The 65681-nt window shown below is 62.7% G+C and overlaps 4 protein-coding genes and 1 long non-coding RNA gene across 5 annotated transcripts in view; all 5 read right to left on the bottom strand.

The window, feature by feature from the left end:
- Positions 1-19193: 19193 nt before the first annotated feature.
- On the bottom strand, positions 19194-52172 carry LOC116791087. The gene is made up of 19 exons (XM_032696768.1): positions 52148-52172; positions 51761-51825; positions 51329-51646; positions 50838-50982; positions 50533-50597; positions 50217-50418; positions 49868-49971; positions 49553-49701; positions 49175-49322; positions 48742-48929; positions 48516-48653; positions 48136-48250; positions 47872-48009; positions 47442-47618; positions 38674-38829; positions 20292-20393; positions 19914-20016; positions 19578-19646; positions 19194-19288 (listed from the first exon to the last, which is right to left on the bottom strand). Exons 1-19 carry the CDS (start codon positions 52170-52172, stop codon positions 19194-19196), a joined length of 2502 nt encoding a protein of 833 aa, XP_032552659.1.
- On the bottom strand, positions 29148-29978 carry LOC116790789. The gene is made up of 3 exons (XR_004358496.1): positions 29926-29978; positions 29436-29538; positions 29148-29171 (listed from the first exon to the last, which is right to left on the bottom strand). It is a non-coding gene; the product is annotated as an uncharacterized LOC116790789 (long non-coding RNA).
- Positions 52173-55236: 3064 nt separating the features above from the next.
- LOC116791086 (maestro heat-like repeat-containing protein family member 7) lies at positions 55237-57701 on the bottom strand. Its single transcript, XM_032696767.1, has 7 exons — positions 57642-57701; positions 57119-57295; positions 56832-56987; positions 56572-56673; positions 56078-56180; positions 55752-55808; positions 55237-55453 (listed from the first exon to the last, which is right to left on the bottom strand). The coding sequence occupies exons 1-7, from the start codon at positions 57693-57695 to the stop codon at positions 55248-55250; spliced, it is 855 nt and encodes a 284-aa protein (XP_032552658.1). The 5' UTR covers positions 57696-57701; the 3' UTR covers positions 55237-55247.
- Positions 57702-58112: 411 nt separating this feature from the next.
- LOC116791085 lies at positions 58113-60644 on the bottom strand. Its single transcript, XM_032696766.1, has 7 exons — positions 60527-60644; positions 60223-60287; positions 59686-60108; positions 59383-59531; positions 59005-59152; positions 58567-58754; positions 58113-58479 (listed from the first exon to the last, which is right to left on the bottom strand). The coding sequence occupies exons 1-7, from the start codon at positions 60642-60644 to the stop codon at positions 58338-58340; spliced, it is 1233 nt and encodes a 410-aa protein (XP_032552657.1). The 3' UTR covers positions 58113-58337.
- A 3708-nt stretch (positions 60645-64352) lies between these two features.
- The window catches only part of LOC116791084 (maestro heat-like repeat-containing protein family member 7), a 22753-nt gene continuing 21424 nt past the window's right edge, over positions 64353-65681 (bottom strand). The window contains exons 12-16 of the mRNA XM_032696765.1: positions 65645-65681; positions 65358-65513; positions 65098-65199; positions 64604-64706; positions 64353-64447 (exon numbers count right to left, since the gene is read on the bottom strand). The exon at positions 65645-65681 is cut by the window's right edge and continues 140 nt beyond it. Coding sequence (XP_032552656.1) covers positions 64353-64447; positions 64604-64706; positions 65098-65199; positions 65358-65513; positions 65645-65681 — 493 coding nt within the window. The remainder of the gene's footprint in view (positions 64448-64603; positions 64707-65097; positions 65200-65357; positions 65514-65644) is intronic.

Raw genomic sequence — 65681 nt, 5'->3', positions numbered from 1 at the left:
TTGTAGGAAGATTAGATTGGTCAGACATCCTGTCAAGTTTCCTTGTGTTCTTTGGACTTTTTCTTGCATGTGCAAAATAAAAGCTGCCCGGTTCTGGTTCAAAGCTCCGGTTGCTGTGTGTCCGTCTGCGACTCCCAGTTGATCTCCAGGGCATTGGGGAAAATGAAGGGGACAGGGAGAACTCAGGGATACAAACCTGTTCCGTGTCTCTGATTAAGGTGCCAGCCTCCTGAAGGAGCGGCCCAAGACAAGTGCTGGCAGCAGACGTCTCCTGCCAGTTGCTGCTCTCGCAATGGACACAGGGCACACGTGTTGCCCGCGGGTGCAGAACACTTGATGCAAGAGCGATGGGGGGCCGTGCATTGGTAGGAATGGTCTCCAGCACGTCCAAAGTAGGATCCTCTAGCAGCAAAAGCTGAGCTTGTGAACTGGGCCATCTTTGCAGCAGACAGCACAGTGCTGACTTCCCTCCATCCTGCAGCCTGAGCCAGAGGAGGCCTTGCTTCAGCTTCTGCTGCTTCTTTCCTTCCACTCCAGAAAGGCCTACATTTGGCGTTCAGAAGGCCATGCCTGTGTTTTTAAGGTGCCTGCCTGGAGGAGAGGTTGAGCAGCTGCACCCCGGGTGCAGCTCCTGTGCCATGGCAGTCTCTAAGGATGGCCCCAGCACCGCTGCCTTGGGACGCCTGAGCGTGGAAGGGGAGTGTGCCCTCAGGCACGGCCATGGAAGTCAGTCAGGAGGACAGGCTGCCCCTGAAGCTGCCAAGTGTTGCTGTGAGGCTGGGCAGTCAATAGAAAGGCCTCGTGGCCCCGTTTCCTGAAGCCTTTGGCCAAAGCCGGTGCAATTGTGCCCCCAGCATGCCCGCTTTTGGCATGCTGGCCGGTGGTGGGTGCCTGGGCGAGGAGGCCCAGGCGTTGTGGCTGCTGCTGCTCCTGTGCACAGCCTGCTGCTGTTGTCTGTGGGCATGGAACCGCTTGGGCAGCAGAGACTGCGTGGCCCTGCCCGAGGAGCCCCCCCCACGCCCTCCCAGTGTGGCAGCAGCTCTGCGGGCCCAGAGCTCTGGCTCTTCCAGCCCCAGCCCTGCCTGTGCCCCTGCCCCTGGCCAGCAGCACCCAGGGGACGTGCCCCGGCAGGGCCCCCTTGCCCTCCTTGACCCCAGCCAGGCCAGCCTGGTCCCCTTGGGGGTGTGCCCACCCTCCTGCCCAGGCCTCCAGGCCTTCTTTTGCAGGCATGGGAGATGCCCCGGGCAAGCGCCAGAGCAGCCGGCTGGCAGGGAACCGGGAGGCTGCTGGGGGCTGCTTATGGCCTCTGCCCCCCAGTTGCTCAGGCCTTCCCACACCCTGTCCCCTCAGGGCCTCCTCTGCCCAGCCTGTCCCCTCACAGTCTCCCGCCACCCCCACCCTCACGCATTCCCCATGGTGCTTCCCAATCCCTCATCCGGGCAGGGCCTCCGCAGCACCTCAGCCCATCAGGGCCTCCCAGCACCCCGTCCCCTCAGGCTCTCCCCCAGCCCCGACAACCGGCCCGGCAGCAGCGCAGCCCTGAAGAGCTCCACAGGAGCCAGCTCAGGAGGCACCTGCCAGCCCTCAGCAATCCCGACACCAACACACGGGCAGGCCACAGATGCTGCTTCCCGCCTGGCACAGGGCCTGTGGCCACCTCTCAGGACCAGCTTCTCAGGGATCCCCACAGCTCCAGGCTCTGGCCATGCACTCTGCTGCAAGTGTTGAGGCTCCAGCGGAACCCCCCAAGGCCAAGGGCCTTTTGGGCACTTTCCCTTGCCCACTGCACCTTTGGGCAAGTGTTGTGGAGCACAAGGGCCCTTTTTCCCCTCTTCCCAGATTCCCTGCGGACGCCGAGCACCAAAAAAACCTCCTGAGCCTCTGCGCATGCTGAGAGGAATTTCATAGTCTCATGCTGGGGTAACAGGAACTGGTTGCAGAGAGGGGTGTGTTGCGCAGGCTCAGGAGGTCCCATCAGACAGGGTTCCCAGGATCAGTTCTCCGCTGACCTCCGGCAGCTGTGCCAGAGAGGAGCCTCCCTGTTCTGCGCATTCTGGAGCTGATCTTCAAACTGCTGGAACCTGGAGAAGACTGAGGTCTCTGGACAGCTCTAAGGATTTCCTGGGTTTGAAGTGCCAGGCTTTTGACAGCAGCGCTGTCGGGAGTCATGTCTTCAATAACTGGAAGAGAAAAGAACGGAGCCGAGGTCAGAGAGCAGATCTCTGGTGAAGCCAAGAAGCCCCTCCTGCCAGGACCATCCCACCCAACTCTTGCCATGGCCAGGAGGGAGCAGGGCCCAACGGGATCAGCCAGGAGGTGCTGGCCACCAATCCCCCCCATGCCCCTGAAATCTCTCTCTGCTCTGCCCAAGCCGTTGCTCATCTCTGCAGGGAGCAGAGCCCTGCGCAGCCAGGGCAGGATTGCAGCTCCCTGCCCAGGGCTCTGTGCTCCCCTCACCAGCCCCACTGCCCTCACTCACCGTTAATGGCGACCTGCAGCTCTACCCGCTGGCCCCTCATGTACCTCCCGGCGATCCCTGGGAACACAGACGCTGTCAGGGCCCCAGCGGCACAGCTCCCCCCCGGCGGTGCTGCCGGCCCGGCCACACGCCCTCCTGCCCTGGCAGGGCTGAGCCCGGGGCCTTCCCGCCTGGGGGACTCCCAGGGCTGGGCTGGCACAGGGCGGCAGCAGCCGCCAGGGCACTCGATGGGCTCCCCAGCACATCCCTGGGCCACATCCTGCCTGCCGCTGCAGCAGCCGGGGCTGGGGCCGAGCTGCAGCGGGGCGGGGAGGGACCTTGTGGCTCACCAATGAACCTGAGGGCCGCCTCTCGCACGGGCTCCTGTGGGCTCTCCAGGTACGGCAGGGCCTGGCAGGCTACTCGACTGCTCTTCTCTTATCCTTTTCCAGCTGCAAGAGAGCGGCAGGGCACAGAGCGAAGGGTGGCTGGGGCTCTGCCCCTTGGCCGGGCGCTGCCTGCGCCCAGCACTGGCCTCCCCTGCCCGCAGAGCCCTGAGGCCCCGGCAGCAGCCGCTGGGCCGGCTTTGGAGGGAGCAGAGGGCTGGCTGCTCCCCGGCAGCCGCGGGGCCGCCCTTGCCCCCAGCCCAGCTGGGCCGGGGCTCCAGCGGCCCCCCTGGCTCGGGCGCAGAGCAGCCTGCAGAGGAGCCCGCACGCCCAGGCAAGGCAGCAGCGGGTGGGGCGCAGGCTGCTGTCCCGCGGGCGGCTGCAGCAGTGGGCAGGGGCACAGTGCCGGCCCCGCACTCTGGGCATCGGGGACTGCAGCTCTGGGGTTGTCCTTACCAGGCACTCGCCGAACCTCCAAGGCTGCTCTGTCTTCAGCAGCTTCACCAGATCCCTCCTCTTCAGCAGCCCCGCTGCACGAAGCAGCGCTTTCCGAGAGGCCTGCAGAGCAACAGAGACCGGGACATGGCATCACAGCCCAGGGCACGGGCCCCATGTCCCTGGAGCAAGGCCAGGAGGAGATTGGAGCCTTGGAGGTGCCAGGGCAGGAGACAGCCCAGCCCCCTGCCACGGGGACACCAGACTCTGCAAGTTCTCACTTCTGCCACGTCCTGGTTCTCATGATGCCAGTGGAAAAAAAGTGGGAGCAGGCTGTAGATGACGTGTGTCTTCAGGAGTTGTTTACTCTTATCCACTGCCAACTCCATCACCTTTTGGAAGAGGTAAATGGAGAGCAGCTGCACATGGATGTTGTCCTGATGGCAAGGAAGAGGAAAAGACCTCAGCACTGGCTGCTCCAGGCCCACCGGGACACAAGCCTGCAAATCCACAGGCCACAGTTTCCTGGCAGCACCCAGCGCCTGGGGTGGGGGGCACAGAGCCTTACGTAGCCAAAGAGTGGCGGGAGCAGCTCAGCCAGCCGCAGGGCATTGGGGGTGGAGATTGGGATGTCTCTGTCCTGGACTTGATTGATGAGTACAGAGAGGACCATCCCCACCAGCTCTCCCCCTGTATACAACAGTAGCTCCACGAGGCTTGGTGTCAGGCTCCGCACACCGTCAGCCTGTGTGGAACACAATGGTGTGCTGTGAAGCCATGAATCATGGAATCCTAGAATATCCCGAGTTGGAAGTGACCCACATGGATCATTGAGTCCAGCTCCTGGCCCTGCACTGGACCATGCCCAACAACCCCGTTGTGTCCCTGAGAGTGTTGTCCTTGAGCTCTGGCAGCCTTGGGGCTGTGACCTCTTCCCAGTGGGGCCTGTTCCAGTGCCAGAGCACCCTGTGAGTGAAGAACCTTTCCCTATTCCCCAAGCTAAGCCTCCCCTTGGCCCAGCCAAGCCCAAGCGATTGCACTCCCCAGCCCCAGGCTGCCGGCACAGCTTCAGCCAATTGCCCCCTCCTCACCATCCCAGGAGCCTTGCTCAGCAGCACGAGGCCTCTCAGCACCAGGCGATGCATCTCTGTGCACTGGCTCCAGAGGCGCCTGGAGAGGATCTCCAGGACGATGTCACTCCATTCAGTCATGTCCGGGCAGTCCAGGGCCTGAAAGGCAGGGAGCAGTGACGGGGTGCCCGGCCGGCAGGAGCCCAGACCCGCACCGGGCTGGGCCCAGGCAGCAGCGCAGGGCGCGGCACCATCCCGGGCAGCTGCGGCTGCGAGAGGGCAGAGAGGTGGAGGCAGGTCAGCACGGCAGCGCTCGCCATCAGGCTCACCTCCACAAGGAATGCCATGGCAGGGAGCTCCAGGAGGTCTTCTCCCTGGTGAGCAGCCTCAGCAGGCAGAGGGCAATCGGGTAATACAAGGGGCTTGAGGCACGGCGCATCTCCCTGCCCGGGGGAAAGAGGCACCATCAGCCCTGAGCCGGGTGGGCCAACCTCTCCCGGGAGTCACTGACAGAGTCCTGGTCTTTCCCCACCAGTTTGGGAGGGGACGAGGGCGCTCTGGGAGGCGGCTCCTCCTGTGCACCCGCCTCTCCCAGCCTTTGCCACTCTGCTCGGCCATCCCTGGGTGACAAGGCCCTCTGGCCCACGACCACGGGCACTGTGTGGGGTGCCCCGTGCACAGGCAGAAAGGACAGGGGCAGCGGGGACAAGGGGGTCTCACCTGGCCAGCAGACCCACTGCATTGTGGTGGGTGTCAGCACTGAGGAGTGTGTCCCAGCCGCGCTTCCGTTCCATTGAAAGCACAACATCTTCACACTCGAGATGACAAAGCAGAGCCTTCAGGGTCAGCACTGCAAACCTGGGTGCAGAACAAAGCCCAGGTCATGCTGGGAGCCCTGAGCAGCCCCAAGGGCATGAGAGGGTCAGGAGGACTGGGACAGAGCACCTCTTGGAGTCTGTTGGAAGGTTGTATTGCTTCTGACATTCCCTCCACAAGGTGTCAACTTCCTCTGGAGTCTGCTCTGGGCTGATGGAAATCTGGAAGAGCAGATCCACGAGGAGACGGGGGGGAATGCTTTTTCAATGGCTCTGGGCACTGGAGCGCCTGGAGGATCTCCCAAATCACCCTGATTGCCTGCAAAAGATAAACCATCTGGACACAGCTCTCAGTGCCCAGATGTCCATGTGAAAGAGCCCAGGTGTGGGAGGGAGAGGCCAGGAAGACACAGGGGCAGCCCCCAGCCTGGTGCCCCTTAACCCGCCCCTAAGCCAGGTTTCCAGCCCAGCGCCTTAGGCAGGGAGATGCAGTGCTCTGGTCGGGGAGGATGGAGAGCTGCTGGAGAAGCGACCTGTGGGCAAGTAAAGTCCAGTTCCAGAAACTCACAGCCAGGGCAAAGACATGTGTTTTGTCCCCGTCGGAGGTGGACGTGCTGTGCAGTGGCCAGTCCTCCATCACGGGGAGCAGCTGTGGCAGCACCTTCGCCACTGTCCTTCCCGATGAGGCGATGGTCTTCCACAGGGTTGCAGCAGCTCTGTGGGGCCAGAGTTCTGTGTCAGGGGGGCACTGGCCAAAGTGCCTTGAGGAGCAGGGAGGGACCATGGCAGCAGGATGGGGGCTGACATGGCAGGGCTGGGAAACAGAGGGGCCAGATGGTCCTGGAACTCTCCATCCCTCTGGCAGGACCATGTGGGACAGGATGGACACGGTGATTTGCTCTAAAGGCTGGTGAGCCCGAACCCGAAGGCAGGGAGGCCCTGTACCTGTCACACGATGGGGCACAGCGCAGGAGGGTGAACACAACATCATCAGGGTGTTCATCAGTCACCCTCAGAAACTCCATCAGTAGCTTCTCTTCTGGAGTGGCGTTGGCTGTCAGTCTCTGGTGCACGTTCCTGACGAAGGCTGGCACCTGCAGGAGGCGTGGGAGAAGAGCTGCCAACTTGCCCAGCTTCCCTAACAAGTGCTTCCCTTCCCACCACACTGTGCTGAGAGGGCCCAGGGGAACTGGCTTGAGGGGCCACAAGCCCCTGGAGTGGTTTGAGCCTTGGGCGCAGGCTGCTTACTTGCTCTGGACTGGAGACACCATTCACCTCAAAAATATCTGGAGTGGGAGCATAATTCACACTCTCCCTGGGCACGAGGTCAGTGTCTGCAGTGCCCTCGGTCATTGCAGTGTCGGCCTCCGCAGTGAGATTGGGCGGTGCAGGGCCAGAGTTTGTGGGTTCATCGCTCAACAGGATGTCAGGGATTGCAGTGCAATCGATGGATGGGGTGTCAGGGTCTGTTGTAGCATCAGTCAAAGCAGGGTCAGACTTGGTCGTGTGAACAATCGTCGGGGTATCAGAGTTTCCTGTGCCCTCAGTCAGTGCGGTGGTGACATCAGGGTCTGCCTCGAGCTCAGTCGGGCTGGGGTCAGGCTGTGCCATGACCTCAGTCGGTCTGGTTGTGGTCCTTTTGCGCCCGAATGCCCAAGAATTTCAGAAAGGCTGCAGAGAACGGAGAGCAGGGAAGAGAGGGATGTGTCCTGGTGAGCTCTGACAGCGGTGCCAGGCTGAGCAGGGACAGCAGGCCCAGCCCAGGAGGCCGTGGCTGCAGGTACCTGTGCTGCCCTGCGGGAAGCGGCCACGGGCACGGTCCTGTTCTTTGTCTGGTCCTGTCCTGGATCTGGCAAAGAGTGAGCAGGATCAGAGCTGAGGGGCTGCGGACAGGCCGGAGAACACGGCCCAGCCCTGCGCTCCACAGGCAGGGCCAGCTCCGGCATTCCCAGTGCCTGGAGCTGCCGGGGGAACAGTCCCGGGCCTCTTCCCCCCTCCCTTTCCCTGGCCATGTCCAGAGGGGACGGGGTGGGATGAGGCAGAGCCGGCTGCAGCCACCAGCCCTGTGGCCCAGCTGTGCCACTCACCTTCCTGCAGGGGCTGGGGACTGCTCCATCTTCTCCGGGTGCTGGAATGGGGCAGCTCCAGGGCCTTCCTTCTCTTCTCCGAAAGGGCCTGAGCAGGCTCAGGCGTCTTCCCGCCATCCTGCAGTCTGGTCTTGAAGGCACCTGCAAGAGAGAGACACCTCGGAAGATCTCCGGGTGACCAAGTCTGGCAGGCTGCCCTCGAGGCCACCTACCGCAGGGATTGGAGACTCCGGAAAATTTCCGGGTCCCCAATCCTGCGGTCCGGCCTCGAGGGCACCTGAAAGAGAGAAAAGCCTAACAAACGGTATGGGTCAGCAAGTCCTGCAGGCTGGGCTCAAGGACACCTGAAAGACAGAAAAGCCTAGCAAACGCTAGGGGTTATCAAGTGCTGCAGTGCGGCCTCGAGGGCAGCTGCCACAGGGATTGGGGACACCTCGCAAAAGCTCCGTGTCACCGAGTCCCGCGGTCTGGCCTCGAGGACGCTCACAGCACAGAAAATCCACCAAAACGCTCCGGTCAGAAGGGAAGGAGGTGGCTGCACGGGGGCTCCGCACAGCACCGCTCGGTCCCGTCCGTCCCGTCGCACGCTCCGAGGAGCACTGAGGCGTGGCCACCTCCCCACCAGTACTATGTCCTCATGTGTCACAAAGGGCCCTGTGACACCCTGCCCCGTGCCCTGGGGACTCCCCTAGCCTGGCCAACGTGCCCCAGGTGGGAAGGAGTCCGTTCTGCAAAGTATCTAAGACAGCTGGACATGAACTTTAGGCACAGCTGAAAAAACTAAGCAAACCCTCCCCTGCTGGCACGGGCTCCTTGGGAGAAGTGCCGGCTGGTGGCCCTCCCAAACACGGGGCTGTGACACGCAGAAGGAACGTGGGGGCGAGGACACCAATGCTGCTGCCACCCCATTGCCTGGGGCTGCACCAAAATCAGCAGCTCTGCAAGTCCTCGCCCAAGGAGACCTGCCACCGCCCCCAGTCCTGGCAGGGCTGGTGCCCCTCTCCTACCCCACACAGTTGTGTCCCCGGGGCACTTCTGTGCCACAGGGCAGCCAAAGCCAACGGGCACTGATGTCTGCGCTCTTGCAGGGGGCTGTTGGGAGCGGCAGCTGGAGCAATTGGTGGCCGTGCTCGGCAGCTGTCAGAAGGCAGAAGCACTTTCTCCTTGGGGGAATGATTTTTTTTTGGGCAAGTGATGAGCTGCAGCACAAAACTCCCTCGGTTGCTGAGTTTTGTAGGAAGATTAGATTGGTCAGACATCCTGTCAAGTTTCCTTGTGTTCTTTGGACTTTTTTTCTTGCATTGTGCAAAATAAAAGCTGCCCGGTCTGATGTTCAAAGCTCCGGTTGCTGTGTGTCCGTCTGCGACTCCCAGCTGATCTCCAGGGCATTGGGGAACGTGAAGGGGACAGGGAGAACTCAGGGATGCAAACCTGTTCCGTGTCTCTGATTAAGGTGCCAGCCTCCTGAAGGAGTGGCCAAGACAAGTGCTGGCAGCAGACGTCTCCTGCCAGTTGCTGCTCTCGCATGGACACAGGGCACACGTGTTGCCGCGGGTGCAGAACACTTGATGCAAGAGCGATGGGGGGCTGTGCATTGGTAGGGAATGGTCTCCAGCACGTCCAAAGTAGGATCCTCTAGCAGCAAAAGCTGAGCTTGTGAACTGGGCCATCTTTGCAGCAGACAGCACAGCGCTGACTTCCCTCCATCCTGCAACCTGAGCCAGAGGAGGCCTTGCTTCAGCTTCTGCTGCTTCTTCCTTCCACTCCAGAAAGGCCTACATTTGGCGTTCAGAAGGCCATGCCTGTGTTTTTAAGGTGACTGCCTGGAGGAGAGGTTGAGCAGCTGCACCCCAGGTGCAACTCCTGTGCCATGGCAGTCTCTAAGGATGGCCCCAGCGCCGCTGCCTCTGGGACGTCTGAGCGTGGAAGGGGAGTGTGCCCTCAGGCACGGCCATGGAAGTCAGTCAGGAGGACAGGGCTGCCCCTGAAGCTGCCAAGTGTTGCTGTGAGGCTGGGCAGTCAATAGAAAGGCCTCGTGGCCCCTTTTCCTGAAGCCTTTGGCCAAAGCCGGTGCAATTGTGCCCCCAGCATGCCCGCTTTTGGCATGCTGGCCGGTGTGGGTGCCTGGGCGAGGAGGCCCAGGCGTTGTGGCTGCTGCTGCTCCTGTGCACAGCCTGCTGCTGTTGTCTGTGGCACGGAACCGCTTGGGCGGCAGAGACTGCGCGGCCCTGCCCGAGGAGCCCTGTGCCCTCCCCGTGCTGGCAGCAGCTCTGCGGGCCCAGAGCTCTGGCTCAGCAGGCTCTGGGCCACAGCCCTGTGGCTGGGCAGCCGCGGGGCCCGAGCTGGCCCCCAGCCCTGCCTGTGCCCCTGGCCCTGGCCAGCAGCACCCAGGGGACGTGTCCCGGCAGGGCCCCCTTGCCCTCCTTGTCCCCAGCCAGGTCAGCCTGGTCCCCTTGGGGGTGTGCCCACCCTCCTGCCCAGGCCTCCAGGCCTGCTTTTGCAGGCATGGGAGGTGCCCCGGGCAAGCACCAGAGCAGCCGGCTGGCAGGGAACCGGGAGGCTGCCTGGGGGCTGCTTATGGCCTCTGCCCCCCAGTTGCTCAGGCCTTCCCACACCCTGTCCCCTCAGGGCCTCCTCTGCCCAGCCTGTCCCCTCACAGTCTCCCGCCACCCCCTCCCTCACGCATTCCCCTTGGTGCTTCCCAATCCCTCATCCCGGCAGGGCCTCCGCAGCACCTCAGCCCTTCAGGGCCTCCCAGCGCCCCGTCCCCTCAGGCTCTCCCCCAGCCCCGACAACCGGCCCGGCAGCGGCGCAGCCCTGAAGGAGCTCCACCGGAGCCGGCTCAGGAGGCACCTGCCAGCCCTCAGCAATCCCGACACCAACACACGGGCAGGCCACAGATGCTGCTTCCTGGCTGGCACAGGGCTTCTGGCCACCTCCCAGGACCAGCTTCTCAGGGATCCCCACAGCTCCAGGCTCTGGCCATGCACTCTGCTGCAAGTGCTGAGGCTCCAGCAGAATCCCCCCAAGGCCAAGGGCCTTTTGGGCACTTTCCCTTGCCCACTGCACCTTTGGGAAGTGTTGTGGAGCACAAGGGCCCTTTTTTCCCTCTTCCCAGATTCCCTGTGGACACCGAGCACCAAAAAAACCTCCTGAGCCTCTGCGCATGCTGAGAGGAATTTCATAGTCTCATGCTGGGGTAACAGGAACTGGTTGCAGAGAGGGTGTGTTGCGCAGGCTCAGGAGGTCCCATCAGACAGGGTTCCCAGGATCAGTTCTCCGCTGACCTCCGGCAGCTGTGCCAGAGAGGAGCCTCCCTGTTCTGCGCATTCTGGAGCTGATCTTCAAACTGCTGGAACCTGGAGAAGACTGAGGTCTCTGGACAGCTCTAAGGATTTCCTGGGTTTGAAGTGCCAGGCTTTTGACAGCAGCGCTGTCGGGAGTCATGTCTTCAATAACTGGAAGAGAAAAGAACGGAGCCGAGGTCAGAGAGCAGATCTCTGGTGAGCCAAGAAGCCCCTCCTGCCAGGACCATCCCACCCAACTCTTGCCATGGCCAGGAGGGAGCAGGGCCCAACGGGATCAGCCAGGAGGTGCTGGCCACCAATCCCCCCCGTGCCCCTGAAATCTGTCTCTGCTCTGCCCAAGCCGTTGCTCATCTCTGCAGGGAGCAGAGCCCTGCGCAGCCAGGGCAGGATTGCAGCTCCCTGCCCAGGGCTCTGTGCTCCCCTCACCAGCCCCACTGCCCTCACTCACCGTTAATGGCGACCTGCAGCTCTACCCGCTGGCCCCTCATGTACCTCCCGGCGATCCCTGGGAACACAGACGCTGTCAGGGCCCCAGCGGCACAGCTCCCCCCCGGCGGTGCTGCCGGCCCGGCCCACACGCCCTCCTGCCCTGGCAGGGCTGAGCCCGGGGCCTTCCCCGCCTGGGGACTCCCCAGGGCTGGGCTGGCACAGGGCGGCAGCAGCCACCAGGGCACTCGGGGCTCCCCAGCACATCCCTGGGCCGCATCCTGCTGCCGCTGCAGCAGCCGGGGCTGGGGCCGAGCTGCAGCGGGGCGGGGAGGGACCTTGTGGCTCACCAATGAACCTGAGGGCCGCCTCTCGCACGGGCTCCTGTGGGCTCTCCAGGTACGGCAGGGCCTGGCAGGCGTACTCGACTGCTCTTCTCTTGTCGTTTTCCAGCTGCAGAGAGCGCAGGGCACAGAGGGAAGGGTTGGCTGGGGCTCTGCCCCTTGGCCGGGCGCTGCCTACGCCCAGCACTGGCCTCCCCTGCCCGCAGAGCCCTGAGGCCCGGGCAGCAGCCGCTGGGGCCGGCTTTGGAGGAGCAGAGGGCTGGCTGCTCCCCGGCAGCCGCGGGGCCGCCCTGCCCCACAGCCCAGCTGGGCCGGGGCTCCAGCGGCCCCCTGGCTCGGGCGCAGAGCAGCCTGCAGAGGAGCCCGCACGCCCCGGGCAAGGCAGCAGCGGGTGGGGCGCAGGCTGCTGTCCCGCGGGCGGCTGCAGCAGTGGGCAGGGGCACAGTGCCGGCCCCGCACTCTGGGCATCGGGGACTGCAGCTCTGGGGTTGTCCTTACCAGGCACTCGCCGAACCTCCAAGGCTGCTCTGTCTTCAGCAGCTTCACCAGATCCCTCCTCTTCAGCAGCCCCGCTGCACGAAGCAGCGCTTTCTGACAGGCCTGCAGAGCAACAGAGACCGGGACATGGCATCACAGCCCAGGGCACGGGCCCCATGTCCCTGGAGGAAGGCCAGGAGGAGATTGGAGCCTTGGAGGTGCCAGGGCAGGAGACAGCCCAGCCCCCTGCCACGGGGACACCAGACTCTGCAAGTTCTCACTTCTGCCACGTCCTGGTTCTCATGATGCCAGTGGAAAAAAAGTGGGAGCAGGCTGTAGATGACGTGTGTCTTCAGGAGTTGTTTGCTCTTATCCACTGCCAACTCCATCACCTTTTGGAAGAGGTAAATGGAGAGCAGCTGCACATGGATGTTGTCCTGATGGCAAGGAAGAAGAAAAGACCTCAGCACTGGCTGCTCCAGGCCCACCGGGGCACAAGCCTGCAAATCCACAGGCCACAGTTTCCTGGCAGCACCCAGCGCCTGGGGTGGGGGGCACAGAGCCTTACGTAGCCAAAGAGTGGCGGGAGCAGCTCAGCCAGCCGCAGGGCATTGGGGGTGGAGATTGGGATGTCTCTGTCCTGGACTTGATTGATGAGTACAGAGAGGACCATCCCCACCAGCTCTCCCCCTGTATACCACAGTAGCTCCACGAGGCTTGGTGTCAGGCTCCGCACACCGTCAGCCTGTGTGGAACACAATGGTGTGCTGTGAGGCCACGAATCATGGAATCCTAGAATATCCCGAGTTGGAAGTGACCCACAAGGATCATTGAGTCCAGCTCCTGGCCCTGCACTGGACCATGCCCAACAATCCCGTTGTGTCCCTGAGAGCGTTGTCCTTGAGTTCTGGCAGCCTTGGGGCTGTGACCTCTTCCCAGTGGGGCCTGTTCCAGTGCCAGAGCACCTGTGAGTGAAGAACCTTTCCCTATTCCCCAAGCTAAACCTCCCCTTGGCCCAGCCAAGCCCAAGCGATTGCGCTCCCCAGCCCCAGGCTGTCGGCACAGCTTCAGCCAATTGCCCCCTCCTCACCATCCCAGGAGCCTTGCTCAGCAGCACGAGGCCTCTCAGCACCAGGCGATGCATCTCTGTGCACTGGCTCCACAGGCGCCTGGAAAGGATCTCCAGGATGCTGTGACTCCATTCAGTCATGTCCGGGCAGTCCAGGGCCTGAAAGGCAGGGAGCAGTGACGGGGTGCCCGGCCGGCAGGAGCCCAGACCCGCACCGGGCTGGGCCCAGGCAGCAGCGCAGGGCGCGGCACCGTCCCGGGCAGCTGCAGCTGCGAGAGGGCAGAGAGGTGGAGGCAGGTCAGCACGGCAGCGCTCGCCATCAGGCTCACCTCCACAAGGAATGCCATGGCAGGGAGCTCCCAGGAGGTCTTCTCCCTGGTGAGCAGCCTCAGCAGGCAGAGGGCAATCGGGTAATACAAGGGGCTTGAGGCACGGCGCATCTCCCTGCCCGGGGGAAAGAGGCACCATCAGCCCTGAGCCGGGTGGGCCAACCTCTCCCGGGAGTCACTGACAGAGTCCTGGTCTTTCCCCACCAGGTTGGGAGGGGACGAGGGCGCTCTGGGAGGCGGCTCCTCCTGTGCACCCGCCTCTCCCAGCCTTTGCCACTCTGCTCCGGCCATCCCTGGGTGACAAGGCCCTCTGGCCCACTACCACGGGCACTGTGTGGGGTGCCCCGTGGACAGGCAGAAAGGACAGGGGCAGCGGGGACAAGGGGGTCTCACCTGGCCAGCAGACCCACTGCATTGTGGTGGGTGTCAGCACTGAGGAGTGTGTCCCAGCCGCGCTTGCGTTCCATTGAAAGCACAACATCTTCACACTCGAGATGACAAAGCAGAGCCTTCAGGGTCAGCACTGCAAACCTGGGTGCAGAGCAAAGCCCAGGTCATGCTGGGAGCCCTGAGCAGCCCAAGGGCATGAGAGGGTCAGGAGGACTGGGACAGAGCACCTCTTGGAGTCTGTTGGAAGGTTGTATTGCTTCTGACATTCCCTCCACAAGGTTGTCAACTTCCTCTGGAGTCTGCTCTGGGCTGATGGAAATCTGGAAGAGTAGATCCACGAGGAGACGGGGGGAATGCTTTTTCAATGGCTCTGGGCACTGGAGCGTCTGGAGGATCTCCCAAATCACCCTGATTGCCTGCAAAAGATAAAGCACCCGGACACAGCTCTCAGTGCCCAGATGTCCATGTGAAAGAGCCCAGGTGTGGGAGGGAGAGGCCAGGGAAGACGCAGGGGCAGCCCCCAGCCTGGTGCCCCTGAACCCGCCCCTAAGCCAGGTTTCCCAGCCCAGCGCCTTAGGCAGGGAGATGCAGTGCTCTGCTCGGGAGGACGGAGAGCTGCTGGAGAAGCGACCTGTGGGCAAGTAAAGTCCAGTTCCAGAAACTCACAGCCAGGGCAAAGACATGTGTTTCGTCCCCGTCGGAGGTGGACGTGCTGTGCAGTGGCCAGTCCTCCATCACGGGGAGCAGCTGTGGCAGCACCTTCGCCACTGTCCTTCCCGATGAGGCGATGGTCCTTCCACAGGGGTTGCAGCAGCTCTGCGGGGCCAGAGTTCTGTGTCAGGGGGGCACTGGCCAAAGTGCCTTGAGGAGCAGGGAGGGACCATGGCAGCAGGATGGGGGCTGACATGGCAGGGCTGGGAAACAGAGGGGCCAGATGGTCCTGGAACTCTCCATCCCTCTGGCAGACCATGTGGGACAGGATGGACAGGGTGATGTGCTCTAAAGGTTGGTGAGCCCCGAACCCCGAAGGCAGGGAGGCCCTGTACCTGTCACACGATGGGGCACAGCGCAGGAGGGTGAACACAACATCAGCAGGGTGTTCATCAGTCACCCTCAGAAACTCCATCCAGTAGCTTCTCTTCTGGAGTGGCGTTGGCTGTCAGTCTCTGGTGCACGTTCCTGACGAAGGCTGGCACCTGCAGAAGGCATGGGAGAAGAGCTGCCAACTTGCCCAGCTTCCCAACAAGTGCTTCCCTTCCCACCACACTGTGCTGAGAGGGCCCAGGGGAACTGGCTTGAGGGGCCACAAGCCCCTGGAGTGGCTTGAGCCTTGGGCGCAGGCTGCTTACTTGCTCTGGACTGGAGACACCATTCACCTCAAAAATATCTGGAGTGGGAGCATAATTCACACTCTCCTGGGCACGAGGTCAGTGTCTGCAGTGCCTCGGTCATTGCAGTGTCGGCCTCCGCAGTGAGATCGGGCGGTGCAGCGCCAGAGTTTGTGGGTTCATCGCTCAACGGGATGTCAGGGATTGCAGTGCGATCGATGGATGGGGTGTCAGGGTCTGTTGTAGCATCAGTCAAAGCAGGGTCAGACTTGGTCGTGTGAACAATCGTCGGGGTATCAGAGTTTCCTGTGCCCTCAGTCAGTGCGGTGGTGACATCAGGGTCTGCCTCGAGCTCAGTCGGGCTGGGGTCAGGCTGTGCCATGACCTCAGTCGGTCTGGTTGTGGTCCTTTTGCGCCGAATGCCCAAGAATTTCAGAAAGGCCTGCAGAAGAACGGAGAGCAGGAGAAGAGAGGGATGTGTCCTGGTGAGCTCTGACAGCGGTGCCAGGCTGAGCAGGGACAGCAGGCCCAGCCCAGGAGGCCGTGCTGCAGGTACCTGTGCTGCCCTGCGGAAGCGGCCACGGGGCACGGTCCTGTTCTTGTGTCTGGTCCTGTCCTGGATCTGGCAAAGAGTGAGCAGGATCAGAGCTGAGGGGCTGCGGGACAGGCCGGAGAACACGGCCCAGCCCTGCGCTCCACAGGCAGGGCCAGCTCCGGCATTCCCAGTGCCTGGAGCTGCCGGGGGAACAGTCCCGGGCCTCTTCCCCCCTCCCTTTCCCTGGCCATGTCCACAGGGGACGGGGTGGGATGAGGCAGAGCCATCTGCAGCCACCAGCCCTGTGGCCCAGCTGTGCCACTCACCTTCCTGCAGGGGCTGGGACTGCTCCATCTTCTCCGGGTGCTGGAATGGGGCAGCTCCAGGGCCTTCCTTCTTCTTCTTCCGAAAGGGCCTGAGCAGGCTCAGGCGTCTTCCCGCCATCCTGCAGTCTGGTCTTGAAGGCACCTGCAAGAGAGAGACACCTCGGAAGATCTCCGGGTGACCAAGTCCGGCAGGCTGCCCTCGAGGCCACCTACCGCAGGGATTGGAGACTCCGGAAAATTTCCGGGTCCCCAGTCCTGCGGTCTGGCCTCGAGGGCACCTGAAAGAGAGAAAAGCCTAACAAACGGTATGGGTCAGCAAGTCCTGCAGTCTGGTCTCAAGGACACCTGAAAGACAGAAAAGCCTAGCAAACGCTAGGGGTTATCAAGTGCTGCAGTGCGGCCTCGAGGGCAGCTGCCGCAGGGATTGGGGACACCTCGCAAAAGCTCCGTGTCACCGAGTCCCGCGGTCTGGCCTCGAGGACGCTCACAGCACAGAAAATCCACCAAAACGCTCCGGTCAGAGGGAGGAGGTGGCTGCACGGGGGCTCCGCACAGCACCGCTCGGTCCGCTTCCGTCCCGTCGCACGCTCCGAGGAGCACTGAGGCGTGGCCACCTCCCCACCAGTACTATGTCCTCACGTGTCACAAAGGGCCCTGTGACACCCTGCCCCGTGCCCTGGGGACTTCCCCCAGCCTGGCCAACGTGCCCAGGTGGGAAGGAGTCCGTCTCTGCAAAGTATCTAAGACAGCTGGACATGAACTTTAGGCACAGCTGAAAAACTAAGCAAACCCTCCCCTGCTGGCACGGGCTCCTTGGGAGAAGTGCTGGCTGGTGGCCCTCCCAAACACGGGGCTGTGACACGCAGAAGGAACGTGGGTGGCAAGGACACCAATGCTGCTGCCACCCCATTGCCTGGGGCTGCAACCAAAATCAGCAGCTCTGCAAGTCCTCGCCCAAGGAGACCTGCCACCGCCCCCAGTCCTGGCAGGGCTGGTGCCCCTCATCCTGCCCCACACAGTTGTGTCCCCGGGGCACTTCTGTGCCACAGGGCAGCCAAAGCCAACGGGCACTGATGTCCTGCGCTCTTGCAGGGGGCTGTTGGGAGCGGCAGCTGGAGCAATTGGTGGCCGTGCTCGGCAGCTGTCAGAAGGCAGAAGCACTTTCTCCTTGGGGAATGATTTTTTTGGGCAAGTGATGACTGCAGCACAAAACTCCCCTCGGTTGCTGATTTTGTAGGAAGATTAGATTGGTCAGACATCCTGTCAAGTTTCCTTGTGTTCTTTTGGACTTTTTTTCATTGCATTGTGCAAAATTAAAAGCTGCCCGGTCTGATGTTCAAAGCTCCGGTTGCTGTGTGTCCGTCTGCGACTCCCAGTGATCTCCAGGGCATTGGGGAACGTGAAGGGGACAGGGAGAACTCAGGGATGCAAACCTGTTCGTGTCTCTGATTAAGGTGCCAGCCTCCTGAAGGAGCAGCCAAGACAGAGTGCTGGCAGCAGACGTCTTCTGCCAGTTGCTGCTCTCGCAGGGACACAGGGCACACGTGTTTGCCGCGGGTGCAGAACACTTGATGCAAGAGCGATGGGGGGGCCGTGCATTGGTAGGGAATGGTCTCCAGCACGTCCAAAGTAGGATCCTCTAGCAGCAAAAGCTGAGCTTGTGAACTGGGCCATCTTTGCAGCAGACAGCACAGCGCTGACCTTCCTCCATCCGCAGCCTGAGCCAGTAGGAGGCCTGCTTCAGCTTCTGCTGCTTCTTCTTTCCACTCCAGAAAGGCCTACATTTGGCGTTCAGAAGGCCATGCCTGTGTTTTTAAGGTGCCTGCCTGGAGGAGAGGTTGAGCAGCTGCACCCCAGTGCAACTCCTGTGCCCTGGCATTCTCTAAGGATGGCCCCAGCGCTGCCTTGGGACGTCTGAGCGTGGAAGGGGAGTGTGCCCTCAGGCACGGCCATGGAAGTCAGTCAGGAGGACAGGCTGCCCCTGAAGCTGCCAAGTGTTGCTGTGAGGCTGGGCAGTCAATAGAAAGGCCTCGTGGCCCCTTTTCCTGAAGCCTTTGGCCAAAGCCGGTGCAATTGTGCCCCCAGCATGCCCGCTTTTGGCATGCTGGCGGTGTGGGTGCCTGGGCGAGGAGGCCCAGGCGTTGTGGCTGCTGCTGCTCCTGTGCACAGCCTGCTGGTTGTCTGTGGCACGGAACCGCTTGGGCAGCAGAGACTGCGCGGCCCTGCCCGAGGAGCCCTGTGCCCTCCCCGTGCTGGCAGCAGCTCTGCGGGCCCAGAGCTCTGCCTCAGCAGGCTCTGGGCCACAGCCCTGTGGGCTGGGCAGCCGCGGGGGCCCGAGCTGGCCCCCAGCCCTGCCTGTGCCCCTGCCCCTGGCCAGCAGCACCCAGGGGACGTGCCCCGGCAGGGCCCCCTTGCCCTCCTTGTCCCCAGCCAGGTCAGCCTGGTCCCCTTGGGGGTGTGCCCACCCTCCTGCCCAGGCCTCCAGGCCTTCTGCCGCAGGCATGGGAGGTGCCCCGGGCAAGCACCAGAGCAGCCGGCTGGCAGGGAACCGGGAGGCTGCCTGGGGGCTGCTTATGGCCTCTGCCCCCCAGTTGCTCAGGCCTTCCCACACCCTGTCCCCTCAGGGCCTCCTCTGCCCAGCCTGTCCCCTCACAGCCTCCCGCCACCCCCTCCCTCACGCATTCCCTTGGTGCTTCCCAATCCCTCATCCCGGCAGGGCCTCCGCAGCACCTCAGCCCTTCAGGGCCTCCCAGCGCCCCGTCCCCTCAGGCTCTCCCCCAGCCCCGACAACCGGCCCGGCAGCGGCGCAGCCCTGAAGGAGCTCCACAGGAGCCGGCTCAGGAGGCACCTGCCAGCCCTCAGCAATCCCGACACCAACACACGGGCAGGCCACAGATGCTGCTTCCCGCCTGGCACAGGGCCTGTGGCCACCTCCCAGGACCAGCTTCTCAGGGATCCCCACAGCTCCAGGCTCTGGCCATGCACTCTGCTGAAGTGTTGAGGCTCCAGCAGAACCCCCCAAGGCCAAGGGCCTTTTGGGCACTCTCCCTTGCCCACTGCACACCTGGTCTGAGCACAAGGGCCCTTTTCCCCTCTTCCCCTCCGTGGACACCATGCACTAAAAAAAACTTGCTGGGCCTCTGTGTTTCCTAAGATGTCTAGATGTATTTGATATTCCCATGCTGGTGTAAAAGGCCGTCCTTGCAGAAAAGCGGCATTTTCCTCTCCAGAGCCAGTCTTGTTGCTGCTGGAGTCTGGAGCAGGGAGCTCTTTGTACAGCTCTTAGCATGTACAGTTTGGAATGGCCAGGCCTGTGATGGCGAGCCTGAGGTCATCGGTCATTCCTCTCAGGGCTGGAACAGAGAGGAATGGAGGCTACCGGAATCTGGTGGATTTAGATTTCGGTGTCGTTAAGGTTTAGATTTCTGGACACCCTTGATGATTTTCAAGGTTTTAGCTGCCAGCCTTGAGATGGCAGGGCTGTCAGCAGTCATGCCTTGAAGGGCTGGAAGAGAAAAGACCGGAGCCAAGATGAGAGCCAGCATTTGCAGGGACCCGAGGAGGCCCTCCTGGCAGGGCCATCCCACCCAGCTCTTGCCATGGCCAGGAGGGAGCAAGGTCCAATGTGATCAGCCAGATGGTGCTGGCCACCAATCCCCCCGTGCCCCTGGAATCTCTCTCTGCTCTGTCCATGCACAGGGAGCAGAGGCCCCCACAGTTGGGGCAGGATTGCAATTCCCTGCCCAGGCTCTGTGGTCCCCCGCCCCTGCTGACAGCCCACTGCCCGCACTCACTGTCAGTGATGACCTCTGTGATGAGCTCGTCCTCCTCCTGCCCCTTCCTGAGGTACCTCCCGGCGATCCCTGGGAACACAGACGCTGTCAGGGCCCCAGCGGCACAGTTCCCCCCCGGCGGCACTGCCGGCCCGGCCACACGCCCTCCTGCCCTGGCAGGGCTGAGCCCGGGGCCTTCCTGCCTGGGGACTCCCCAGGGCTGGGCTGGCACAGGGCGCAGCAGCCGCCAGGGCACTCGGGGCTCCCCAGCACATCCCTGGGCCGCATCCTGCTGCCGCTGCAGCAGCCGGGGCTGGGGCCGAGCTGCAGCGGGCGGGGAGGGACCTTGTGGCTCACCAATGAACCTGAGGGCCAACTCTTGCAGGGGCTCCTGTGGGCTCTCCAGGAATGGCAGGGCCTGCCACATGAACTCCACCACTCGTTTCTTCTCGCTTTCCAGCTGCAGAGAGCGGCAGGGCACAGAGGGAAGGGTTGGCTGGGACTCTGCCCCTTGGCCGGGCACTGCCTGCGCCCAGCACTGGTCTCCCCTGGCTCGGGGGCAGAGCAGCCTGCAGAGGAGCCCGCACGGCCCAGGCAAGGCAGCAGGGTGGGGCGCAGGCTGCTGTCCCGCGGGCGCTGCAGCAGTGGGCAGGGGCACAGTGCCGGCCCCGAACTCTGGACATCGGGGGCTGGGGGCTGGACTAGCCTGGGGCTGGGCCTTCCTGCCATCCTTACCAGGCAGTCAAAGAAACACCAGGGCTTGTCTGCCTCCAGCAGGTTCTTGAGATCCCTTCTCTTCAGGAACCTGAGTGCACGAAGCAGTGCTCCCCGAGAGGCCTGCAGAGCAACAGAGACCAGAACATGGTACTGCAGCCCAGGGCACAGGACCCTTGTCCCCACACCAAGATCAGGAGGAGGCTGGAGCCCGGGAGGTGCCAGGGCAGAGGCAGCCCGGCCCCCTCTCATGGGGACACCAGAGTCCAGAAAGTCCTCACGTCTGCCAGGTGCTCGTTCTCATCGTGCGAGAGGAAGAAGAGTGGCAGCAGGCTCTGGATCACGTGCGTCCGCCAGGGGTTGTTTTCCCTCCTCCACTACCAACTTCAACACCTTTCGGAAGAGGTGAATGGAGAGCAAGCTGCACGTGGATGTTGTCCTGATGGCAAGGAAGAGGAAAAGACCTCAGCACCGGCTGCTCAAGGCCCACCGGGGCACAAGCCTGCAATCCACAGGCCACAGTTTCCTGGCAGCACCCAGCGCCTGGGGTGGGGGGCACAGAGCCTTACGTGGCCAAAGAGTGTCTGGAGTGCCTCAGCCAGTTCCAGGGCAGTGGGGGTGGAGATTGGATGTCTCTGTCCTGGACTTGATTGATGAGTACAGAGAGGGCCATCCCCACCAGCTCTCCATCTGCATCCCACAGTAGCTCCAGGAGCTTTCTGTCAGGCTCTGCACACCATCAGCCTGTGAGGAACACAGTGCTGTGCTGTGAAGCCATGAATGGCTGCAGCCCCAACCCCGCTCTGGTGGGGGCAGCCCCACGTGCTGCCGCGGGGCCCAGAGGCCAAAGGCCTGTGCCGAGGGACCGGGCAGCTGAGCGGGGAGGCAGCAGAGCTGGGTGCAGCGGCCACAGCTCCCGAAGCCCAGCCAAGCCCAAGCGACTGCGTTCCTGAGCCCAGGGTTCCAGCACGGCTTCAGCCCAACTGCCCCTTCTCACCATCACAGGGATCCTGGGTGAGCACCAGGATGGCCTCGGAGCGCCAGGCGACGCATCTCTGGGCACTCACTCCCGAGGTGCCTTGAAAGGCTCTGCAGAATGCTGCCTCCCCAGTCACTCATATCCAGGCAGTCCAGGACCTGAAAGGCACGCAGCAGTGATGGGGTGCCTGGCTGGCAGGAGCCCAGACTCACACAGGGCTGGGCCTCCAAGAGGCCAGAGAGGTGGAGGCCGCTCAGCCAGGCAGCGCTCGCCATCAGCTCACCTCCACAAGGAATGCCATGGTGAGGAGCTCCAAGTGGGGCTCCTCCCTGCTCAGCAGCTCCAGCAGGTGGAGTGTGATGGCAGGAACACAAGGGGCTGGAGACACTGGCGCATCTCCCTGCCAGGGGGAAAAAGGAACCCATTGACCCTGAGCCGGGTGGGCCAACCTCTCCTGGGATGGACTCACAGAGGCCTGGTCTTTCCCCAGGACAAGGGCACTTTAGGAGGCGGCTCCTCCTGTGCACCCGCCTCTCCCAGCCTTTGCCACTCTGCTCGGCCATCCCTGGGTGACAAGCCCCCTGGCCCACGACCACGGGCACTGTGTGGGGTGCCCCGTGACAGGCAGAAAGGACAGGGGCAGCGGGGACAAGGGGGTCTCACCTGGCCAGCAGACCCACTGCATTGTGGTGGGTGTCAGCACTGAGGAGCTGTGTCCCAGCGCGCTTGCGTTCCATTTGAAACCACAACTTCCTCACACTCCCAGATGGCAAAGCAGAGCTTCATTGTCAGCACTGCAAACCTGGGTGCAGAGCAAAGCCCAGGTCATGCTGGGAACCCTGAGCCAGCCCCGAGGGCACAGAAGGTAGAGGAGGACTGGGATGAGCACTGTTGGCTGGGTGGGAAGGTTGTGTTGCTGCCGGCATCCCCTCCAGAAGGTGTCGACCTCCTCTGGCGTCTGCTCTGTGCTGATGAGAACTTGGAAGAGCAGAGCCACGAGGAGACAGGGGGAGTACTCTGTCAATGACTCTGGGAACTGGAACAACTGCAGAGTCTCCCAGATCACCCTGGTTGCCTGCAAAAGATAAACCATCTGGACACAGCTCTCAGTGCCCAGATGTCCATGTGGCAGGGCCGAGCGTGGGAGGGAGACGCCAGGGAGGATGCAGGGGGAGCACGTGGCCTGGTGCCCCTGAACCTGCCCCTAACCTATGTTTCCAGCCCAGTGCCTGAGGCAGGGAGATGCAGTGCTGGGGGAGGATGGAGAGCCACCGGAGAGGTGACCTGGGGGTGAGCAAAAGCCCTTCCCATGAACTCACAGCCAGGGCAAAGACATCCGTTTCGTCCCCGTCGGAGGTGGACGTGCTGTGCAGTGGCCAGTCCTCCATCACGGAGAGCAGCTGTGGCAGCACCTTCACCACTGTCCTTCCTGGTGAGGTGATGGTCCTCCACATGATGGCAGCAGCTCTGCGGGGCCAGAGTTCTGTGTCAGGGGGCACTGGCCAAAGTGCCTTGAGGAGCAGGGAGGGACCATGGCAGCAGGAGGGGGCTGACATGGCAGGGCTGGGAAACAGAGGGGCCAGATGGTCCTGGAACTCTCCATCCCTCTGGCAGACCATGTGGGACAGGATGGACACGGTGATTTGCTCTAAAGGCTGGTGAGCCCCGAGTCCCGAAGGCAGAGAGGCCCTGTACCTGTCACACGATGGGGCACAGCGCAGGAGGGTCACCACAGCATCATCAGGGTGTTCATCAGTCACCCTCAGAAACTCCATCAGTAGCTTCTCTTCTGGAGTGGCGTTGGCTGTCAGTCTCTGGTGCACGTTCCTGACGAAGGCTGGCACCTGCAGGAGGCATGGGGGAAAAGCTGCCAACTTGCCCAGCTTCCCTGACAAGTGCTTCCCTTCCCACCACACTGTGCTGGCCTCAAAGGCTGAGAGGGCCCAGGGGAGCTGGCTAGAGGGGCCACACCATCCCTGGGGACTTGAGCCCTGGCCACAGGCTGCTTACTTGCTTTGCATCAGAGACACCGTTCTCCTCAGGAACATCCAGAGAGGGACCATCTTTCCCGCTCTGAGCAGACCTGCTGTTGGTGTCTGCACCACTGTCCTGGCCTGGATGTGGCAAAGAGTGAGCACAGTCAGAGCTGAGGGGCTGCAGGAGATGCCAGAGAACACACCCCAGCCCTGTGCTCCACAGGCAGGGCCAGCCTTGGCATTCCCAGTGCCTGGAGCTGCCGGGGGATCGGCCCTGGGCCCTCTTCCCCCTCCCTTTCCCCGGCCATGTCCACAGGGAATGATGGGATGAGGCCCATCTGGCTGCAGCCACCAGCCCTGTGGCCCAGCTCTGCCACTCACCCTCCTGCAAGGGCTGAGACTGCTCCACCTCTTCAGGTTGCTGTGCTGGGGCCACTCCAGGGCCTTCCTCCTCATCCTCCTCCTTCACCCGGGCCACCTGGGGCACGCTGGGAGGTCTCTGCGTGGGGTCAGGCTGTGCTATGACCTCAGCTGGTGAGGTCCTGGTCTTTCTACGCCGAATACCCAATAGTGTCAGAAAGGCCTGCAGAAGAACGGAGAGCAGGGAAGAGGGATGTGCCATGGTGAGCTCTGACAGCGGTGCCAGGCTGAGCAGGGACAGCAGGCCCAGCCCAGGAGGCCGTGGCTGCAGGTACCTGTGCTGCCCTGCGGAAGCGGCCACGGGCACGGTCCTGTTCTTGTGTCCGGTCCCGTCCTGGATCTGGCAAAGAGTGAGCGCGGTCAGAGCTGAGGGGCTGCGGGACAGGCCGGAGAACACGGCCCAGCCCTGCGCTCCACAGGCAGGGCCAGCCCCGGGATGGCCAGTGCCTGGAGCTGCCAGGGGAACAGTCTCGGTCCTTCCTACCCTCTCCCTTTCCCTGGTCATGTCCACAAGGGATGGGATAGGAAGAGGGCCATATGGCTGCAGCCACCAGCCCTGTGGCCCAGCTCTGCCACTCACCCTCCTGCAGGGGCTGAGACTGTTCTGCCTCCTCAGGCTGCTGGGATGGGGCAGGCCCAGGGCCTTCCTCCTCATCCTTCACCCAGGCCTGCTTGGGAATGCTGGGAGGTCTCTGCTCCATTCCTCTGTCTGGCTCCATGGCTTCCTGCAGGAGACATGGCATGGAAAAGCTCTGGGTCACCAAGTCCTGCATTTGTGCCTTGAAGGCTCCTGCAACAGAAGACTTGGGAACTCTCCGGCCCATCAAGTCCCATGGTCTGGCCTCGAGGGCACCTGCCACAAGGACTAGGATGCCTTGGAAGAGCTCCAGTTCACCAAGTCCCCCTCTCTGGCCTGGAGGATGCACGTGGAGGGCAACCAGAAGGAGTAACTTGCCCACTGTCCCCTGAGAAGTGCTTCCCTTCCCGCCACACTGTGCTGGCCTCAAAGGCTGAGGGGGCCCAGCAGACCCGGCTTGAGGGCCCACACAATCCCTGCCACAGGCTGCTTACTTGAGCAGAGACAGCTCCGTCCCCAAGAACGTCCAGACTGGGAGCATCGGGCAGGCGCTGAACAGGTGTGCTCTCAGTGTCTGCCATGCCCTCAGTCGTTGCCCCGTCAGCCTCTGTGCTGAGCTCAGGCAGGGCGGTGTTGGAGTTTGTCCCATCCTCGGTCACCGCACTGTCACAGTTTGCTGTGCCATCACTCGACGCGGTGCCAACATCAGGGTGTGCCTTGAGCTCACTCGGCGTGGGGTCAGGCTGTGCCAGGACCTCAGCTGGTGTGATCCTGGTCTTTCTACGCCGAATGGTCAGGGATGTCAGACAAGCCTGCAGGAGAACGGAGAGCAGGGAAGAGAGGGATGTGCCATGGTGAGCTCTGACAGCGGTGCCAGGCTGAGCAGGGACAGCAGGCCCAGCCCAGGAGGCCGTGGCTGCAGGTACCTGTGCTGCCCTGAGGAAGCGTCCAGGGCGCGGTCCTGTTCTTGTGTCCGGTCCCGTCCTGGATCTGGCAAAGAGTGAGCGCAGTCAGAGCTGAGGGGCTGCGGGACAGGCCAGAGAACACGGCCCAGCCCTGCGCTCCACAGGCAGGGCCAGTGCCTGGAGCTGCTGGGGGATTGGCCCTGGGCCCTCTTCCCCCCCTCCGTTTCCCTGGCCATGTCTACAGGGGATGGGATGGGAAGAGCCCCATCTGGCAGCAGCCACAGGCCCTGTGGCTCAGCTCTGCCACTCACCCTCCTGCAGGGGCTGAGACTGCTCTGCCTCCTCAGGCTGCTGTGCAGGGGTAGTCTCAGGGCCTTCCTTCTTTTTCTTCCTCCTGAGAAACCTACACAGGCTGAAGCGTCTCTCTGCCATCCTACAGTCGGGCCTCGAGGGCACCTGCTGCAGGGAATGGAGACGCAAGAGAAAAGCTCTGGGGCACAGAGTCCCAGAGAATGGCCTCAAGGGCACCTGCCACAGGGACTGGAGACGCCTCGGAAAATTCCCGGGTCACCAATCCTGTGGTCTGGCCTCGAGGGCACCTGAATGAGAGAAAGCCTACAAAACAGTGTGTGGTTATCAAGTGCTGCAGTGCGGCCTCGAGGGCAGCTGCCGCAGGGATTGGGGACACCTCGCAAAAGCTCCGTGTCACCGAGTCCCGCGGTCTGGCCTCGAGGACGCTCACAGCACAGAAAATCCACCAAAACGCTCCGGTCAGAAGGGAAGGAGGTGGCTGCACGGGGGCTCCGCACAGCACCGCTCGGTCCCGTCCGTCCCGTCGCACGCTCCGAGGAGCACTGAGGCGTGGCCACCTCCCTACCAGTACTATGTCCTCATGTGTCACAAAGGGCCCTGTGACACCCTGCCCTGTGCCATCCCACCGTGTCACAAAGGGCCCTGTGACACCCTGCCCCGTGCCCTGGGGACTCCCCCAGCCTGGCCAACGTGCCCCAGGTGGGAAGGAGTCCGTTCTGCAAAGTATCTAAGACAGCTGGACATGAACTTTAGGCACAGCTGAAAAACTAAGCAAACCCTCCCCTGCTGGCACGGGCTCCTTGGGAGAAGTGCCGGCTGGTGGCCCTGCCAAACATGGGGCTGTGACACGCAGAAGGAACGTGGGGGTGAGGGCACCAATGCTGCTGCCACCCCATTGCCTGGGGCTGCACCAAAATCAGCAGCTCTGCAAGTCCTCGCCCAAGGAGACCTACCACCGCCCCCAGTCCTGGCAGGGCTGGTGCCCCTCTCCTGCCCCACACAGTTGTGTCCCCGGGGCACTTCTGTGCCACAGGGCAGCCAAAGCCAACGGGCACTGATGTCTGCGCTCTTGCAGGGGGCTGTTGGGAGCGGCAGCTGGAGCAATTGGTGGCCGTGCTCGGCAGCTGTCAGAAGGCAGAAGCACTTCTCCTTTGGTGAATTTTTTTTCGGGCAAGTGATGAGCTGCAGCACAAAAACTCCCCTCGGTTGCTGAGTTTTGTAGGAAGATTAGATTGGTCAGACATCCTGTCAAGTTTCCTTGTGTTCTTTGGACTTTTTTCTTGCATTGTGCAAAATAAAAGCTGCCCGGTCTGATGTTCAAAGCTCCGGTTGCTGTGTGTCCGTCTGCGACTCCCAGTTGATCTCCAGGGCATTGGGGAAAATGAAGGGGACAGGGAGAACTCAGGGATACAAACCTGTTCCGTGTCTCTGATTAAGGTGCCAGCCTCCTGAAGGAGCGGCCAAGACAAGTGCTGGCAGCAGACGTCTCCTGCCAGTTGCTGCTCTCGCATGGACACAGGGCACACGTGTTGCCGCGGGTGCAGAACACTTGATGCAAGAGCGATGGGGGGCCGTGCATTGGTAGGGAATGGTCTCCAGCACGTCCAAAGTAGGATCCTCTAGCAGCAAAAGCTGAGCTTGTGAACTGGGCCATCTTTGCAGCAGACAGCACAGTGCTGACTTCCCTCCATCCTGCAGCCTGAGCCAGAGGAGGCCTTGCTTCAGCTTCTGCTGTCTTCCCACTCCAGAAAGGCCTACATTTGGCGTTCAGAAGGCCATGCCTGTGTTTTTAAGGTGCCTGCCTGGAGGAGAGGTTGAGCAGCTGCACCCCAGGTGCAGCTCCTGTGCCATGGCAGTCTCTAAGGATGGCCCCAGCACCGCTGCCTTGGGACCTGAGCGTGGAAGGGGAGTGTGCCCTCAGGCACGGCCATGGAAGTCAGTCAGGAGGACAGGCTGCCCCTGAAGCTGCCAAGTGTTGCTGTGAGGCTGGGCAGTCAATAGAAAGGCCTCGTGGCCCCTTTTCCTGAAGCCTTTGGCCAAAGCCGGTGCAATTGTGCCCCCAGCATGCCCGCTTTTGGCATGCTGGCCGGTGTGGGTGCCTGGGCGAGGAGGCCCAGGCGTTGTGGCTGCTGCTGCTCCTGTGCACAGCCTGCTGCTGTTGTCTGTGGCATGGAACCGCTTGGGCAGCAGAGACTGCGTGGCCCTGCCCGAGGAGCCCCCCCCACCCTCCCAGTGTTGGCAGCAGCTCGCGGGCCCAGAGCTCTGGCTCTTCCAGCCCCAGCCCTGCCTGTGCCCCTGCCCTGGCCAGCAGCACCCAGGGGACGTGCCCCGGCAGGGCCCCCTTGCCCTCCTTGACCCCAGCCAGGCCAGCCTGGTCCCCTTGGGGGTGTGCCCACCCTCCTGCCCAGGCCTCCAGGCCTTCTTTTGCAGGCATGGGAGATGCCCCGGGCAAGCGCCAGAGCAGCCGGCTGGCAGGGAACCGGGAGGCTGCCTGGGGGCTGCTTATGGCCTCTGCCCCCCAGTTGCTCAGGCCTTCCCACACCCTGTCCCCTCAGGGCCTCCTCTGCCCAGCCTGTCCCCTCACAGTCTCCCGCCACCCCTCCCTCACGCATTCCCCTTGGTGCTTCCCAATCCCTCATCCGGGCAGGGCCTCCGCAGCACCTCAGCCCTTCAGGGCCTCCCAGCACCCCGTCCCCTCAGGCTCTCCCCCAGCCCCGACAACCGGCCCGGCAGCAGCGCAGCCCTGAAGGAGCTCCACAGGAGCCAGCTCAGGAGGCACCTGCCAGCCCTCAGCAATCCCGACACCAACACACGGGCAGGCCACAGATGCTGCTTCCCGCCTGGCACAGGGCCTGTGGCCACCTCTCAGGACCAGCTTCTCAGGGATCCCCACAGCTCCAGGCTCTGGCCATGCACTCTGCTGCAAGTGTTGAGGCTCCAGCGGAACCCCCCAAGGCCAAGGGCCTTTTGGGCACTTTCCCTTGCCCACTGCACCTTTGGGCAAGTGTTGTGGAGCACAAGGGCCCTTTTTCCCTCTTCCCAGATTCCCTGTGGACGCCGAGCACCAAAAAAACCTCCTGAGCCTCTGCGCATGCTGAGAGGAATTTCATAGTCTCATGCTGGGGTAACAGGAACTGGTTGCAGAGAGGGGTGTGTTGCGCAGGCTCAGGAGGTCCCATCAGACAGGGTTCCCAGGATCAGTTCTCCGCTGACCTCCGGCAGCTGTGCCAGAGAGGAGCCTCCCTGTTCTGCGCATTCTGGAGCTGATCTTCAAACTGCTGGAACCTGGAGAAGACTGAGGTCTCTGGACAGCTCTAAGGATTTCCTGGTTTGAAGTGCCAGGCTTTTGACAGCAGCGCTGTCGGGAGTCATGTCTTCAATAACTGGAAGAGAAAAGAACGGAGCCGAGGTCAGAGAGCAGATCTGGTGAGCCAAGAAGCCCCTCCTGCCAGGACCATCCCACCCAACTCTTGCCATGGCCAGGAGGGAGCAGGGCCAACGGGATCAGCCAGGAGGTGCTGGCCACCAATCCCCCCCATGCCCCTGAAATCTCTCTTGCTCTGCCCAAGCCGTTGCTCATCTCTGCAGGGAGCAGAGCCCTGCGCAGCCAGGGCAGGATTGCAGCTCCCTGCCCAGGGCTCTGTGCTCCCCTCACCAGCCCCATGCCCTCACTCACCGTTAATGGCGACCTGCAGCTCTACCCGCTGGCCCTCATGTACCTCCCGGCGATCCCTGGGAACACAGACGCTGTCAGGGCCCCAGCGGCACAGCTCCCCCCGGCGGTGCTGCCGGCCCGGCCACACGCTCCTGCCCTGGCAGGGCTGAGCCCGGGGCCTTCCCGCCTGGGGACTCCCCAGGGCTGGGCTGGCACAGGGGGCAGCAGCGCCAGGGCACTCGGGGCTCCCCAGCACATCCCTGGGCCACATCCTGCTGCCGCTGCAGCAGCCGGGGCTGGGGCCGAGCTGCAGCGGGGCGGGGAGGGACCTTGTGGCTCACCAATGAACCTGAGGGCCGCCTCTCGCACGGGCTCCTGTGGGCTCTCCAGGTACGGCAGGGCCTGGCAGGCGTACTCGACTGCTCTTCTCTTATCCTTTTCCAGCTGCAGAGAGCGGCAGGGCACAGAGCGAAGGGTTGGCTGGGGCTCTGCCCCTTGGCCGGGCGCTGCCTGCGCCAGCACTGGCCTCCCTGCCCGCAGAGCCCTGAGGCCCGGGCAGCAGCCGCTGGGGCCGGCTTTGGAGGGAGCAGAGGGCTGGCTGCTCCCGGCAGCCGCGGGGCCGCCCTGCCCCACAGCCCAGCTGGGCCGGGGCTCCAGCGGCCCCCTGGCTCGGGCGCAGAGCAGCCTGCAGAGGAGCCCGCACGCCCCAGGCAAGGCAGCAGCGGGGGGGCGCAGGCTGCTGTCCCGCGGGCGGCTGCAGCAGTGGGCAGGGGCACAGTGCCGGCCCCGCACTCTGGGCATCGGGGACTGCAGCTCTGGGGTTGTCCTTACCAGGCACTCGCCGAACCTCCAAGGCTGCTCTGTCTTCAGCAGCTTCACCAGATCCCTCCTCTTCAGCAGCCCCGCTGCACGAAGCAGCGCTTTCCGAGAGGCCTGCAGAGCAACAGAGACCGGGACATGGCATCAAGCCCAGGGCACGGGCCCCATGTCCCTGGAGCAAGGCCAGGAGGAGATTGGAGCCTTGGAGGTGCCAGGGCAGGAGACAGCCCAGCCCCTGCCACGGGGACACCAGACTCTGCAAGTTCTCACTTCTGCCACGTCCTGGTTCTCATGATGCCAGTGGAAAAAAGTGGGAGCAGGCTGTAGATGACGTGTGTCTTCAGGAGTTGTTTACTCTTATCCACTGCCAACTCCATCACCTTTTGGAAGAGGTAAATGGAGAGCAGCTGCACATGGATGTTGTCCTGATGGCAAGGAAGGAAAAGACCTCAGCACTGGCTGCTCCAGGCCCACCGGGACACAAGCCTGCAAATCCACAGGCCACAGTTTCCTGGCAGCACCCAGCGCCTGGGGTGGGGGGCACAGAGCCTTACGTAGCCAAAGAGTGGCGGGAGCAGCTCAGCCAGCCGCAGGGCATTGGGGGTGGAGATTGGGATGTCTCTGTCCTGGACTTGATTGATGAGTACAGAGAGGACCATCCCCACCAGCTCTCCCCCTGTATACCACAGTAGCTCCACGAGGCTTGGTGTCAGGCTCCGCACACCGTCAGCCTGTGTGGAAACAATGGTGTGCTGTGAAGCCATGAATCATGGAATCCTAGAATATCCCGAGTTGGAAGTGACCCAATGGATCATTGAGTCCAGCTCCTGGCCCTGCACTGGACATGCCCAACAATCCCGTTGTGTCCCTGAGAGTGTTGTCCTTGAGCTCTGGCAGCCTTGGGGCTGTGACCTCTTCCCAGTGGGGCCTGTTCCAGTGCCAGAGCACCCTGTGAGTGAAGAACCTTTCCCTATTCCCCAAGCTAAGCCTCCCCTTGGCCCAGCCAAGCCCAAGCGATTGCTCCCCAGCCCCAGGCTGCCGGCACAGCTTCAGCCAATTGCCCCCTCCTCACCTCCCAGGAGCCTTGCTCAGCAGCACGAGGCCTCTCAGCACCAGGCGATGCATCTCTGTGCACTGGCTCCAGAGGCGCCTGGAGAGATCTCCAGGACGATGTCACTCCATTCAGTCATGTCCGGGCAGTCCAGGGCCTGAAAGGCAGGGAGCAGTGACGGGGTGCCCGGCCGGCAGGAGCCCAGACCCGCACCGGGCTGGGCCCAGGCAGCAGCGCAGGGCGCGGCACCATCCCGGGCAGCTGCGGCTGCGAGAGGGCAGAGAGGTGGAGGCAGGTCAGCACGGCAGCGCTCGCCATCAGGCTCACCTCCACAAGGAATGCCATGGCAGGAGCTCCCAGGAGGTCTTCTCCCTGGTGAGCAGCCTCAGCAGGCAGAGGGCAATCGGGTAATACAAGGGGCTTGAGGCACGGCGCATCCCTGCCCGGGGGAAAGAGGCACCATCACCCTGAGCCGGGTGGGCCAACCTCTCCCGGGAGTCACTGACAGAGTCCTGGTCTTTCCCCACCAGTTTGGGAGGGGACGAGGGCGCTCTGGGAGGCGGCTCCTCCTGTGCACCCGCCTCTCCCAGCCTTTGCCACTCTGCTCGGCCATCCCTGGGTGACAAGGCCCTCTGGCCCACGACCACGGGCACTGTGTGGGGTGCCCCGTGCACAGGCAGAAAGGACAGGGGCAGGGGGACAAGGGGGTCTCACCTGGCCAGCAGACCCACTGCATTGTGGTGGGTGTCAGCACTGAGGAGTGTGTCCCAGCCGCGCTTCCGTTCCATTGAAAGCACAACATCTTCACACTCGAGATGACAAAGCAGAGCCTTCAGGGTCAGCACTGCAAACCTGGGTGCGAACAAAGCCCAGTCATGCTGGGAGCCCTGAGCAGCCCCAAGGGCATGAGAGGGTCAGGAGGACTGGGACAGAGCACCTCTTGGAGTCTGTTGGAAGGTTGTATTGCTTCTGACATTCCCTCCACAAGGTGTCAACTTCCTCTGGAGTCTGCTCTGGGCTGATGGAAATCTGGAAGAGCAGATCCACGAGGAGACGGGGGGAATGCTTTTTCAATGGCTCTGGGCACTGGAGCGCCTGGAGGATCTCCCAAATCACCCTGATTGCCTGCAAAAGATAAACCATCTGGACACAGCTCTCAGTGCCCAGATGTCCATGTGAAAGAGCCAGGTGTGGGAGGGAGAGGCCAGGGAAGACACAGGGGCAGCCCCCAGCCTGGTGCCCCTGAACCGCCCCTAAGCCAGGTTTCCAGCCCAGCGCCTTAGGCAGGAGATGCAGTGCTCTGGTCGGGGAGGATGGAGAGCTGCTGGAGAAGCGACCTGTGGGCAAGTAAAGTCCAGTTCCAGAAACTCACAGCCAGGGCAAAGACATGTGTTTTGTCCCGTCGGAGGTGGACGTGCTGTGCAGTGGCCAGTCCTCCATCACGGGGAGCAGCTGTGGCAGCACCTTCGCCACTGTCCTTCCCGATGAGGCGATGGTCTTCCACAGGTTGCAGCAGCTCTGGGGGCCAGAGTTCTGTGTCAGGGGGGCACTGGCCAAAGTGCCTTGAGGAGCAGGGAGGGACCATGGCAGCAGGATGGGGGCTGACATGGCAGGGCTGGAAACAGAGGGCCAGATGGTCCTGGAACTCTCCACCTCTGGCAGACCATGTGGGACAGGATGGACACGGTGATTTGCTCTAAAGGCTGGTGAGCCCCGAACCCCGAAGGCAGGGAGGCCCTGTACCTGTCACACGATGGGGCACAGCGCAGGAGGGTGAACACAACATCATCAGGTGTTCATCAGTCACCCTCAGAAACTCCATCAGTAGCTTCTCTCTTCTGGAGTGGCGTGGCTGTCAGTCTCTGGTGCACGTTCCTGACGAAGGCTGGCACCTGCAGGAGGCGTGGGAGAAGAGCTGCCAACTTGCCCAGCTTCCCTAACAAGTGCTTCCCTTCCCACCACACTGTGCAGAGGGCCCAGGGGAACTGGCTTGAGGGGCCACAAGCCCCTGGAGTGGTTTGAGCCTTGGGCGCAGGCTGCTTACTTGCTCTGGACTGGAGACACCATTCACCTCAAAAATATCTGGAGTGGGAGCATAATTCACACTCTCCCTGGGCACGAGGTCAGTGTCTGCAGTGCCCTCGGTCATTGCAGTGTCGGCCTCCGCAGTGAGATGGGCGGTGCAGGGCCAGAGTTTGTGGGTTCATCGCTCAACAGGATGTCAGGGATTGCAGTGCAATCGATGGATGGGGTGTCAGGGTCTGTTGTAGCATCAGTCAAAGCAGGGTCAGACTTGGTCGTGTGAACAATCGTCGGGTATCAGAGTTTCCTGTGCCCTCAGTCAGTGCGGTGGTGACATCAGGGTCTGCCTCGAGCTCAGTCGGGCTGGGGTCAGGCTGTGCCATGACCTCAGTCGGTCTGGTTGTGGTCCTTTTGCGCCGAATGCCCAAGAATTTCAGAAAGGCCTGCAGAAGAACGGAGAGCAGGGAAGAGAGGGATGTGTCCTGGTGAGCTCTGACAGCGGTGCCAGGCTGAGCAGGGACAGCAGGCCCAGCCCAGGAGGCCGTGGCTGCAGGTACCTGTGCTGCCCTGCGGAAGCGGCCACGGGCACGGTCCTGTTCTTGTGTCTGGTCCTGTCCTGGATCTGGCAAAGAGTGAGCAGGATCAGAGCTGAGGGGCTGCGGGACAGGCCGGAGAACACGGCCCAGCCCTGCGCTCCACAGGCAGGGCCAGCTCCGGCATTCCCAGTGCCTGGAGCTGCCGGGGGAACAGTCCCGGGCCTCTTTCCCCCTCCCTTTCCCTGGCCATGTCCAGAGGGGACGGGGTGGGATGAGGCAGAGCCGGCTGCAGCCACCAGCCTGTGGCCCAGCTGTGCCACTCACCTTCCTGCAGGGGCTGGGACTGCTCCATCTTCTGGGTGCTGGAATGGGGCAGTCCAGGGCCTTCCTTCTTCTTCTTCCGAAAGGGCCTGAGCAGGCTCAGGCGTCTTCCCGCCATCCTGCAGTCTGGTCTTGAAGGCACCTGCAAGAGAGAGACACCTCGGAAGATCTCCGGGTGACCAAGTCTGGCAGGCTGCCCTCGAGGCCACCTACCGCAGGGATTGGAGACTCCGGAAAATTTCCGGGTCCCCAATCCTGCGGTCCGGCCTCGAGGGCACCTGAAGAGAGAAAAGCCTAACAAACGGTATGGGTCAGCAAGTCCTGCAGGCTGGGCTCAAGGACACCTGAAAGACAGAAAAGCCTAGCAAACGCTAGGGGTTATCAAGTGCTGCAGTGCGGCCTCGAGGGCAGCTGCCACAGGGATTGGGGACACCTCGCAAAGCTCCGTGTCACCGAGTCCGCGGTCTGGCCTCGAGGACGCTCACAGCACAGAAAATCCACCAAAACGCTCCGGTCAGAAGGGAAGGAGGTGGCTGCACGGGGGCTCCGCACAGCACCGCTCGGTCCCGTCCGTCCCGTCGCACGCCTCCGAGGAGCACTGAGGCGTGGCCACCTCCCCACCAGTACTATGTCCTCATGTGTCACAAAGGGCCCTGTGACACCCTGCCCCGTGCCCTGGGGACTCCCCTAGCCTGGCCAACGTGCCCCAGGTGGGAAGGAGTCCGTTCTGCAAAGTATCTAAGACAGCTGGACATGAACTTTAGGCACAGCTGAAAAACTAAGCAAACCCTCCCCTGCTGGCACGGGCTCCTTGGGAGAAGTGCCGGCTGGTGGCCCTCCCAAACACGGGGCTGTGACACGCAGAAGGAACGTGGGGGCGAGGACACCAATGCTGCTGCCACCCCATTGCCTGGGGCTGCACCAAAATCAGCAGCTCTGCAAGTCCTCGCCCAAGGAGACCTGCCACCGCCCCCAGTCCTGGCAGGGCTGGTGCCCCTCTCCTACCCCACACAGTTGTGTCCCCGGGGCACTTCTGTGCCCACAGGGCAGCCAAAGCCAACGGGCCACTGATGTCTGCGCTCTTGCAGGGGGCTGTTGGGAGCGGCAGCTGGAGCAATTGGTGGCCGTGCTCGGCAGCTGTCAGAAGCAGAAGCACTTTCTCCTTGGGGAATGATTTTTTTTGGGCAAGTGATGAGCTGCAGCACAAAACTCCCCTCGGTTGCTGAGTTTGTAGGAAGATTAGATTGGTCAGACATCCTGTCAAGTTTCCTTGTGTTCTTTGGACTTTTTTTTCTTGCATTGTGCAAAATAAAGCTGCCCGGTCTGATGTTCAAAGCTCCGGTTGCTGTGTGTCGTCTGCGACTCCCAGCTGATCTCCAGGGCATTGGGGAACGTGAAGGGGACAGGGAGAACTCAGGGATGCAAACCTGTTCCGTGTCTCTGATTAAGGTGCCAGCCTCCTGAAGGAGTGGCCAAGACAAGTGCTGGCAGCAGACGTCTCCTGCCAGTTGCTGCTCTCGCAATGGACACAGGGCACACGTGTTGCCGCGGGTGCAGAACACTTGATGCAAGAGCGATGGGGGGCTGTGCATTGGTAGGGAATGGTCTCCAGCACGTCCAAAGTAGGATCCTCTAGCAGCAAAAGCTGAGCTTGTGAACTGGGCCATCTTTGCAGCAGACAGCACAGCGCTGACTTCCCTCCATCCTGCAACCTGAGCCAGAGGAGGCCTTGCTTCAGCTTCTGCTGCTTCTTCCTTCCACTCCAGAAAGGCCTACATTTGGCGTTCAGAAGGCCATGCCTGTGTTTTTAAGGTGACTGCCTGGAGGAGAGGTTGAGCAGCTGCACACCAGGTGCAACTCCTGTGCCATGGCAGTCTCTAAGGATGGCCCCAGCGCCGCTGCCTTGGGACGTCTGAGCGTGGAAGGGGAGTGTGCCCTCAGGCACGGCCATGGAAGTCAGTCAGGAGGACAGGCTGCCCCTGAAGCTGCCAAGTGTTGCTGTGAGGCTGGGCAGTCAATAGAAAGGCCTCGTGGCCCCTTTTCCTGAAGCCTTTGGCCAAGCCGGTGCAATTGTGCCCCCAGCATGCCCGCTTTTGGCATGCTGGCCGGTGTGGGTGCCTGGGCGAGGAGGCCCAGGCGTTGTGGCTGCTGCTGCTCCTGTGCACAGCCTGCTGCTGTTGTCTGTGGCACGGAACCGCTGGGCGGCAGAGACTGCGCGGCCCTGCCCGAGGAGCCCTGTGCCCTCCCCGTGCTGGCAGCAGCTCTGCGGGCCCAGAGCTCTGGCTCAGCAGGCTCTGGGCCACAGCCCTGTGGGCTGGGCAGCCGCGGGGGCCCGAGCTGGCCCCCAGCCCTGCCTGTGCCCCTGGCCCTGGCCAGCAGCACCCAGGGGACGTGTCCCGGCAGGGCCCCCTTGCCCTCCTTGTCCCCAGCCAGGTCAGCCTGGTCCCCTTGGGGGTGTGCCCACCCTCCTGCCCAGGCCTCCAGGCCTGCTTTTGCAGGCATGGGAGGTGCCCCGGGCAAGCACCAGAGCAGCCGGCTGGCAGGGAACCGGGAGGCTGCCTGGGGGCTGCTTATGGCCTCTGCCCCCCAGTTGCTCAGGCCTTCCCACACCCTGTCCCCTCAGGGCCTCCTCTGCCCAGCCTGTCCCCTCACAGTCTCCCGCCACCCCCTCCCTCACGCATTCCCCTTGGTGCTTCCCAATCCCTCATCCCGGCAGGGCCTCCGCAGCACCTCAGCCCTTCAGGGCCTCCCAGCGCCCCGTCCCCTCAGGCTCTCCCCCAGCCCCGACAACCGGCCCGGCAGCGGCGCAGCCCTGAAGGAGCTCCACCGGAGCCGGCTCAGGAGGCACCTGCCAGCCCTCAGCAATCCCGACACCAACACACGGGCAGGCCACAGATGCTGCTTCCTGGCTGGCACAGGGCTTCTGGCCACCTCCCAGGACCAGCTTCTCAGGGATCCCCACAGCTCCAGGCTCTGGCCATGCACTCTGCTGCAAGTGCTGAGGCTCCAGCAGAATCCCCCCAAGGCCAAGGGCCTTTTGGGCACTTTCCCTTGCCCACTGCACCTTTGGGAAGTGTTGTGGAGCACAAGGGCCCTTTTTTCCCTCTTCCCAGATTCCCTGTGGACACCGAGCACCAAAAAACCTCCTGAGCCTCTGCGCATGCTGAGAGGAATTTCATAGTCTCATGCTGGGGTAACAGGAACTGGTTGCAGAGAGGGGTGTGTTGCGCAGGCTCAGGAGGTCCCATCAGACAGGGTTCCCAGGATCAGTTCTCCGCTGACCTCCGGCAGCTGTGCCAGAGAGGAGCCTCCCTGTTCTGCGCATTCTGGAGCTGATCTTCAAACTGCTGGAACCTGGAGAAGACTGAGGTCTCTGGACAGCTCTAAGGATTTCCTGGGTTTGAAGTGCCAGGCTTTTGACAGCAGCGCTGTCGGGAGTCATGTCTTCAATAACTGGAAGAGAAAAGAACGGAAGCCGAGGTCAGAGAGCAGATCTCTGGTGAGCCAAGAAGCCCCTCCTGCCAGGACCATCCCACCCAACTCTTGCCATGGCCAGGAGGGAGCAGGGCCCAACGGGATCAGCCAGGAGGTGCTGGCCACCAATCCCCCCCGTGCCCCTGAAATCTGTCTCTGCTCTGCCCAAGCCGTTGCTCATCTCTGCAGGGAGCAGAGCCCTGCGCAGCCAGGGCAGGATTGCAGCTCCCTGCCAGGGCTCTGTGCTCCCCTCACCAGCCCCACTGCCCTCACTCACCGTTAATGGCGACCTGCAGCTCTACCCGCTGGCCCCTCATGTACCTCCCGGCGATCCCTGGGAACACAGACGCTGTCAGGGCCCCAGCGGCACAGCTCCCCCCCGGCGGTGCTGCCGGCCCGGCCACACGCCCTCCTGCCCTGGCAGGGCTGAGCCCGGGGCCTTCCCGCCTGGGGACTCCCCAGGGCTGGGCTGGCACAGGGCGGCAGCAGCCACCAGGGCACTCGGGGCTCCCCAGCACATCCCTGGGCCGCATCCTGCTGCCGCTGCAGCAGCCGAGCTGGGGCCGAGCTGCAGCGGGGCGGGGAGGGACCTTGTGGCTCACCAATGAACCTGAGGGCCGCCTCTCGCACGGGCTCCTGTGGGCTCTCCAGGTACGGCAGGGCCTGGCAGGCGTACTCGACTGCTCTTCTCTTGTCGTTTTCCAGCTGCAGAGAGCGGCAGGGCACAGAGGGAAGGGTTGGCTGGGGCTCTGCCCCTTGGCCGGGCGCTGCCTACGCCCAGCACTGGCCTCCCCTGCCCGCAGAGCCCTGAGGCCCGGGCAGCAGCCGCTGGGGCCGGCTTTGGAGGGAGCAGAGGGCTGGCTGCTCCCCGGCAGCCGCGGGGCCGCCCTGCCCCACAGCCCAGCTGGGCCGGGGCTCCAGCGGCCCCCTGGCTCGGGCGCAGAGCAGCCTGCAGAGGAGCCCGCACGCCCCGGGCAAGGCAGCAGCGGGTGGGGCGCAGGCTGCTGTCCCGCGGGCGGCTGCAGCAGTGGGCAGGGGCACAGTGCCGGCCCCGCACTCTGGGCATCGGGGACTGCAGCTCTGGGGTTGTCCTTACCAGGCACTCGCCGAACCTCCAAGGCTGCTCTGTCTTCAGCAGCTTCACCAGATCCCTCCTCTTCAGCAGCCCCGCTGCACGAAGCAGCGCTTTCTGACAGGCCTGCAGAGCAACAGAGACCGGGACATGGCATCACAGCCCAGGGCACGGGCCCCATGTCCCTGGAGGAAGGCCAGGAGGAGATTGGAGCCTTGGAGGTGCCAGGGCAGGAGACAGCCCAGCCCCCTGCCACGGGGACACCAGACTCTGCAAGTTCTCACTTCTGCCACGTCCTGGTTCTCATGATGCCAGTGGAAAAAAAGTGGGAGCAGGCTGTAGATGACGTGTGTCTTCAGGAGTTGTTTGCTCTTATCCACTGCCAACTCCATCACCTTTTGGAAGAGGTAAATGGAGAGCAGCTGCACATGGATGTTGTCCTGATGGCAAGGAAGAAGAAAAGACCTCAGCACTGGCTGCTCCAGGCCCACCGGGGCACAAGCCTGCAAATCCACAGGCCACAGTTTCCTGGCAGCACCCAGCGCCTGGGGTGGGGGGCACAGAGCCTTACGTAGCCAAAGAGTGGCGGGAGCAGCTCAGCCAGCCGCAGGGCATTGGGGGTGGAGATTGGGATGTCTCTGTCCTGGACTTGATTGATGAGTACAGAGAGGACCATCCCCACCAGCTCTCCCCCTGTATACCACAGTAGCTCCACGAGGCTTGGTGTCAGGCTCCGCACACCGTCAGCCTGTGTGGAACACAATGGTGTGCTGTGAGGCCACGAATCATGGAATCCTAGAATATCCCGAGTTGGAAGTGACCCACAAGGATCATTGAGTCCAGCTCCTGGCCCTGCACTGGACCATGCCCAACAATCCCGTTGTGTCCCTGAGAGCGTTGTCCTTGAGTTCTGGCAGCCTTGGGGCTGTGACCTCTTCCCAGTGGGGCCTGTTCCAGTGCCAGAGCACCCTGTGAGTGAAGAACCTTTCCCTATTCCCCAAGCTAAACCTCCCCTTGGCCCAGCCAAGCCCAAGCGATTGCGCTCCCCAGCCCCAGGCTGTCGGCACAGCTTCAGCCAATTGCCCCCTCCTCACCATCCCAGGAGCCTTGCTCAGCAGCACGAGGCCTCTCAGCACCAGGCGATGCATCTCTGTGCACTGGCTCCACAGGCGCCTGGAAAGGATCTCCAGGATGCTGTGACTCCATTCAGTCATGTCCGGGCAGTCCAGGGCCTGAAAGGCAGGGAGCAGTGACGGGGTGCCCGGCCGGCAGGAGCCCAGACCCGCACCGGGCTGGGCCAGGCAGCAGCGCAGGGCGCGGCACCGTCCCGGGCAGCTGCAGCTGCGAGAGGGCAGAGAGGTGGAGGCAGGTCAGCACGGCAGCGCTCGCCATCAGGCTCACCTCCACAAGGAATGCCATGGCAGGGAGCTCCCAGGAGGTCTTCTCCCTGGTGAGCAGCCTCAGCAGGCAGAGGGCAATCGGGTAATACAAGGGGCTTGAGGCACGGCGCATCTCCCTGCCCGGGGGAAAGAGGCACCATCAGCCCTGAGCCGGGTGGGCCAACCTCTCCCGGGAGTCACTGACAGAGTCCTGGTCTTTCCCCACCAGGTTGGGAGGGGACGAGGGCGCTCTGGGAGGCGGCTCCTCCTGTGCACCCGCCTCTCCCAGCCTTTGCCACTCTGCTCGGCCATCCCTGGGTGACAAGGCCCTCTGGCCCACTACCACGGGCACTGTGTGGGGTGCCCCGTGGACAGGCAGAAAGGACAGGGGCAGCGGGGACAAGGGGTCTCACCTGGCCAGCAGACCCACTGCATTGTGGTGGGTGTCAGCACTGAGGAGTGTGTCCCAGCCGCGCTTGCGTTCCATTGAAAGCACAACATCTTCACACTCGAGATGACAAAGCAGAGCCTTCAGGGTCAGCACTGCAAACCTGGGTGCAGAGCAAAGCCCAGGTCATGCTGGGAGCCCTGAGCAGCCCCAAGGGCATGAGAGGGTCAGGAGGACTGGGACAGAGCACCTCTTGGAGTCTGTTGGAAGGTTGTATTGCTTCTGACATTCCCTCCACAAGGTGTCAACTTCCTCTGGAGTCTGCTCTGGGCTGATGGAAATCTGGAAGAGTAGATCCACGAGGAGACGGGGGGAATGCTTTTTCAATGGCTCTGGGCACTGGAGCGTCTGGAGGATCTCCCAAATCACCCTGATTGCCTGCAAAAGATAAAGCACCCGGACACAGCTCTCAGTGCCCAGATGTCCATGTGAAAGAGCCCAGGTGTGGGAGGGAGAGGCCAGGGAAGACGCAGGGGCAGCCCCCAGCCTGGTGCCCCTGAACCCGCCCCTAAGCCAGGTTTCCAGCCCAGCGCCTTAGGCAGGGAGATGCAGTGCTCTGCTCGGGGAGGACGGAGAGCTGCTGGAGAAGCGACCTGTGGGCAAGTAAAGTCCAGTTCCAGAAACTCACAGCCAGGGCAAAGACATGTGTTTCGTCCCCGTCGGAGGTGGACGTGCTGTGCAGTGGCCAGTCCTCCATCACGGGGAGCAGCTGTGGCAGCACCTTCGCCACTGTCCTTCCCGATGAGGCGATGGTCTTCCACAGGGTTGCAGCAGCTCTGCGGGGCCAGAGTTCTGTGTCAGGGGGGCACTGGCCAAAGTGCCTTGAGGAGCAGGGAGGGACCATGGCAGCAGGATGGGGGCTGACATGGCAGGGCTGGGAAACAGAGGGGCCAGATGGTCCTGGAACTCTCCATCCCTCTGGCAGACCATGTGGGACAGGATGGACAGGGTGATGTGCTCTAAAGGTTGGTGAGCCCCGAACCCCGAAGGCAGGGAGGCCCTGTACCTGTCACACGATGGGGCACAGCGCAGGAGGGTGAACACAACATCAGCAGGGTGTTCATCAGTCACCCTCAGAAACTCCATCAGTAGCTTCTCTTCTGGAGTGGCGTTGGCTGTCAGTCTCTGGTGCACGTTCCTGACGAAGGCTGGCACCTGCAGAAGGCATGGGAGAAGAGCTGCCAACTTGCCCAGCTTCCCCAACAAGTGCTTCCCTTCCCACCACACTGTGCTGAGAGGGCCCAGGGGAACTGGCTTGAGGGGCCACAAGCCCCTGGAGTGGCTTGAGCCTTGGGCGCAGGCTGCTTACTTGCTCTGGACTGGAGACACCATTCACCTCAAAAATATCTGGAGTGGGAGCATAATTCACACTCTCCCTGGGCACGAGGTCAGTGTCTGCAGTGCCCTCGGTCATTGCAGTGTCGGCCTCCGCAGTGAGATCGGGCGGTGCAGCGCCAGAGTTTGTGGGTTCATCGCTCAACGGGATGTCAGGGATTGCAGTGCGATCGATGGATGGGGTGTCAGGGTCTGTTGTAGCATCAGTCAAAGCAGGGTCAGACTTGGTCGTGTGAACAATCGTCGGGGTATCAGAGTTTCCTGTGCCCTCAGTCAGTGCGGTGGTGACATCAGGGTCTGCCTCGAGCTCAGTCGGGCTGGGGTCAGGCTGTGCCATGACCTCAGTCGGTCTGGTTGTGGTCCTTTTGCGCCGAATGCCCAAGAATTTCAGAAAGGCCTGCAGAAGAACGGAGAGCAGGGAAGAGAGGGATGTGTCCTGGTGAGCTCTGACAGCGGTGCCAGGCTGAGCAGGGACAGCAGGCCCAGCCCAGGAGGCCGTGGCTGCAGGTACCTGTGCTGCCCTGCGGAAGCGGCCACGGGCACGGTCCTGTTCTTGTGTCTGGTCCTGTCCTGGATCTGGCAAAGAGTGAGCAGGATCAGAGCTGAGGGGCTGCGGGACAGGCCGGAGAACACGGCCCAGCCCTGCGCTCCACAGGCAGGGCCAGCTCCGGCATTCCCAGTGCCTGGAGCTGCCGGGGGAACAGTCCCGGGCCTCTTCCCCCCCTCCCTTTCCCTGGCCATGTCCACAGGGGACGGGGTGGGATGAGGCAGAGCCATCTGCAGCCACCAGCCCTGTGGCCCAGCTGTGCCACTCACCTTCCTGCAGGGGCTGGGACTGCTCCATCTTCTCCGGGTGCTGGAATGGGGCAGCTCCAGGGCCTTCCTTCTTCTTCTTCCGAAAGGGCCTGAGCAGGCTCAGGCGTCTTCCCGCCATCCTGCAGTCTGGTCTTGAAGGCACCTGCAAGAGAGAGACACCTCGGAAGATCTCCGGGTGACCAAGTCCGGCAGGCTGCCCTCGAGGCCACCTACCGCAGGGATTGGAGACTCCGGAAAATTTCCGGGTCCCCAGTCCTGCGGTCTGGCCTCGAGGGCACCTGAAAGAGAGAAAAGCCTAACAAACGGTATGGGTCAGCAAGTCCTGCAGTCTGGTCTCAAGGACACCTGAAAGACAGAAAAGCCTAGCAAACGCTAGGGGTTATCAAGTGCTGCAGTGCGGCCTCGAGGGCAGCTGCCGCAGGGATTGGGGACACCTCGCAAAAGCTCCGTGTCACCGAGTCCCGCGGTCTGGCCTCGAGGACGCTCACAGCACAGAAAATCCACCAAAACGCTCCGGTCAGAAGGGAAGGAGGTGGCTGCACGGGGGCTCCGCACAGCACCGCTCGGTCCCGTCCGTCCCGTCGCACGCTCCGAGGAGCACTGAGGCGTGGCCACCTCCCCACCAGTACTATGTCCTCACGTGTCACAAAGGGCCCTGTGACACCCTGCCCCGTGCCCTGGGGACTCCCCCAGCCTGGCCAACGTGCCCCAGGTGGGAAGGAGTCCGTTCTGCAAAGTATCTAAGACAGCTGGACATGAACTTTAGGCACAGCTGAAAAACTAAGCAAACCCTCCCCTGCTGGCACGGGCTCCTTGGGAGAAGTGCTGGCTGGTGGCCCTCCCAAACACGGGGCTGTGACACGCAGAAGGAACGTGGGGGCAAGGACACCAATGCTGCTGCCACCCCATTGCCTGGGGCTGCACCAAAATCAGCAGCTCTGCAAGTCCTCGCCCAAGGAGACCTGCCACCGCCCCCAGTCCTGGCAGGGCTGGTGCCCCTCTCCTGCCCCACACAGTTGTGTCCCCGGGGCACTTCTGTGCCACAGGGCAGCCAAAGCCAACGGGCACTGATGTCTGCGCTCTTGCAGGGGGCTGTTGGGAGCGGCAGCTGGAGCAATTGGTGGCCGTGCTCGGCAGCTGTCAGAAGGCAGAAGCACTTTCTCCTTGGGGGAATGATTTTTTTTGGGCAAGTGATGAGCTGCAGCACAAAACTCCCCTCGGTTGCTGAGTTTTGTAGGAAGATTAGATTGGTCAGACATCCTGTCAAGTTTCCTTGTGTTCTTTGGACTTTTTTTTCTTGCATTGTGCAAAATAAAAGCTGCCCGGTCTGATGTTCAAAGCTCCGGTTGCTGTGTGTCCGTCTGCGACTCCCAGTTGATCTCCAGGGCATTGGGGAACGTGAAGGGGACAGGGAGAACTCAGGGATGCAAACCTGTTCCGTGTCTCTGATTAAGGTGCCAGCCTCCTGAAGGAGCAGCCAAGACAAGTGCTGGCAGCAGACGTCTTCTGCCAGTTGCTGCTCTCGCATGGACACAGGGCACACGTGTTGCCGCGGGTGCAGAACACTTGATGCAAGAGCGATGGGGGGCCGTGCATTGGTAGGGAATGGTCTCCAGCACGTCCAAAGTAGGATCCTCTAGCAGCAAAAGCTGAGCTTGTGAACTGGGCCATCTTTGCAGCAGACAGCACAGCGCTGACTTCCCTCCATCCTGCAGCCTGAGCCAGAGGAGGCCTTGCTTCAGCTTCTGCTGCTTCTTCCTTCCACTCCAGAAAGGCCTACATTTGGCGTTCAGAAGGCCATGCCTGTGTTTTTAAGGTGCCTGCCTGGAGGAGAGGTTGAGCAGCTGCACCCCAAGTGCAACTCCTGTGCCATGGCAGTCTCTAAGGATGGCCCCAGCGCCGCTGCCTTGGGACGTCTGAGCGTGGAAGGGGAGTGTGCCCTCAGGCACGGCCATGGAAGTCAGTCAGGAGGACAGGCTGCCCCTGAAGCTGCCAAGTGTTGCTGTGAGGCTGGGCAGTCAATAGAAAGGCCTCGTGGCCCCTTTTCCTGAAGCCTTTGGCCAAAGCCGGTGCAATTGTGCCCCCAGCATGCCCGCTTTTGGCATGCTGGCCGGTGTGGGTGCCTGGGCGAGGAGGCCCAGGCGTTGTGGCTGCTGCTGCTCCTGTGCACAGCCTGCTGCTGTTGTCTGTGGCACGGAACCGCTTGGGCAGCAGAGACTGCGCGGCCCTGCCCGAGGAGCCCTGTGCCCTCCCCGTGCTGGCAGCAGCTCTGCGGGCCCAGAGCTCTGGCTCAGCAGGCTCTGGGCCACAGCCCTGTGGGCTGGGCAGCCGCGGGGGCCCGAGCTGGCCCCCAGCCCTGCCTGTGCCCCTGCCCCTGGCCAGCAGCACCCAGGGGACGTGCCCCGGCAGGGCCCCCTTGACCTCCTTGTCCCCAGCCAGGTCAGCCTGGTCCCCTTGGGGGTGTGCCCACCCTCCTGCCCAGGCCTCCAGGCCTTCTGCCGCAGGCATGGGAGGTGCCCCGGGCAAGCACCAGAGCAGCCGGCTGGCAGGGAACCGGGAGGCTGCCTGGGGGCTGCTTATGGCCTCTGCCCCCCAGTTGCTCAGGCCTTCCCACACCCTGTCCCCTCAGGGCCTCCTCTGCCCAGCCTGTCCCCTCACAGCCTCCCGCCACCCCCTCCCTCACGCATTCTCCTTGGTGCTTCCCAATCCCTCATCCTGGCAGGGCCTCCGCAGCACCTCAGCCCTTCAGGGCCTCCCAGCGCCCCGTCCCCTCAGGCTCTCCCCCAGCCCCGACAACCGGCCCGGCAGCGGCGCAGCCCTGAAGGAGCTCCACAGGAGCCGGCTCAGGAGGCACCTGCCAGCCCTCAGCAATCCCGACACCAACACACGGGCAGGCCACAGATGCTGCTTCCCGCCTGGCACAGGGCCTGTGGCCACCTCCCAGGACCAGCTTCTCAGGGATCCCCACAGCTCCAGGCTCTGGCCATGCACTCTGCTGGAAGTGTTGAGGCTCCAGCAGAACCCCCCAAGGCCAAGGGCCTTTTGGGCACTCTCCCTTGCCCACTGCACACCTGGTCTGAGCACAAGGGCCCTTTTCCCCTCTTCCCCTCCGTGGACACCATGCACTAAAAAAAACTTGCTGGGCCTCTGTGTTTCCTAAGATGTCTAGATGTATTTGATATTCCCATGCTGGTGTAAAAGGCCGTCCTTGCAGAAAAGCGGCATTTTCCTCTCCAGAGCCAGTCTTGTTGCTGCTGGAGTCTGGAGCAGGGAGCTCTTTGTACAGCTCTTAGCATGTACAGTTTGGAATGGCCAGGCCTGTGATGGCGAGCCTGAGGTCATCGGTCATTCCTCTCAGGGCTGGAACAGAGAGGAATGGAGGCTACCGGAATCTGGTGGATTTAGATTTCGGTGTCGGTTAAGGTTTAGATTTCTGGACACCCTTGATGATTTTCAAGGTTTTAGCTGCCAGCCTTGAGATGGCAGGGCTGTCAGCAGTCATGCCTTGAAGGGCTGGAAGAGAAAGACCGGAGCCAAGATGAGAGCCAGCATTTGCAGGGACCCGAGGAGGCCCTCCTGGCAGGGCCATCCCACCCAGCTCTTGCCATGGCCAGGAGGGAGCAAGGTCCAATGTGATCAGCCAGATGGTGCTGGCCACCAATCCCCCCGTGCCCCTGGAATCTCTCTCTGCTCTGTCCATGCACAGGGAGCAGAGGCCCCCACAGTTGGGGCAGGATTGCAATTCCCTGCCCAGGCTCTGTGGTCCTCCCGCCAGCCCCTGCTGACAGCCCACTGCCCGCACTCACTGTCAGTGATGACCTCTGTGATGAGCTCGTCCTCCTCCTGCCCCTTCCTGAGGTACCTCCCGGCGATCCCTGGGAACACAGACGCTGTCAGGGCCCCAGCGGCACAGTTCCCCCCCGGCGGCACTGCCGGCCCGGCCACACGCCCTCCTGCCCTGGCAGGGCTGAGCCCGGGGCCTTCCTGCCTGGGGACTCCCCAGGGCTGGGCTGGCACAGGGCGGCAGCAGCCGCCAGGGCACTCGGGGCTCCCCAGCACATCCCTGGGCCGCATCCTGCTGCCGCTGCAGCAGCCGGGGCTGGGGCCGAGCTGCAGCGGGGCGGGGAGGGACCTTGTGGCTCACCAATGAACCTGAGGGCCAACTCTTGCAGGGGCTCCTGTGGGCTCTCCAGGAATGGCAGGGCCTGCCACATGAACTCCACCACTCGTTTCTTCTCGCTTTCCAGCTGCAGAGAGCGGCAGGGCACAGAGGGAAGGGTTGGCTGGGACTCTGCCCCTTGGCCGGGCACTGCCTGCGCCCAGCACTGGTCTCCCCTGGCTCGGGGGCAGAGCAGCCTGCAGAGGAGCCCGCACGGCCCAGGCAAGGCAGCAGCGGGTGGGGCGCAGGCTGCTGTCCCGCGGGCGGCTGCAGCAGTGGGCAGGGGCACAGTGCCGGCCCCGAACTCTGGACATCGGGGGCTGGGGGCTGGACTAGCCTGGGGCTGGGCCTTCCTGGCCATCCTTACCAGGCAGTCAAAGAAACACCAGGGCTTGTCTGCCTCCAGCAGGTTCTTGAGATCCCTTCTCTTCAGGAACCTGAGTGCACGAAGCAGTGCTCCCCGAGAGGCCTGCAGAGCAACAGAGACCAGAACATGGTACTGCAGCCCAGGGCACAGGACCCTTGTCCCCACACCAAGATCAGGAGGAGGCTGGAGCCCGGGAGGTGCCAGGGCAGGAGGCAGCCCGGCCCCCTCTCATGGGGACACCAGAGTCCAGAAAGTCCTCACGTCTGCCAGGTGCTCGTTCTCATCGTGCGAGAGGAAGAAGAGTGGCAGCAGGCTCTGGATCACGTGCGTCCGCAGGGGTTGTTTTCCCTCCTCCACTACCAACTTCAACACCTTTCGGAAGAGGTGAATGGAGAGCAGCTGCACGTGGATGTTGTCCTGATGGAAAGGAAGAGGAAAAGACCTCAGCACCGGCTGCTCAAGGCCCACCGGGGCACAAGCCTGCAAATCCACAGGCCACAGTTTCCTGGCAGCACCCAGCGCCTGGGGTGGGGGGCACAGAGCCTTACGTGGCCAAAGAGTGTCTGGAGTGCCTCAGCCAGTTCCAGGGCAGTGGGGGTGGAGATTGGGATGTCTCTGTCCTGGACTTGATTGATGAGTACAGAGAGGGCCATCCCCACCAGCTCTCCATCTGCATCCCACAGTAGCTCCAGGAGGCTTTCTGTCAGGCTCTGCACACCATCAGCCTGTGAGGAACACAGTGCTGTGCTGTGAAGCCATGAATGGCTGCAGCCCCAACCCCGCTCTGGTGGGGCAGCCCCACGTGCTGCCGCGGGGCCCAGAGGCCAAAGGCCTGTGCCGAGGGACTCGGGCAGCTGAGCGGGGAGGCAGCAGAGCTGGGTGCAGCGGCCACAGCTCCCGAAGCCCAGCCAAGCCCAAGCGACTGCGTTCCTGAGCCCCAGGGTTCCAGCACGGCTTCAGCCAACTGCCCCTTCTCACCATCACAGGATCCTGGGTGAGCACCAGGAGGCCTCGGAGCGCCAGGCGACGCATCTCTGGGCACTCACTCCCGAGGTGCCTTGAAAGGCTCTGCAGAATGCTGCCTCCCCAGTCACTCATATCCAGGCAGTCCAGGACCTGAAAGGCACGCAGCAGTGATGGGGTGCCTGGCTGGCAGGAGCCCAGACTCACACAGGGCTGGGCCCTCCAAGAGGCCAGAGAGGTGGAGGCCGCTCAGCCAGGCAGCGCTCGCCATCAGCTCACCTCCACAAGGAATGCCATGGTGAGGAGCTCCAAGTGGGGCTCCTCCCTGCTCAGCAGCTCCAGCAGGTGGAGTGTGATGCAGGAACACAAGGGGCTGGAGACATGGCGCATCTCCCTGCCAGGGGGAAAAAGGAACCCATTGACCCTGAGCCGGGTGGGCCAACCTCTCCTGGGATGGACTCACAGAGGCCTGGTCTTTCCCCAGGACAAGGGCACTTTAGGAGGCGGCTCCTCCTGTGCACCCGCCTCTCCCAGCCTTTGCCACTCTGCTCGGCCATCCCTGGGTGACAAGGCCCCCTGGCCCACGACCACGGGCACTGTGTGGGGTGCCCCGTGCACAGGCAGAAAGGACAGGGGCAGCGGGGACAAGGGGGTCTCACCTGGCCAGCAGACCCACTGCATTGTGGTGGGTGTCAGCACTGAGGAGTGTGTCCCAGCCGCGCTTGCGTTCCATTGAAACCACAACTTCCTCACACTCCAGATGGCAAAGCAGAGCCTTCATTGTCAGCACTGCAAACCTGGGTGCAGAGCAAAGCCCAGGTCATGCTGGGAACCCTGAGCCAGCCCCGAGGGCACAGAAGGTAGAGGAGGACTGGGATGGAGCACCTGTTGGGCTGGGTGGGAAGGTTGTGTTGCTGCCGGCATCCCCTCCAGAAGGTGTCGACCTCCTCTGGCGTCTGCTCTGTGCTGATGAGAACTTGGAAGAGCAGAGCCACGAGGAGACAGGGGGAGTACTCTGTCAATGACTCTGGGAACTGGAACAACTGCAGAGTCTCCCAGATCACCCTGGTTGCCTGCAAAAGATAAACCATCTGGACACAGCTCTCAGTGCCCAGATGTCCATGTGGCAGGGCCCGAGCGTGGGAGGGAGACGCCAGGGAGGATGCAGGGGGAGCACGTGGCCTGGTGCCCCTGAACCTGCCCCTAACCTATGTTTCCAGCCCAGTGCCTGAGGCAGGGAGATGCAGTGCTGGGGGAGGATGGAGAGCCACCGGAGAGGTGACCTGGGGGTGAGCAAAAGCCCTTCCCATGAACTCACAGCCAGGGCAAAGACATCCGTTTCGTCCCCGTCGGAGGTGGACGTGCTGTGCAGTGGCCAGTCCTCCATCACGGAGAGCAGCTGTGGCAGCACCTTCACCACTGTCCTTCCTGGTGAGGTGATGGTCCTCCACATGATGGCAGCAGCTCTGCGGGGCCAGAGTTCTGTGTCAGGGGGGCACTGGCCAAAGTGCCTTGAGGAGCAGGGAGGGACCATGGCAGCAGGATGGGGGCTGACATGGCAGGGCTGGGAAACAGAGGGGCCAGATGGTCCTGGAACTCTCCATCCCTCTGGCAGACCATGTGGGACAGGATGGACACGGTGATTTGCTCTAAAGGCTGGTGAGCCCCGAGTCCCGAAGGCAGAGAGGCCCTGTACCTGTCACACGATGGGGCACAGCGCAGGAGGGTCACCACAGCATCATCAGGGTGTTCATCAGTCACCCTCAGAAACTCCATCAGTAGCTTCTCTTCTGGAGTGGCGTTGGCTGTCAGTCTCTGGTGCACGTTCCTGACGAAGGCTGGCACCTGCAGGAGGCATGGGGGAAAAGCTGCCAACTTGCCCAGCTTCCCTGACAAGTGCTTCCCTTCCCACCACACTGTGCTGGCCTCAAAGGCTGAGAGGGCCCAGGGGAGCTGGCTAGAGGGGCCACACCATCCCTGGGGACTTGAGCCCTGGCCACAGGCTGCTTACTTGCTTTGCATCAGAGACACCGTTCTCCTCAGGAACATCCAGAGAGGGACCATCTTTCCCACTCTGAGCAGACCTGCTGTTGGTGTCTGCACCGCTGTCCTGGCCTGGATGTGGCAAAGAGTGAGCACAGTCAGAGCTGAGGGGGTACAGGAGATGCCAGAGAACACACCCCAGCCCTGTGCTCCACAGGCAGGGCCAGCCTTGGCATTCCCAGTGCCTGGAGCTGCCGGGGGATCGGCCCTGGGCCCTCTTCCCCCTCCCTTTCCCCGGCCATGTCCACAGGGAATATGATGGGATGAGGCCCATCTGGCTGCAGCCACCAGCCCTGTGGCCCAGCTCTGCCACTCACCCTCCTGCAAGGGCTGAGACTGCTCCACCTCTTCAGGTTGCTGTGCTGGGGCCACTCCAGGGCCTTCCTCCTCATCCTCCTCCTTCACCCGGGCCACCTGGGGCACGCTGGGAGGTCTCTGCGTGGGGTCAGGCTGTGCTATGACCTCAGCTGGTGAGGTCCTGGTCTTTCTACGCCGAATACCCAATAGTGTCAGAAAGGCCTGCAGAAGAACGGAGAGCAGGGAAGAGAGGGATGTGCCATGGTGAGCTCTGACAGCGGTGCCAGGCTGAGCAGGGACAGCAGGCCCAGCCCAGGAGGCCGTGGCTGCAGGTACCTGTGCTGCCCTGCGGAAGCGGCCACGGGCACGGTCCTGTTCTTGTGTCCGGTCCCGTCCTGGATCTGGCAAAGAGTGAGCGCGGTCAGAGCTGAGGGGCTGCGGGACAGGCCGGAGAACACGGCCCAGCCCTGCGCTCCACAGGCAGGGCCAGCCCCGGGATGGCCAGTGCCTGGAGCTGCCAGGGGAACAGTCTCGGTCCTTCCTACCCTCTCCCTTTCCCTGGTCATGTCCACAAGGGATGGGATAGGAAGAGGGCCATATGGCTGCAGCCACCAGCCCTGTGGCCCAGCTCTGCCACTCACCCTCCTGCAGGGGCTGAGACTGTTCTGCCTCCTCAGGCTGCTGGGATGGGGCAGGCCCAGGGCCTTCCTCCTCATCCTTCACCCAGGCCTGCTTGGGAATGCTGGGAGGTCTCTGCTCCATTCCTCTGTCTGGCTCCATGGCTTCCTGCAGGAGACATGGCATGGAAAAGCTCTGGGTCACCAAGTCCTGCATTTGTGCCTTGAAGGCTCCTGCAACAGAAGACTTGGGAACTCTCCGGCCCATCAAGTCCCATGGTCTGGCCTCGAGGGCACCTGCCACAAGGACTAGGATGCCTTGGAAGAGCTCCAGTTCACCAAGTCCCCCTCTCTGGCCTGGAGGATGCACGTGGAGGGCAACCAGAAGGAGTAACTTGCCCACTGTCCCCTGAGAAGTGCTTCCCTTCCCGCCACACTGTGCTGGCCTCAAAGGCTGAGGGGGCCCAGCAGACCCGGCTTGAGGGCCCACACAATCCCTGCCACAGGCTGCTTACTTGAGCAGAGACAGCTCCGTCCCCAAGAACGTCCAGACTGGGAGCATCGGGCAGGCGCTGAACAGGTGTGCTCTCAGTGTCTGCCATGCCCTCAGTCGTTGCCCCGTCAGCCTCTGTGCTGAGCTCAGGCAGGGCGGTGTTGGAGTTTGTCCCATCCTCGGTCACCGCACTGTCACAGTTTGCTGTGCCATCACTCGACGCGGTGCCAACATCAGGGTGTGCCTTGAGCTCACTCGGCGTGGGGTCAGGCTGTGCCAGGACCTCAGCTGGTGTGATCCTGGTCTTTCTACGCCGAATGGTCAGGGATGTCAGACAAGCCTGCAGGAGAACGGAGAGCAGGGAAGAGAGGGATGTGCCATGGTGAGCTCTGACAGCGGTGCCAGGCTGAGCAGGGACAGCAGGCCCAGCCCAGGAGGCCGTGGCTGCAGGTACCTGTGCTGCCCTGAGGAAGCGTCCACGGGCGCGGTCCTGTTCTTGTGTCCGGTCCCGTCCTGGATCTGGCAAAGAGTGAGCGCAGTCAGAGCTGAGGGGCTGCGGGACAGGCCAGAGAACACGGCCCAGCCCTGCGCTCCACAGGCAGGGCCAGTGCCTGGAGCTGCTGGGGGATTGGCCCTGGGCCCTCTTCCCCCCCTCCGTTTCCCTGGCCATGTCTACAGGGGATGGGATGGGAAGAGCCCCATCTGGCAGCAGCCACAGGCCCTGTGGCTCAGCTCTGCCACTCACCCTCCTGCAGGGGCTGAGACTGCTCTGCCTCCTCAGGCTGCTGTGCAGGGGTAGTCTCAGGGCCTTCCTTCTTTTTCTTCCTCCTGAGAAACCTACACAGGCTGAAGCGTCTCTCTGCCATCCTACAGTCGGGCCTCGAGGGCACCTGCTGCAGGGAATGGAGACGCAAGAGAAAAGCTCTGGGGCACAGAGTCCCAGAGAATGGCCTCAAGGGCACCTGCCACAGGGACTGGAGACGCCTCGGAAAATTCCCGGGTCACCAATCCTGTGGTCTGGCCTCGAGGGCACCTGAATGAGAGAAAAGCCTACAAAACAGTGTTGGTTATCAAGTGCTGCAGTGCGGCCTCGAGGGCAGCTGCCGCAGGGATTGGGGACACCTCGCAAAAGCTCCGTGTCACCGAGTCCCGCGGTCTGGCCTCGAGGACGCTCACAGCACAGAAAATCCACCAAAACGCTCCGGTCAGAAGGGAAGGAGGTGGCTGCACGGGGGCTCCGCACAGCACCGCTCGGTCCCGTCCGTCCCGTCGCACGCTCCGAGGAGCACTGAGGCGTGGCCACCTCCCTACCAGTACTATGTCCTCATGTGTCACAAAGGGCCCTGTGACACCCTGCCCTGTGCCATCCCACCGTGTCACAAAGGGCCCTGTGACACCCTGCCCCGTGCCCTGGGGACTCCCCCAGCCTGGCCAACGTGCCCCAGGTGGGAAGGAGTCCGTTCTGCAAAGTATCTAAGACAGCTGGACATGAACTTTAGGCACAGCTGAAAAACTAAGCAAACCCTCCCCTGCTGGCACGGGCTCCTTGGGAGAAGTGCCGGCTGGTGGCCCTGCCAAACATGGGGCTGTGACACGCAGAAGGAACGTGGGGGTGAGGGCACCAATGCTGCTGCCACCCCATTGCCTGGGGCTGCACCAAAATCAGCAGCTCTGCAAGTCCTCGCCCAAGGAGACCTACCACCGCCCCCAGTCCTGGCAGGGCTGGTGCCCCTCTCCTGCCCCACACAGTTGTGTCCCCGGGGCACTTCTGTGCCACAGGGCAGCCAAAGCCAACGGGCACTGATGTCTGCGCTCTTGCAGGGGGCTGTTGGGAGCGGCAGCTGGAGCAATTGGTGGCCGTGCTCGGCAGCTGTCAGAAGGCAGAAGCACTTTCTCCTTGGGGGAATGATTTTTTTCGGGCAAGTGATGAGCTGCAGCACAAAACTCCCCTCGGTTGCTGAGTTTTGTAGGAAGATTAGATTGGTCAGACATCCTGTCAAGTTTCCTTGTGTTCTTTGGACTTTTTTCTTGCATTGTGCAAAATAAAAGCTGCCCGGTCTGATGTTCAAAGCTCCGGTTGCTGTGTGTCCGTCTGCGACTCCCAGTTGATCTCCAGGGCATTGGGGAAAATGAAGGGGACAGGGAGAACTCAGGGATACAAACCTGTTCCGTGTCTCTGATTAAGGTGCCAGCCTCCTGAAGGAGCGGCCAAGACAAGTGCTGGCAGCAGACGTCTCCTGCCAGTTGCTGCTCTCGCATGGACACAGGGCACACGTGTTGCCGCGGGTGCAGAACACTTGATGCAAGAGCGATGGGGGGCCGTGCATTGGTAGGGAATGGTCTCCAGCACGTCCAAAGTAGGATCCTCTAGCAGCAAAAGCTGAGCTTGTGAACTGGGCCATCTTTGCAGCAGACAGCACAGTGCTGACTTCCCTCCATCCTGCAGCCTGAGCCAGAGGAGGCCTTGCTTCAGCTTCTGCTGCTTCTTCCTTCCACTCCAGAAAGGCCTACATTTGGCGTTCAGAAGGCCATGCCTGTGTTTTTAAGGTGCCTGCCTGGAGGAGAGGTTGAGCAGCTGCACCCCAGGTGCAGCTCCTGTGCCATGGCAGTCTCTAAGGATGGCCCCAGCACCGCTGCCTTGGGACGCCTGAGCGTGGAAGGGGAGTGTGCCCTCAGGCACGGCCATGGAAGTCAGTCAGGAGGACAGGCTGCCCCTGAAGCTGCCAAGTGTTGCTGTGAGGCTGGGCAGTCAATAGAAAGGCCTCGTGGCCCCTTTTCCTGAAGCCTTTGGCCAAAGCCGGTGCAATTGTGCCCCCAGCATGCCCGCTTTTGGCATGCTGGCCGGTGTGGGTGCCTGGGCGAGGAGGCCCAGGCGTTGTGGCTGCTGCTGCTCCTGTGCACAGCCTGCTGCTGTTGTCTGTGGCATGGAACCGCTTGGGCAGCAGAGACTGCGTGGCCCTGCCCGAGGAGCCCCCCCCCACGCCCTCCCAGTGTTGGCAGCAGCTCTGCGGGCCCAGAGCTCTGGCTCTTCCAGCCCCAGCCCTGCCTGTGCCCCTGCCCCTGGCCAGCAGCACCCAGGGGACGTGCCCCGGCAGGGCCCCCTTGCCCTCCTTGACCCCAGCCAGGCCAGCCTGGTCCCCTTGGGGGTGTGCCCACCCTCCTGCCCAGGCCTCCAGGCCTTCTTTTGCAGGCATGGGAGATGCCCCGGGCAAGCGCCAGAGCAGCCGGCTGGCAGGGAACCGGGAGGCTGCCTGGGGGCTGCTTATGGCCTCTGCCCCCCAGTTGCTCAGGCCTTCCCACACCCTGTCCCCTCAGGGCCTCCTCTGCCCAGCCTGTCCCCTCACAGTCTCCCGCCACCCCCTCCCTCACGCATTCCCCTTGGTGCTTCCCAATCCCTCATCCGGGCAGGGCCTCCGCAGCACCTCAGCCCTTCAGGGCCTCCCAGCACCCCGTCCCCTCAGGCTCTCCCCCAGCCCCGACAACCGGCCCGGCAGCAGCGCAGCCCTGAAGGAGCTCCACAGGAGCCAGCTCAGGAGGCACCTGCCAGCCCTCAGCAATCCCGACACCAACACACGGGCAGGCCACAGATGCTGCTTCCCGCCTGGCACAGGGCCTGTGGCCACCTCTCAGGACCAGCTTCTCAGGGATCCCCACAGCTCCAGGCTCTGGCCATGCACTCTGCTGCAAGTGTTGAGGCTCCAGCGGAACCCCCCAAGGCCAAGGGCCTTTTGGGCACTTTCCCTTGCCCACTGCACCTTTGGGCAAGTGTTGTGGAGCACAAGGGCCCTTTTTCCCCTCTTCCCAGATGCCCTGTGGACGCCGAGCACCAAAAAAAACCTCCTGAGCCTCTGCGCATGCTGAGAGGAATTTCATAGTCTCATGCTGGGGTAACAGGAACTGGTTGCAGAGAGGGGTGTGTTGCGCAGGCTCAGGAGGTCCCATCAGACAGGGTTCCCAGGATCAGTTCTCCGCTGACCTCCGGCAGCTGTGCCAGAGAGGAGCCTCCCTGTTCTGCGCATTCTGGAGCTGATCTTCAAACTGCTGGAACCTGGAGAAGACTGAGGTCTCTGGACAGCTCTAAGGATTTCCTGGGTTTGAAGTGCCAGGCTTTTGACAGCAGCGCTGTCGGGAGTCATGTCTTCAATAACTGGAAGAGAAAAGAACGGAGCCGAGGTCAGAGAGCAGATCTCTGGTGAGCCAAGAAGCCCCTCCTGCCAGGACCATCCCACCCAACTCTTGCCATGGCCAGGAGGGAGCAGGGCCCAACGGGATCAGCCAGGAGGTGCTGGCCACCAATCCCCCCCATGCCCCTGAAATCTCTCTCTGCTCTGCCCAAGCCGTTGCTCATCTCTGCAGGGAGCAGAGCCCTGCGCAGCCAGGGCAGGATTGCAGCTCCCTGCCCAGGGCTCTGTGCTCCCCTCACCAGCCCCACTGCCCTCACTCACCGTTAATGGCGACCTGCAGCTCTACCCGCTGGCCCCTCATGTACCTCCCGGCGATCCCTGGGAACACAGACGCTGTCAGGGCCCCAGCGGCACAGCTCCCCCCCGGCGGTGCTGCCGGCCCGGCCACACGCCCTCCTGCCCTGGCAGGGCTGAGCCCGGGGCCTTCCCGCCTGGGGACTCCCCAGGGCTGGGCTGGCACAGGGCGGCAGCAGCCGCCAGGGCACTCGGGGCTCCCCAGCACATCCCTGGGCCACATCCTGCTGCCGCTGCAGCAGCCGGGGCTGGGGCCGAGCTGCAGCGGGGCAGGGAGGGACCTTGTGGCTCACCAATGAACCTGAGGGCCGCCTCTCGCACGGGCTCCTGTGGGCTCTCCAGGTACGGCAGGGCCTGGCAGGCGTACTCGACTGCTCTTCTCTTATCCTTTTCCAGCTGCAGAGAGCGGCAGGGCACAGAGCGAAGGGTTGGCTGGGGCTCTGCCCCTTGGCCGGGCGCTGCCTGCGCCCAGCACTGGCCTCCCCTGCCCGCAGAGCCCTGAGGCCCGGGCAGCAGCCGCTGGGGCCGGCTTTGGAGGGAGCAGAGGGCTGGCTGCTCCCCGGCAGCCGCGGGGCCGCCCTGCCCCACAGCCCAGCTGGGCCGGGGCTCCAGCGGCCCCCTGGCTCGGGCGCAGAGCAGCCTGCAGAGGAGCCCGCACGCCCCAGGCAAGGCAGCAGCGGGTGGGGCGCAGGCTGCTGTCCCGCGGGCGGCTGCAGCAGTGGGCAGGGGCACAGTGCCGGCCCCGCACTCTGGGCATCGGGGACTGCAGCTCTGGGGTTGTCCTTACCAGGCACTCGCCGAACCTCCAAGGCTGCTCTGTCTTCAGCAGCTTCACCAGATCCCTCCTCTTCAGCAGCCCCGCTGCACGAAGCAGCGCTTTCCGAGAGGCCTGCAGAGCAACAGAGACCGGGACATGGCATCACAGCCCAGGGCACGGGCCCCATGTCCCTGGAGCAAGGCCAGGAGGAGATTGGAGCCTTGGAGGTGCCAGGGCAGGAGACAGCCCAGCCCCCTGCCACGGGGACACCAGACTCTGCAAGTTCTCACTTCTGCCACGTCCTGGTTCTCATGATGCCAGTGGAAAAAAAGTGGGAGCAGGCTGTAGATGACGTGTGTCTTCAGGAGTTGTTTACTCTTATCCACTGCCAACTCCATCACCTTTTGGAAGAGGTAAATGGAGAGCAGCTGCACATGGATGTTGTCCTGATGGCAAGGAAGAGGAAAAGACCTCAGCACTGGCTGCTCCAGGCCCACCGGGACACAAGCCTGCAAATCCACAGGCCACAGTTTCCTGGCAGCACCCAGCGCCTGGGGTGGGGGGCACAGAGCCTTACGTAGCCAAAGAGTGGCGGGAGCAGCTCAGCCAGCCGCAGGGCATTGGGGGTGGAGATTGGGATGTCTCTGTCCTGGACTTGATTGATGAGTACAGAGAGGACCATCCCCACCAGCTCTCCCCCTGTATACCACAGTAGCTCCACGAGGCTTGGTGTCAGGCTCCGCACACCGTCAGCCTGTGTGGAACACAATGGTGTGCTGTGAAGCCATGAATCATGGAATCCTAGAATATCCCGAGTTGGAAGTGACCCACATGGATCATTGAGTCCAGCTCCTGGCCCTGCACTGGACCATGCCCAACAATCCCGTTGTGTCCCTGAGAGTGTTGTCCTTGAGCTCTGGCAGCCTTGGGGCTGTGACCTCTTCCCAGTGGGGCCTGTTCCAGTGCCAGAGCACCCTGTGAGTGAAGAACCTTTCCCTATTCCCCAAGCTAAGCCTCCCCTTGGCCCAGCCAAGCCCAAGCGATTGCACTCCCCAGCCCCAGGCTGCCGGCACAGCTTCAGCCAATTGCCCCCTCCTCACCATCCCAGGAGCCTTGCTCAGCAGAACGAGGCCTCTCAGCACCAGGCGATGCATCTCTGTGCACTGGCTCCAGAGGCGCCTGGAGAGGATCTCCAGGACGATGTCACTCCATTCAGTCATGTCCAGGCTGTCCAGGGCCTGAAAGGCAGGGAGCAGTGACGGGGTGCCCGGCCGGCAGGAGCCCAGACCCGCACCGGGCTGGGCCCAGGCAGCAGCGCAGGGCGCGGCACCGTCCCGGGCAGCTGCGGCTGCGAGAGGGCAGAGAGGTGGAGGCAGGTCAGCACGGCAGCGCTCGCCATCAGGCTCACCTCCACAAGGAATGCCATGGCAGGGAGCTCCCAGGAGGTCTTCTCCCTGGTGAGCAGCCTCAGCAGGCAGAGGGCAATCGGGTAATACAAGGGGCTTGAGGCACGGCGCATCTCCCTGCCCGGGGGAAAGAGGCACCATCAACCCTGAGCCGGGTGGGCCAACCTCTCCCGGGAGTCACTGACAGAGTCCTGGTCTTTCCCCACCAGTTTGGGAGGGGACGAGGGCGCTCTGGGAGGCGGCTCCTCCTGTGCACCCGCCTCTCCCAGCCTTTGCCACTCTGCTCGGCCATCCCTGGGTGACAAGGCCCTCTGGCCCACGACCACGGGCACTGTGTGGGGTGCCCCGTGCACAGGCAGAAAGGACAGGGGCAGCGGGGACAAGGGGGTCTCACCTGGCCAGCAGACCCACTGCATTGTGGTGGGTGTCAGCACTGAGGAGTGTGTCCCAGCCGCGCTTCCGTTCCATTGAAAGCACAACATCTTCACACTCCAGATGGCAAAGCAGGGCCTTCAGGGTCAGCACTGCAAACCTGGGTGCAGAACAAAGCCCAGGTCATGCTGGGAGCCCTGAGCAGCCCCAAGGGCATGAGAGGGTCAGGAGGACTGGGACAGAGCACCTCTTGGAGTCTGTTGGAAGGTTGTATTGCTTCTGACATTCCCTCCACAAGGTGTCAACTTCCTCTGGAGTCTGCTCTGGGCTGATGGAAATCTGGAAGAGCAGATCCACGAGGAGACGGGGGGAATGCTTTTTCAATGGCTCTGGGCACTGGAGCGCCTGGAGGATCTCCCAAATCACCCTGATTGCCTGCAAAAGATAAACCATCTGGACACAGCTCTCAGTGCCCAGATGTCCATGTGAAAGAGCCCAGGTGTGGGAGGGAGAGGCCAGGGAAGACACAGGGGCAGCCCCCAGCCTGGTGCCCCTTAACCCGCCCCTAAGCCAGGTTTCCAGCCCAGCGCCTTAGGCAGGGAGATGCAGTGCTCTGGTCGGGGAGGATGGAGAGCTGCTGGAGAAGCGACCTGTGGGCAAGTAAAGTCCAGTTCCAGAAACTCACAGCCAGGGCAAAGACATGTGTTTTGTCCCCGTCGGAGGTGGACGTGCTGTGCAGTGGCCAGTCCTCCATCACGGGGAGCAGCTGTGGCAGCACCTTCGCCACTGTCCTTCCCGATGAGGCGATGGTCTTCCACAGGGTTGCAGCAGCTCTGTGGGGCCAGAGTTCTGTGTCAGGGGGGCACTGGCCAAAGTGCCTTGAGGAGCAGGGAGGGACCATGGCAGCAGGATGGGGGCTGACATGGCAGGGCTGGGAAACAGAGGGGCCAGATGGTCCTGGAACTCTCCATCCCTCTGGCAGACCATGTGGGACAGGATGGACACGGTGATTTGCTCTAAAGGCTGGTGAGCCCCGAACCCCGAAGGCAGGGAGGCCCTGTACCTGTCACACGATGGGGCACAGCGCAGGAGGGTGAACACAACATCAGCAGGGTGTTCATCAGTCACCCTCAGAAACTCCATCAGTAGCTTCTCTTCTGGAGTGGCGTTGGCTGTCAGTCTCTGGTGCACGGTCCTGACGAAGGCTGGCACCTGCAGGAGGCGTGGGAGAAGAGCTGCCAACTTGCCCAGCTTCCCCAACAAGTGCTTCCCTTCCCACCACACTGTGCTGAGAGGGCCCAGGGGAACTGGCTTGAGGGGCCACAAGCCCCTGGAGTGGCTTGAGCCTTGGGCGCAGGCTGCTTACTTGCTCTGGACTGGAGACACCATTCACCTCAAAAATATCTGGAGTGGGAGCATAATTCACACTCTCCCTGGGCACGAGGTCAGTGTCTGCAGTGCCCTCGGTCATTGCAGTGTCGGCCTCCGCAGTGAGATTGGGCGGTGCAGGGCCAGAGTTTGTGGGTTCATCGCTCAACAGGATGTCAGGGATTGCAGTGCGATCGATGGATGGGGTGTCAGGGTCTGTTGTGGCATCAGTCAAAGCAGGGTCAGACTTGGTCATGTGAACAATCGTCGGGGTATCACAGTTTCCTGTGCCCTCAGTCAGTGCGGTGGTGACATCAGGGTCTGCCTCGAGCTCAGTCGGGCTGGGGTCAGGCTGTGCCATGACCTCAGTCGGTCTGGTTGTGGTCCTTTTGCGCCGAATGCCCAAGAATTTCAGAAAGGCCTGCAGAAGAACGGAGAGCAGGGAAGAGAGGGATGTGTCCAGGTGAGCTCTGACAGCGGTGCCAGGCTGAGCAGGGACAGCAGGCCCAGCCCAGGAGGCCGTGGCTGCAGGTACCTGTGCTGCCCTGCGGAAGCGGCCACGGGCACGGTCCTGTTCTTGTGTCTGGTCCTGTCCTGGATCTGGCAAAGAGTGAGCAGGATCAGAGCTGAGGGGCTGCGGGACAGGCCGGAGAACACGGCCCAGCCCTGCGCTCCACAGGCAGGGCCAGCTCCGGCATTCCCAGTGCCTGGAGCTGCCGGGGGAACAGACCCGGGCCTCTTCCCCCCTCCCTTTCCCTGGCCATGTCCACAGGGGACGGGGTGGGATGAGGCAGAGCCGTCTGCAGCCACCAGCCCTGTGGCCCAGCTGTGCCACTCACCTTCCTGCAGGGGCTGGGACTGCTCCATCTTCTCCGGGTGCTGGAATGGGGCAGCTCCAGGGCCTTCCTTCTTCTTCTTCCGAAAGGGCCTGAGCAGGCTCAGGCGTCTTCCCGCCATCCTGCAGTCTGGTCTTGAAGGCACCTGCAAGAGAGAGACACCTCGGAAGATCTCCGGGTGACCAAGTCCGGCAGGCTGCCCTCCCTACTGCAGGGATTGGAGACTCCGGAAAATTTCCGGGTCCCCAATCCTGCGGTCCGGCCTCGAGGGCACCTGAAAGAGAGAAAAGCCTAACAAACGGTATGGGTCAGCAAGTCCTGCAGTCTGGTCTCAAGGACACCTGAAAGACAGAAAAGCCTAGCAAACGCTAGGGGTTATCAAGTGCTGCAGTGCGGCCTCGAGGGCAGCTGCCGCAGGGATTGGGGACACCTCGCAAAAGCTCCGTGTCACCGAGTCCCGCGGTCTGGCCTCGAGGACGCTCACAGCACAGAAAATCCACCAAAACGCTCCGGTCAGAAGGGAAGGAGGTGGCTGCACGGGGGCTCCGCACAGCACCGCTCGGTCCCGTCCGTCCCGTCGCACGCTCCGAGGAGCACTGAGGCGTGGCCACCTCCCCACCAGTACTATGTCCTCACGTGTCACAAAGGGCCCTGTGACACCCTGCCCCGTGCCCTGGGGACTCCCCTAGCCTGGCCAACGTGCCCCAGGTGGGAAGGAGTCCGTTCTGCAAAGTATCTAAGACAGCTGGACATGAACTTTAGGCACAGCTGAAAAACTAAGCAAACCCTCCCCTGCTGGCACGGGCTCCTTGGGAGAAGTGCTGGCTGGTGGCCCTCCCAAACACGGGGCTGTGACACGCAGAAGGAACGTGGGGGGCGAGGACACCAATGCTGCTGCCACCCCATTGCCTGGGGCTGCACCAAAATCAGCAGCTCTGCAAGTCCTCGCCCAAGGAGACCTGCCACCGCCCCCAGTCCTGGCAGGGCTGGTGCCCCTCTCCTGCCCCACACAGTTGTGTCCCCGGGGCACTTCTGTGCCACAGGGCAGCCAAAGCCAACGGGCACTGATGTCTGCGCTCTTGCAGGGGGCTGTTGGGAGCGGCAGCTGGAGCAATTGGTGGCCGTGCTCGGCAGCTGTCAGAAGGCAGAAGCACTTTCTCCTTGGGGGAATGATTTTTTTTGGGCAAGTGATGAGCTGCAGCACAAAACTCCCCTCGGTTGCTGAGTTTTGTAGGAAGATTAGATTGGTCAGACATCCTGTCAAGTTTCCTTGTGTTCTTTGGACTTTTTTTCTTGCATTGTGCAAAATAAAAGCTGCCCGGTCTGATGTTCAAAGCTCCGGTTGCTGTGTGTCCGTCTGCGACTCCCAGTTGATCTCCAGGGCATTGGGGAACGTGAAGGGGACAGGGAGAACTCAGGGATGCAAACCTGTTCCGTGTCTCTGATTAAGGTGCCAGCCTCCTGAAGGAGCGGCCAAGACAAGTGCTGGCAGCAGACGTCTCCTGCCAGTTGCTGCTCTCGCATGGACACAGGGCACACGTGTTGCCGCGGGTGCAGAACACTTGATGCAAGAGCGATGGGGGGCCGTGCATTGGTAGGGAATGGTCTCCAGCACGTCCAAAGTAGGATCCTCTAGCAGCAAAAGCTGAGCTTGTGAACTGGGCCATCTTTGCAGCAGACAGCACAGCGCTGACTTCCCTCCATCCTGCAACCTGAGCCAGAGGAGGCCTTGCTTCAGCTTCTGCTGCTTCTTCCTTCCACTCCAGAAAGGCCTACATTTGGCGTTCAGAAGGCCATGCCTGTGTTTTTAAGGTGACTGCCTGGAGGAGAGGTTGAGCAGCTGCACCCCAAGTGCAACTCCTGTGCCATGGCAGTCTCTAAGGATGGCCCCAGCGCCGCTGCCTTGGGACGTCTGAGCGTGGAAGGGGAGTGTGCCCTCAGGCACGGCCATGGAAGTCAGTCAGGAGGACAGGCTGCCCCCGAAGCTGCCAAGTGTTGCTGTGAGGCTGGGCAGTCAATAGAAAGGCCTCGTGGCCCCTTTTCCTGAAGCCTTTGGCCAAAGCCGGTGCAATTGTGCCCCCAGCATGCCCGCTTTTGGCATGCTGGCCGGTGTGGGTGCCTGGGCGAGGAGGCCCAGGCGTTGTGGCTGCTGCTGCTCCTGTGCACAGCCTGCTGCTGTTGTCTGTGGCACGGAACCGCTTGGGCGGCAGAGACTGCGCGGCCCTGCCCGAGGAGCCCTGTGCCCTCCCCGTGCTGGCAGCAGCTCTGCGGGCCCAGAGCTCTGGCTCAGCAGGCTCTGGGCCACAGCCCTGTGGGCTGGGCAGCCGCGGGGGCCCGAGCTGGCCCCCAGCCCTGCCTGTGCCCCTGGCCATGGCCAGCAGCACCCAGGGGACGTGTCCCGGCAGGGCCCCCTTGCCCTCCTTGTCCCCAGCCAGGTCAGCCTGGTCCCCTTGGGGGTGTGCCCACCCTCCTGCCCAGGCCTCCAGGCCTTCTTTTGCAGGCATGGCAGATGCCCCGGGCAAGCGCCAGAGCAGCCGGCTGGCAGGGAACCGGGAGGCTGCCTGGGGGCTGCTTATGGCCTCTGCCCCCCAGTTGCTCAGGCCTTCCCACACCCTGTCCCCTCAGGGCCTCCTCTGCCCAGCCTGTCCCCTCACAGTCTCCCGCCACCCCCTCCCTCACGCATTCCCCTTGGTGCTTCCCAATCCCTCATCCCGGCAGGGCCTCCGCAGCACCTCAGCCCTTCAGGGCCTCCCAGCGCCCCGTCCCCTCAGGCTCTCCCCCAGCCCCGACAACCGGCCCGGCAGCGGCGCAGCCCTGAAGGAGCTCCACCGGAGCCGGCTCAGGAGGCACCTGCCAGCCCTCAGCAATCCCGACACCAACACACGGGCAGGCCACAGATGCTGCTTCCCGCCTGGCACAGGGCCTGTGGCCACCTCCCAGGACCAGCTTCTCAGGGATCCCCACAGCTCCAGGCTCTGGCCATGCACTCTGCTGCAAGTGCTGAGGCTCCAGCAGAATCCCCCAAGGCCAAGGGCCTTTTGGGCACTTTCCCTTGCCCACTGCACCTTTGGGCAAGTGTTGTGGAGCACAAGGGCCCTTTTTTCCCTCTTCCCAGATTCCCTGTGGACACCGAGCACCAAAAAAACCTCCTGAGCCTCTGCGCATGCTGAGAGGAATTTCATAGTCTCATGCTGGGGTAACAGGAACTGGTTGCAGAGAGGGGTGTGTTGCACAGGCTCAGGAGGTCCCATCAGACGGGGTTCCCAGGATCAGTTCTCCGCTGACCTCCGGCAGCTGTGCCAGAGAGGAGCCTCCCTGTTCTGCGCATTCTGGAGCTGATCTTCAAACTGCTGGAACCTGGAGAAGACTGAGGTCTCTGGACAGCTCTAAGGATTTCCTGGGTTTGAAGTGCCAGGCTTTTGACAGCAGCGCTGTCGGGAGTCATGTCTTCAATAACTGGAAGAGAAAAGAACGGAGCCGAGGTCAGAGAGCAGATCTCTGGTGAGCCAAGAAGCCCCTCCTGCCAGGACCATCCCACCCAACTCTTGCCATGGCCAGGAGGGAGCAGGGCCCAACGGGATCAGCCAGGAGGTGCTGACCACCAATCCCCCCCGTGCCCCTGAAATCTGTCTCTGCTCTCCCGAAGCCGTTGCTCATCTCTGCAGGGAGCAGAGCCCTGCGCAGCCAGGGCAGGATTGCAGCTCCCTGCCCAGGGCTCTGTGCTCCCCTCACCAGCCCCACTGCCCTCACTCACCGTTAATGGCGACCTGCAGCTCTACCCGCTGGCCCCTCATGTACCTCCCGGCGATCCCTGGGAACACAGACGCTGTCAGGGCCCCAGCAGCACAGCTCCCCCCCGGCGGTGCTGCCGGCCCGGCCACACGCCCTCCTGCCCTGGCAGGGCTGAGCCCGGGGCCTTCCCGCCTGGGGACTCCCCAGGGCTGGGCTGGCACAGGGCGGCAGCAGCCACCAGGGCACTCGGGGCTCCCCAGCACATCCCTGGGCCACATCCTGCTGCCGCTGCAGCAGCCGGGGCTGGGGCCGAGCTGCAGCGGGGCGGGGAGGGACCTTGTGGCTCACCAATGAACCTGAGGGCCGCCTCTTGCACGGGCTCCTGTGGGCTCTCCAGGTACGGCAGGGCCTGGCAGGCGTACTCGACTGCTCTTCTCTTGTCGTTTTCCAGCTGCAGAGAGCGGCAGGGCACAGAGGGAAGGGTTGGCTGGGGCTCTGCCCCTTGGCCGGGCGCTGCCTACGCCCAGCACTGGCCTCCCCTGCCCGCAGAGCCCTGAGGCCCGGGCAGCAGCCGCTGGGGCCGGCTTTGGAGGGAGCAGAGGGCTGGCTGCTCCCCGGCAGCCGCGGGGCCGCCCTGCCCCACAGCCCAGCTGGGCCGGGGCTCCAGCGGCCCCCTGGCTCGGGCGCAGAGCAGCCTGCAGAGGAGCCCGCACGCCCCGGGCAAGGCAGCAGCGGGTGGGGCGCAGGCTGCTGTCCCGCGGGCGGCTGCAGCAGTGGGCAGGGGCACAGTGCCGGCCCCGCACTCTGGGCATCGGGGACTGCAGCTCTGGGGTTGTCCTTACCAGGCACTCGCCGAACCTCCAAGGCTGCTCTGTCTTCAGCAGCTTCACCAGATCCCTCCTCTTCAGCAGCCCCGCTGCACGAAGCAGCGCTTTCTGACAGGCCTGCAGAGCAACAGAGACCGGGACATGGCATCACAGCCCAGGGCACGGGCCCCATGTCCCTGGAGCAAGGCCAGGAGGAGATTGGAGCCTTGGAGGTGCCAGGGCAGGAGACAGCCCAGCCCCCTGCCACGGGGACACCAGACTCTGCAAGTTCTCACTTCTGCCACGTCCTGGTTCTCATGATGCCAGTGGAAAAAAAGTGGGAGCAGGCTGTAGATGACGTGTGTCTTCAGGAGTTGTTTGCTCTTATCCACTGCCAACTCCATCACCTTTTGGAAGAGGTAAATGGAGAGCAGCTGCACATGGATGTTGTCCTGATGGCAAGGAAGAGGAAAAGACCTCAGCACTGGCTGCTCCAGGCCCACCGGGGCACAAGCCTGCAAATCCACAGGCCACAGTTTCCTGGCAGCACCCAGCGCCTGGGGTGGGGGGCACAGAGCCTTACGTAGCCAAAGAGTGGCGGGAGCAGCTCAGCCAGCCGC

This window comes from Chiroxiphia lanceolata, chromosome 9, assembly GCF_009829145.1.
Source record: "Chiroxiphia lanceolata isolate bChiLan1 chromosome 9, bChiLan1.pri, whole genome shotgun sequence".
Taxonomy (NCBI): Eukaryota; Metazoa; Chordata; class Aves; order Passeriformes; family Pipridae; genus Chiroxiphia; species Chiroxiphia lanceolata.
Note: the sequence above shows the minus strand (reverse complement) of the source record. Positions and strands in the feature narration are given on the sequence as shown.

Bases quoted from the DNA above. Each gene is read 5' to 3' on its own strand.
- LOC116791086 (XM_032696767.1), bottom strand. From the start codon at position 57,695: ATGCATCGCCTGGTGCTGAGAGGCCTCGTTCTGCTGAGCAAGGCTCCT. The intron at 57,296-57,641 runs GTGAGGAGGGGG...TGTTCCACACAG, and splicing joins TGAGCAAGGCTCCTGGGATG to GCTGACGGTGTGCGGAGCCT. The intron at 56,674-56,831 runs GTGAGAACTTGC...GTTGCTCTGCAG, and splicing joins AGAACCAGGACGTGGCAGAA to GCCTCTCGGAAAGCGCTGCT.
- LOC116791085 (XM_032696766.1), bottom strand. From the start codon at position 60,644: ATGGCGGGAAGACGCCTGAGCCTGCTCAGGCCCTTTCGGAAGAAGAAG. The intron at 60,288-60,526 runs GTGAGTGGCACA...ACTCTTTGCCAG, and splicing joins GTCCCAGCCCCTGCAGGAAG to ATCCAGGACAGGACCAGACA. The intron at 59,532-59,685 runs GTAAGCAGCCTG...CGCCTCCTGCAG, and splicing joins GTGTCTCCAGTCCAGAGCAA to GTGCCAGCCTTCGTCAGGAC.
- LOC116791087 (XM_032696768.1), bottom strand. From the start codon at position 52,172: ATGGCAGAGAGACGCTTCAGCCTGT. The intron at 49,702-49,867 runs GTAAGCAGCCTG...TGCCTCCTGCAG, and splicing joins GTGTCTCTGATGCAAAGCAA to GTGCCAGCCTTCGTCAGGAA. The intron at 48,930-49,174 runs GTGAGTTCATGG...TATCTTTTGCAG, and splicing joins CGGATGTCTTTGCCCTGGCT to GCAACCAGGGTGATCTGGGA.